Source organism: Callospermophilus lateralis, chromosome 13 (assembly GCF_048772815.1).
Source record: "Callospermophilus lateralis isolate mCalLat2 chromosome 13, mCalLat2.hap1, whole genome shotgun sequence".
Taxonomy (NCBI): domain Eukaryota; kingdom Metazoa; phylum Chordata; class Mammalia; order Rodentia; family Sciuridae; genus Callospermophilus; species Callospermophilus lateralis.
In genome coordinates this window covers 48,566,406-48,638,494 of record NC_135317.1, presented here as the reverse complement: position 1 = coordinate 48,638,494, position 72,089 = coordinate 48,566,406, and the positions used below count along the sequence as shown (strand labels likewise).

General features: G+C 34.4%; 1 protein-coding gene across 1 annotated transcript; it reads left to right on the top strand.

Annotated features, from left to right (window-relative positions):
- Positions 1-31,897: 31,897 nt before the first annotated feature.
- Rab18 (RAB18, member RAS oncogene family) lies at positions 31,898-65,397 on the top strand. The gene is made up of 7 exons (XM_076872856.1): positions 31,898-32,155; positions 37,080-37,135; positions 51,209-51,270; positions 56,178-56,250; positions 60,014-60,132; positions 60,207-60,273; positions 63,630-65,397. The coding sequence occupies exons 1-7, from the start codon at positions 32,088-32,090 to the stop codon at positions 63,803-63,805; spliced, it is 621 nt and encodes a 206-aa protein (XP_076728971.1). The 5' UTR covers positions 31,898-32,087; the 3' UTR covers positions 63,806-65,397.
- Positions 65,398-72,089: the final 6,692 nt, after the last annotated feature.

Here is a 72,089-nt window from a genome sequence, read left to right as displayed (position 1 = left end):
GGTCAGCATTGAATGGTAGTTCACGCCTACCTCAGTCATTTTGGGGATGTTGTAACAGGATACAGCTGGCAGGATAATTTATAATAAACAGAAATTTATTGGCTCACGGCCCTAGAGGTTGGAAGGTCCAAAATTGAGGGATCGGGATCTGGTGAAGGTCTTCTTGCCCTGTTATCTCATGACAGAAGGGCAGAAGAGCAGGAAGGTGGGGGGAGGGACTTCATTTTTTTTTCCTGCCAATCATTTTAAGATTAAAGAACACTTAACAAAAGCAAACCAAGCAATTACTAGTTACAATATGAATATTATTCCACACACTCAAGTATATTGACAAGCTTAGATTCAATCACTTCACCTGTACACTGATAATATAACAAGAATATTTACTCTCTGTTTTGTTTCCTGTTATACTGAAAAATGGAATCCTTATATTTGTTAACTCAGAACAAGGTTATATTCTTGACTCTCTTTAATGCAAAAATCAATGAGGGCACATATTGTGTGGCTCAAAAGCAGTTTTCATATGTTACACTATAGATGAGGCATACTCATTTGTTATAAGAAAAATCGTGATTGGTGAAATATAAGCTGGTTACATTTCTTTGCTGTGATGTGTTTTCATGCTAATGAGGGGAAATATGTGGATAACCTTTGGCTTTCCTCAAATGATCACACAACTTCTTAATTGCCCTGTTCCATTCTGGATTACTGAGAATTCAAATAATTGCAGTTGAATCTCTGCTTATTTGATATTTTAAATAATAAAATGCACATTATGTGGTTTAATCAAAAATTTCAAGTAAGCTGGGTACAGTGGCGCACACTTGTAATCCCAGTGGCTTGGGAGGCTGAGGCAGAAGGATTGAGGTTTAAAGCCAGCCTCAGCAATGGCGAGGCACCAAGCAAATCAGTGAGACCCTGTCTCTAAATAAAATACAAAATAGGGCTCGGGATGTGATTCAGTGGTTGAGTGCCCCTGGATTCAATCCCCAGTACCAAACAAAAAAATTTTTTTAGAGTAATAGTATCACTTTATTAACATACAAGTGAAGTGTTTAAATGCTGCAACAAGTAATTACTGAACTCTAACGTGGAGATATCTCATTGCTTGAGTCTTGTAGAGGTTTTATCTCATTGCTTGAGTCTTGTAGAGGTTTTCATGAAGAAAAGAAGCCATTTGTTCTTTAGCTTTGAAGAATGAATGAAGGAAAGATTTCTGAGACACGGTGCACATATAGTATTGGCAGAACAATTAACTTTGAGTCATTTTAATATTGTTCTAGTAATATTATACATGCATTGTAAAGCTTAGTGCAAACATTTCTTATTTTTCTCAAACTTTGCTTTAGAAGATTTCACATCATCAATTTATTACTATACCATGAGAAAAATATCAAGTAGGCTAGATTCTCTTTATGGATTAAAATTCTTCCTATTGGGGAAGTCATATATAAACCTATGTGGGAAGTCACAATTTTATATTTTAGAGACTTTAGTGCAGTGATTTCTTCATGTTTTGAGATGTAAATAGATGGTAAAAAACCATGTGATCATTTTTCAGACAAAATGTCTATATGTATATGTTTAACATTTTATCTGTTTTCAGGATTGCATGGACCCCCTGTTGCCCATCATGACTCCGGGGAGAGCAAAACATTGAGTCCAGTTCTACCAGTACTACATGTTGGAGAGTTACATGCTATAAACCCTGTGCTTTTTTTTTTCTTTAAATTTTTACTGTGTGTAATTCATCTGCACAATAATAATTGGAGAAAGCCTGGTCTATAAGCTTTAATAGAATTAAAATAATCTCAAGTCAGAAAGACTATTTAGTTACATCCCTGATAAAGTAGTATAGGACAAGAACACAAGAAGTTATTTTTGTAGCATTTTTAATAATAAATCTAGCCTTTCACATTTCATCATTTGGAAGTTGCATCGTGAGCTGGTTAGTGCACAGGCTCTGGAGTTAGGCACCTCTGTTTACATCCCGGGTTGGCAGCATCCTGGGTATGTAAACTTGGTCAAGTTACCTGGGGATAATTAAGCACCTCAGGGAGCTTAGGATAGTACTGTTACATTATAAAAACTCAATAAGTTCTTTTTTAAATATCAAAATAATTATGTCAGTATTTATAATATTTAGAATGGTGGTTTCAGTTGTAGGAAGCCTTTCTTATCTTTACTTTATGCCAGGCTGGTAATATGGACTCAGTAGGAAGTTCCTGAGGCTTTTCTGCTTGATCCTGATAGTGTTCTTCCTCCAGCACAATTTCTGAGAAGGAAGGAGTGGGGTGGGGACAGATGGGCCCCAGAATTGAGCCATGCTATGGCAACTTCCCTGAACACGAACACTCTGTAATGCTTTTCAAGCCTGTAGATTAAAATAGTGAAGGATTCTGCATGTTTTTCTGCAATTTATATTCTGAATGTGAGTCCTTAGACATTTTTCTTGGTTTTAACTCTTTAGAGAACTTATCTACCAAACAAAGAAAGCATCATTAAAAGCTAATAAAAGAAAAGGACTTCAGAACTGTAGATTTAATTTTGTAAATTAGATACCTAGAAGTATTCCATTAGGTAAGGCAGTAGTTTCATTTTTTCCAGTGACAGTACATTTTATACAAATAAATTAAAATAATTGCATTTTAAAAAAAATTCCAGAGTAAAGCTCTGAAAGTGACAATATTTGGGCACTAATTTTGACAATGGGCAGTTAAACAACATATGGTAGCATTTACAAAAGTGTATCAGTAAGTGATCCAAATTAACTCATTAGACATGTGTATTTCTGTCATGTACTTGCCTAGGTGTTGGCTTATTTTGTGGGACAAGTGATTCTTTTGGTGACATGTCATGTAGCAGATGGAAAACATTAACTACTATTTTCTGTACTTGTCAGATATGTTTTGTAATCATTACCCAAATTATATGTAGATATACATATACGCATACATATATATACACACATTGAACTAAATCAGTAAAGAAAATATTCATAGTATAGTGAACTATTAGTGTGAAATGAGGCAGACCTTAACAAAAATAAATATGTGTTATATCTTAAGCTACATGCAGTTTTAAAAACCATACAGAAATAAATGACAGGGGTTTGATTTTGATTTCTTGGATCATTATACAACAGTTCTACATATATTTAGTATCTAACAAGTATAGCCTGTATCTTATATTTTAAAAGTCACCTCTGAGAGCTGGTAACAATTTATCACCAAAGAAAATGTGTTAACTAACCAGTAAAGTTTATTCTGAAGTGGTCAGTATGATTATATCATTGGATCTAAGTCCACTCTTTAAGACCTCCATTTTTGACAGTTATGTTCTATGTGAAAACAGTCTATCATATTTCAGGATTTTAAAAATTGGTGAATAAGAACAAGTAAAGCTAAAGTCACACAGCTACTTAAAGACTGAGGCCAAATTGGAACCAGTTTTCAGTCTTGCTGGAAAATGGATTTTGCAGTATAGCTCACTAAAATAGTAGCTGTGGATGCACCATTAATATACAAGAGAACAACATACATTTTATAAAATGTTCAGTGTATGTAAAAATCCATCCTCTCTGTATCACAAATTGAAATGATAAATGTGGCTTTTACTGTAAAAAAAAATGGTGAATAAAAAGCAGGTTGTGAGGGCTGGTCTTTCTGGGCTCTGCCGGATATTTGTTTGGTGGTTTTTTTTTTTTTTTTTTTTGGACTATCTTAAGTTGCATGAAATGGTAATAATATCACTTCCTTTTTGTGTACAGTGTTAAAAATGAACAAGGTGGTCAACTGAGCTCCACTTTTCTTGAAATAATGAATAAAGACTCCTAATTTAGAAGTGTATATGCCATAACATACAATATTTTATTTTCAAAATCACTGTTAAAAATGAATCAGCATAAAGTCTCCACATTTTCTCTTTTGGAAAGGACTGTCCATTTTTTTCTGAGATGTGCTTTCTATTTTGAGGAGAGGAAAACCTTTCTCTTATGAAATTATTTAGAATCCCTAAAATTTGCAAAGAACTGTTCTAGGTCTTAACGAGTTAGCAGTGAACAAAACACAGAAAGTTTCTAGACACCTAGTATCATAGTGACATAGAGATCAAATGAATATGTAATACCATGCCAACAGTAATAAGCACTATGAGCCGCAGCTGTCTTGTCTCAACATTACAAACACGTGAGAGCTTTAAAAAATATACAAAATCTTTGATCTCATCTGGAGAATTCTATTTCTGTTGAATCAAGCATCTGGATTTTTAAGCACCTTGGGTAAGTATAATATGCAGCTAAATTCGGGAACCACTAAGTTAGAGTGACAATGGATGCTATTTTACATAGGTGTTAAAAATGGCTTTTCAATAGATAGCATGAGGAAAGACCTGAATGAAGACAGTGAGCCAAGAGCATGTTTGAAGTGCCTTCCAGGTAGATGGTCCACACAGTTCAAGTCCTAAGATGAGTGGATGCCTAGGTTGCCATGGACACAGAAAGGCATTAAGGTTAGATGGAAGGAATAAGGGCAAAAGCAAAACAGCATTAGGTTGAAGAGGTACACAAAAGATGGCTGAGAGCCCTGTAAGACATGGAAGTAATGATGAGAAGCCACAGAATTTTGACCAGGGAGGTGAAATAATCCAATCTATATTTTTTAAAGGATTCCTCTGGAATGGAATGTAGATCAAATATCCGGTGCAAGAGTAGAAGTAGGGGAGCAGTCAGAAACTACTAAAGTCAATGAAGCTAGAAAGAATGGTGGTTTAGACTCAGATTCTAACAGCTGACCAAAGTGATGGGAAGAGGTTGGATCAGAGATAATTGGAGAAAGTATAGCCAAAGGAATTTGCTCTTAAATTGAATGTTGGCTGTAAGATAAATAAAGAAGTCAGGGATGATGCCCAAGGCTTTTGCTTGAGCAAACAGTTTTGGGTGAATGGTGGTGCCATATACTAACTTGAATGACACCAGAGGAGCAAATTTATCTTGGCAGAATGAGATCAAGAGTGTTGTTTGGGGGGCATGTTAATGTTTGAGGTGAAATGATGTTGGAATAATAAATGGTAGGATTGAGTATTAAAATATCCTCAATTGACAGTTTATAATGTTGGCCCCTTAATTTAATATCATTTTAAAAAATTCATTTGATGCTGGAGATGAAACCCAGGGCTTCAGGCATGCTGAGCTCTCAGTATACCACTGAGCTATGACCTCAGACAATTTAAAAACTTTATCATTCCTAAATATTTTAAAGCAGTGACTTCATAGTGAAGAACATGATTAGGAAATGTATTACTGCTTATAAACATCTCCTGGTAATACATGTCTATAAATTTGAGCACTTTAACAGTTGTAAGAAATCTTATTCTAGCTAGACTATTGAAGTCAAATGTTCATAGTATTTCCATAAAGTAACTACATTACAGCAGAATGTAAACATTAGTCCAATAATAGGTTGAGGGATTTACACATCATAGTGGCTGGACCAAATCCTTTCAGCTTCATGCCGTATTACCTATTAAGATATCTATGATATTATGAGACCATCTGTATTCACAACAACATCTCAGATGATGAACATCAAGAATTTATATAAACCAGACAAAAAATTTTCTTTCAGCACCATTTGTGATGTCAGAATATAAAGTGATATACACAGAGATGTTAATAGTTATATTGCATGTCAGATTATTTTCCTACTACTTGACCAAAGGAACAAATAATTCCTGATGATGTCAACAGCCATATTACGAATTTTAATGTTTACAAGCAAATTTCCCTGGTGGCACAGAATGGATGCAACGACATCGAATTCAGAGTGTGTATTGCAACATCTTTCAAATGGGAGTGAAGACTTCTTCCATATGTCTCTGGCAATAGGAGCGAAAAAATGAGTTACATTTTTTTTCACAGGGGAAAAAAAAGAAAATAGAGAAGAAGAAATAATAACATTAAAATTTCCAAGAATCTGGACAAGTTTCAGTGAAATTCATTCCTTAATATCCAATGGTTTTATTATCACTAGTTATATAAGTTCCTACATTGAAAAATGTACCTGGCAAAATTGATGCAACAGCAATAAAACTGACCCTATGGGGAAGGAATCACATTTTACCATTTCATTTATTGATAATTTGAAAGTAAATTATAGCCAAATGCCACATGGACAGCAGTGAGATTAAAAGCCTATGCATGTTGAACCTATCTGAGTCACTATTTTCAGTAATTTCAAGAGTCTCTTCATCAAATATAAAAAGACACATAAGTACCCAAGCATCTATGAAGTCCCTGTGATGTTTTTTAGGTTCCTGTTTTTTTTTTCCAATGATTTCTTTATAGATCATGTAATGTGTTTCCAAAACATAACTAATGTATTTATTGACAAACTTTGGAAAAACACAAAAAGATTGCACCATAGAGGCCTATGAAAACCAAGAGTGCTCCTAATGGATCAATAAAATGGCTGTCAATGGTGATGGGGCAACGATTCTAGGGGATTCCAGTTCTCCTTCTCCCTCAGCTAACAGTTCTCTGCTTTTCTTTCTTTCTTTTTTTTTTTTTTTAATCTTTTTCCAAATTATGAGATAGGCTTAAAAACAAGATATTTCTGAGTGAAACTAATGACAAAATCCTGTTAACACAAATAAAAATTGGTCTTAATAGCTGGGTGTGGTGGTGCATGCCTGTAATCCCAGTGGCTCAGGAGGCTGAGACAGGAAGATCACGAGTTCAAAGCCAGCCTCAACATAAGTGAGGCGCTAAGCAACTCAGTGAGACTCTGTCTCTAAGTAAAATACAAAATAGGGCTGGGGATGTGGCTTGGTGGTCAAGTGCCTCTGAGTTTAATCAAGTACCCACACACACACACACACACACACACACACACACACAAATTGGTCTTAGTGTAGTTACATGAATTACACACATACAAATGTGATAACAACCGCTAATGTGTTTAGCATTTACTTTGCACTCTTTTTTTCTAGATGTACTATTTATTCCTAAATACAGTACTGTGATGTGGTGATTACTACTAGCACCATTTTACAGATGAGGAAATGGGGCTTGGGATTAAGTGTTAGGTCGGTGGTGGCGACTTAGTGGCAACTTAGAACAAAGCAGCCGGCACCGGAAAAGAACATCAATCAGATGCCGGCAGAAATGCCTGTCAATCAGCCAGATCTCCTGACTAACACCTGTCAATCAGCAGGACCCCCTGGCCAAGCCTGGAGTTCAGCCAACTCCCCTGACCAACTCCAAGGGGGCAAGGGACCCTAGAAACATCTTTTCCTGTCCCAAGCCCTTCCCTTCCTGCTGTAAGCCCCATAAAAGTCCAGTCCAGTCGAGCTTCCGCGCGGTTTCTCCTCAGACCCTTCTCCTGTCCCCTCTGTGGGTCTGATCGAGTTCCGCCCGGGAGTGATATCTCAATAAAGCCTGTTCAGCGGCCCTTTTAAATCTGCCTCCTTTGGCCATTGCCTGCCCCGCCTGATCTGACATTAAGTAATTTGTCCTTATCTATCCAGCCACTGAGTGGAGCAGCTGGAAACCCTGTGCTGGTTCTCCAAACAGTCATATCTATAGAACCTCCTCCAAAACACCCAGCATGGTCTCCCAGATTTTGGAGCTCATGATTAAGCCTAGATAAGGTGTGTAACACCTCCTCTTCACCACTTTTGGAGAAGGCTCAACATACTGCTAGGCCCTTGTGTAGAGTAATTAACATATGCCCTTAATAAACAGTATCCTAGGGGCTAGAGAGTTAAAGATACTTTAAGAGCTAGAATGACTCAACCAAATGACATTGTGACTCACCTGATAAAATCTGGTTAATGGGAAATCAGAAAGAAAAAAAATTCATTAAATAAAAACTAGGTTTCCTTGACCTGAAAGTCAATTTGAAAAGGGGTTGAGCTTTTGGTATATAAAAATCTAGATTTGAAAGAGATCTCCAGAAGCAAATGACAGATCAATCCTGATTTCTTTTATTTTCAGTAATTTCTTGAACATGAGTCTTTGTTTTAACATTTTTACATACTGTTTATTGCCATAATAAATAGACATGGCAGGTTTTCAGGTCTTAAACTTTGCTGGTAGCATTTCTAGCTAAAAACTTATGTAAGCTCGGGCAACAGTTTGGAATCACAAACAACTTTGTTCTTTTTCAAACTGTTCCACTCAAAAGCCATTCCTATTTACTCCTTGCCAAACATTTGGGCCCTCTAAACCCTGCTGCCTCCCAGAACACCTTTACAGTCAAATATACCCTGTCACCTCTCTCAATTAATCTCAATTCTCTACACCTGAGCAGGGGACAGACCCAAGGATGGAAATGCACTTAGGCAACATTTTTCCCTTTGGACTGCCAGCCTGAGGCAGGCCCGGGTAGGTGGTGATTCAAGTTGAAACTAACTTTGGCTCTGTCCAAGCTTTTGGGTTGATCTGTTGGAAAATGCCTTTGAAATGTGTGCCAGGGAAATGCAATTTTAAAAGTAATAATAATGATATGCAGGGAATTGTTATATAAGAGTAAGATTTCTTTGTGGTCTTTTGTATGGCATGTTTCAAATGCTGAATTACAAGAGGAGAAACTATAAAGTAAGGAACAAGACAACCAAGATATGCATACAAACACACCCTTATTAAGGCAATTGAGTGTAAGTACTTCCTTTAAAGGACTTTGAAGCAGCCAAATTCTTTGGTTTTTCAAGAAGTAAATCCATTTGTTGCTGTTAATGTTGTTGTTTCCTCCTAGGTCATGGAAATTTTGAAAAATGATGAATCACAACACCAAGAAGAATCTTCTTGATTTCATCGCCTGGAATGAGATGATATGACTACATGATGTCCTTAAAAAATGATCTACAAGGGGACTGGGCTGGTGAATCTCTGTGGTAGAAAATTTGCTTACATGTGTCAGACCTTAGGTTCAATCCCTGAAAAAAAGAATCTACTAAAGGAGATCCTTTGTCTTTCAAGACTGAATTATATTTAGGTAAATTTTTATATGGGATGATATAGGCCCCCTCCCCAACTGACATCCATGTCTTGTTATTTCTCCTTTCCACTTTGTATGGCCTATTTTTATCTATGGAATGAAGTGGATAATCTTAAAAATTATTCAACACACTATCACAGTTTTTTAAAACATGAGTTATTAAAATGACCACTTTGGTCCTGCATTTATTAATATAACATAGGCATATTTATAGCATGCTGACATATACCCCTGTTTTTATTTCTCTGGTTAATTATATTTATTATTAATATTTTAGAGTATGTCTAATGCCTATAGGTAGTGAGAATATGCTTAATGACAACCTGCTTGAATTAAACTGAAGTATGTCATAATGATCATCTAAAAAAGGTATCATTAATAAGTAAAAGCAATACTTTAGGTAGAATCTGGGTTGGTGGGTGTATGGATGTTCTCTGTAAAATTCTTTGAATACTCCTTTATTTCCTGTCTGGGGGAAACCAACAACAACAACAACTACTCTGATTTTACTTGGCTGATAGGAACTCTCTAACTTTCCCACTAAAATACCAAAGAAAAATCAGAAAGATAAAACTAGAAACAATACTAGAAAATAAGGGAGGGAAGAGAAAAGATGGCAAAAGTTGAGCACAAATCTCACAATTCCCACTATCATATCACTGTGGCGTGGGTAGAGGCGTACAGTGTGTGCTCTGAATTCTAAACTGGAGCAGCCGGGAGAACAGCAATACAGGAAAAAGGCTTTGACTCACCTCCACTGCTTTCTGGAACAGGGCGTTCTCATGGCTCAATTTGAACACACTCCTTCTGTGCAGACTCTGCTTTAAACTGATCAGGTGCCTGCTCCACCTACCCGTTCCTAGCCCTGCCACAACTGCTTTTTTCCTAAAATTCTAGCCAGGGTGTAAGTAGTGGTACGCCGCCAGAATAGCTTTCCTCTACCATGCCCTTACAACACGATGTTCTGCTTTACTCCAGTCCAGAACAATGGAGTCAGATGACCATGGACTAAATCTCCAGCAACTGTGAGCCCCAAATGAACTTTTCCTCCTCTTGTAAGGGTCCGGCAAACGTTGGAGGAAGAGACCACCAAGTGACCAACTCATGCAATAGCAAAAGGGGTTTATTGAGGATCCAATCCAATGCACTGGGGCTCCGTGCTCACTCAAGTAGGGAGAGCAGCCCAGAGCCCAGAGCCGAGGTTAAGCAGTGCTTAAGTACACTTTTTGAGGAGGGCGGGGGCTTTGCATACATCAGAACAAATCATCATGAGGCGCGGGAAAATTGAACAACAACTCTGAGACATGATTAGCACATTCATTGGCGGGAACAGGTTGGGTGGGGGTGATTGGTCATTCCTACAGCGGGGTACACATTCAAACTGATTGGTTTTGGGCCCTGAATGCCTACGTGCCAGGCTACATAGGGACCTAGGTTATTGAACAACCAGAGAGTCAGTGGGAATATTTACAGGGCAGTTCGGGTATTGTCCTAACAGCTACAGGAATTTCAGGTTTTGGGGGTAGCAGAGGAACTTAACAATACCTGGTCCTATACTTTTTAACTCAGGCTTTGCAGCTTAGAAACTTTACAATGCCCGGTCTTTTTACACTTTAACTTCAATTTCTTTTACCCTTACACTCTCAATTGTTCTTATCAGGTATTTTGGTCACAGAGATAAAAAGCTGACAGAGATTACAAAGCAGAGGGACATTCTCATGGTTTAGAAAGCTAAAGATATCTTGCATAAAGTCTCTCAGACAACAGTAAAAAGAAGGAGGGAAGATTTCTATTGGGAAACCAGCATAACTTTGATATTAAAACCTGACAAGGACATTCAGAAAATATCACAAACCAAAGGAGTATTACAAATGAAGAACAATCCCTCACTACATGGGCTCTTATGAAAAATGTGATTTTAACACCAGTAAATCAATATATGTAATTTATTGACAAAGAATATAAATCCTATAATAATTGCAAATTTGGAATATATTCAGAAAAAAGTATTTGATAAAATTCATTACCACTTACAAATTAAAAACTCTCAGTAGTTGTGGAATAGAAGAAAAAATATTTGTAGCCTATCCAAAAAAAAAAAAATTCCAGAATCTTCATATTGATGGTGAATCATTGTTTTCCTTGAGTTCAAGGAAAGACAGACTATTCATTATCATCTCTTTGATTCAGCAACTTAGTAGTAATTATAAACTGAGCAACAAAACAAGATGAAGTTTGGTTTTGGTGACTGGAAAGAAATAAAACTGCCAGAAATCACATATTACTTATGTGACATACATATATTGTTCATAGATAAAATAACATAATATGCAGATAAGATATTAGAGTTAATGAGAATTTAACAAGATAACTGTATATAAAAATCAGTACCTAAACTTCAATTGCATTTATGCAAACCAGGAGATAGCATCAAACAAAAATAATTATCTGGAAATAAGTGTGACTAAAGATATATAAAATCTTTATGGGATAAATTGCAAAACTTAATTGAGACATTCACAAATAATTGAAGAGAACTGCCATGTTCATGGATTAAAAGATTCAATAATGCAAAAATTAAATTTTCAAAAAACTTATCTACACATTCAAAACAATTTTAATTATAGTTTTCAGTAAAATCTCAAGAACAGTTCCAACTGATGAATGTGTATATTGTGAAATTTGAAAAATTAATCTTAAAATATATGCAAAAGGAAACTAGACACAGCAGCACATGCCTGTAATCCTAGTGACTGGAGAGGCTGAGGCAGAAGGACTACAAGTTCAAAGCCAGTCTCAGAAACTTAGCAAGGCCCTAAGCCACTTAGCGAGGCCCTGTCTCAAAATAAAAAAATAAAAAGGGCTGAGGATGTGGCTCAGTGGTTAAGCACCCCTGGGTTCAATCCCCTGTACCAAAAAAGAAAAGAAGATAAGCCTAAATTTAAAGTGTCTATGTTTTAAAGACAAAAGTAGCCCAGTATTCTGAAAGAAGAAATGCAAGGTGGGAGGTTTTCCTCTATTAGATATTAAGATAATTTCGAAAGCTCTAATAGTTACATGACTAGTAAATGAATCAAATTTGAAAAATCAAAAATGGTCCTCCACTATATTGACAGAAGTGATAGAATGACAAGCAGAGAAAATTCTTTCCATAAAATTTCTGGGATAATTGGATGTCCAGATAGAATAAAATGAAATTAAATCTCTAACCTCATATTATATATAGAAATTGAATCTGATCAGATTAAGGCCAAAATGGAAAAGACAAAATTATAAAATTTTAGAGTGTAATAAAGGTAACCACCTTCATTGCTTCAGAAAAAGGAAGGATTTCTTAAACATGACGCCAAAACCTAAAAATACCTAAAGGAAAAGATTTGAAAGATCAAAAGATCAAATTTGAAAGATCAAAAATGGTCCTCCACATATATGGATTCAATTACATTGAAAAATTCAATTACATTAAAAAATTCAATTACATTGAAAAATTCAATTACATTGAAAAATTCAATTACATTGAAATTAAGAGTTTCTTTTTTAGAAACATAAAAGCTGTAAAAGCATAGGAGTAAATATTTTCCTTGACCTCATGAGGGGTCAAGGAAATGTAGGTAAAATTATAATGAGATACTACTACAATGTCATCAAATAGGTTATGTTAGATTTCACTGTTCATTCGCTTGACTCATATTTCTAGTATCTAGACATGTGGTAAGTGGAACTCCACTTGTTGAGAATGCTAACCCAGATTGAGCACAGAGGAATTCCTAGTCAATAGTTTTATATACAGAAAAGTTACAAGAATGATACCTAGAACTTTGTTTTCCTTGAACCATTTAGTTATCTAAGTTGCTACATGATTAACTGAAAGTGTAAGGTCTCATAATACCAAGAGTTGGCCAGGAAGTGGAACTGCAAGCCCTCACAGGTACAACAGACAAGAGTTAAACCGGCACGACAACTTTTGGAAATGTTTTCACACTGTACAGTAATGTAGTGTTATGCCTACCCTATGACTCAGAAGCTTCACTCCTAGCCATATGCTAGATACATACACAGAATGGTCATAGTAGATTTATTGATAAAATTGATCAACATTGGAAACAAATGGCTATCATCAGCAGAAAGGACAAACAAAGTGTAGTAATTTTATACACAGCAATGAAACTGGATGAATTAAAGCTACACACGATATATAAATGCATCTTACAAACAAATGTTTATCCAAACTATAAAGAAAAGCAGCAAATGATTAGCATAAAAGTTGCAATAAACAGTGGCCTCTGTTGGAGAGGCAGGGGTTGGGAGCAGAGAGAACTGCTTGGGTGGTTGCTACAGTGCTCAAAATTTCTTTTTTGTAACCTACATGATGGTTGCAATGTCATATAGTTTTAAAACTATTTGTTAAATATACATGTACATTTTATATATTGGTAACATTTTTTTGAAAGAGAGAGAGAGAATTTTTTTAATATTTATTTTTTTAGTTCTCGGCGGACACAACATCTTTGTTTGTATGTGGTGCTGAGGATCAAACCTGGGCCGCACACATGCCAGGTGAGCACGCTACCGCTTGAGCCACATCCTCAGTCCTATTGGTAACATTTCACAACACAAATGTGTATTTGTGCATGTATGAGACAGAAAGACTGATTTTTTTTTATTTGGTTTGTGTGATCCCAATAAACTTATTCAACAAAGCAGAAATTTATTAGCAATAATAAAAATTTTACTACCTTAAAAAGTGGATTGAAAAGGAGAAAATAAGTATTCAGTTACAAGAAGAAATGTCTTTATGGTTCAAAGATAAACAAGGATTGAAATACTAAAGAGCTGGTTAGCTCAAGCAAATGAGCTTCATCCAGTGACTTATATTCTCCTCTTTTTGCTGAATTTTTTTTAGGTTTATGATGACTCCTAAAACAACAGTGTCCCTGTTTTCTGCTAGAAGACTCCAGAACAGAATTTTTTTTCAGGCTAAAGCCTCCTTTATTATCATGGAGAAGAGAATCAATCATATCTATGCTATGTCTTTGAAGTTACAAAATTACAAAGCACAACAGCAAAATAATAATATAACTTTGGGTTATATTTGTAAAAGTTAGAAGGTATATATATTCTTAATTCAGAAATTACATACCACTATAGGAATATTACATTATTGGTTTTGTCCTTCGTAGTTACAGATAAGCTACAATTTTGTATATTAAAAGAATTCTAACTTTAAATAGTACTGAGTTAGTTGTGAAACTTTTAACTCCTCTCAAAACAAACAAAATAAAAGTAAAATGACCTCTGCACATGTACACACATAAAACTGCCATCAAAATTATTTCCTACAACTGGAGCAAGCATGACTCTACATTCTAAGAAAAAAAAAAGATCTTTATGTTTTGTATAAACTTACAGTGAATGTTCAAGTAAGAAGTTAAGGGAATTACAAGACCAAGGAAGAGTGAATAGCTCTCTTAGAGAGTTGATGGAGGAAATCTGCATACGTATTCAGGTCAGACACTGCTAATTTGGAGCAAACTGTCTTTAAATATTTAAAATAATCATCCTGAAGAAAAACACATTAAATCATAGTAATATGGTTTAAATTAGAGTAATGGGTAAAATTAATCAAGAAAAAATAAAGACTAATTTTGAAAAATCCATCCTAGATGATTAATTATGTTATGAAATGACTTTAGGAAATAAGTGATTTCCCAAAGGCATTTTTGTAGGACAGATAGTCTTTGGTTTGGAGAATACCAGCAAGCTAAGATACATTTGTTCTGGAAGATCTCTGCCCTTTTCTGTGTCTTCAGGCCACACTATACCAGGTCAGTATGTTCAATTCTCTCTGTAATTCTGCAGTTGAGACAATTGAATAAAATTTAGAACTGGAAAGAAGTAAGCATATGATAAGTTTTATGTTTTTGTTTACTACAAAGAAGTCAAGAGTTGGAAGACTTGGATTCTCAACACTTAATAGTTGCATGATTTAGAGCAAGACACACTTTATAGATTTACATTTTTTCATTTGTGAACTAGGGATGATGATATTTATCTTGTCTACACCAGTTGGAAAGATCAAATACATAATATATTATGAAAGTACAAAGTAAACAATATAATAAATAGGACTCTTTGCTGCTTGTGGTACCATGTTTTCCCAGCATCTTTGGCCGACCTAGCTCTGGCCTTCTTATTAGACCTCAGGACCCTGTCATGGAGCAGTGGCAGAATGGCAGCATTAGCAGCAGGAACTGTAGGAGATGAAGAAACTGAACACAAGCTGTTGACCCAGGATGCTAGCTATACCCTTTGCTCAATTTATACCTGGGAAGAATATTTCTGAAAATTACTGTAACAGAATATATTTCTGAGCAATCTTTTCACTCTTTTCTTTCATTCTGCTTTTTAAAATTAAGATTTAGGATTGATTTTGCTATGAAAAAGGGCTTTACTCTGAGAAAATTATTTTCCCTACTAGAAAATGCTTCATCTACATTGTTGAGTCATGGAATGAATTGAAAACAGTGGAATTTGTTTTACTAAGTATTGCTTGAGACGGGCAGGACTGTATAGGTTTTCAAAATGGTAACATTTACAAAATGCAATATATCTTCTAATGGGGTGTGGAGAAGAATGTCTAGTGAGAGAGTTCTCTAGACTTCCCTGGGGCAGAATATAAGCTTTGCATTGATGTAACAGGCCCTCATGAACATGTACGCATGGAGAACACCTTAGAAATGAACCTTCTCATTTTTCTTTTTCAAACTTCACAGGCTAAGAGTGAATATTTTAAGGTTAAAGAATGTTAATATGTATGTAGGAACTCAACAAAATTGAAACTAAAGCTAACCAGACTATCTAGCTTTCACCAAGACAGGATTTTTCAACAGTGGTGCTATTGACATTCTGAGTTGGAATAGTTCTTTGTTGTAGGAGGCTGTCTTGTGCATTGTAGGATTACTTAGCAGCATCCCTGGTCTCTATACTCACTAGATGCCAGTAGCAATCCTCAAACTGTGAAAAACAAAAATGTCTGCAGACTTCACCAAATGATTTTCAGAAGGCAAAATTACCCCTGGTTGAAAATCACTGCACCAAAAATACTAATTTAATTTACTATGCAAAAATATTCTTTCTGCTTCTTGAAATGTATTAAGAAGAAATAGGGTTTGCAAGTAAACAGTCAAAAATTTGATAATATCTCTAGTAATTATTTTATGACACTTTGCAATTTATAATATATTCATATAATATTATGGAAGACAAAGAAGGAAGGAAGTAAATATTAAGTATTATATGCCATCTGCTAAAGGACTTACTTTAAATATATTCTTTTATATCTCACAGAATCTTTACCTGGGAGTTATTTGCCACCATTTTATAGAACAGGAAACAGGTTTAGAAATGTTAAGCAGCTTTCCCAAGGTATTCAGCTGATCATCTGACTTCAGGTTTTACTACTCTATCCCACCTCACAGCTACCTGTGAAACACTGATCATTTCTATTTGAAGGTTAAAGTAGCAATTATAGGCTATATGTGAGAATTAGCTATATCATAAGTGCCCAGGTCATTTTTATGGCACTGTCATACTTTTCCTTTTTACAGTTTAGGAGTCTAGTTCAAAATCACCTACTTTCAGGTCAATGCTGTGGTTTAGATATGGTTCTTTTTCTTCCCAAAGGATTCATGTATTGGAATCTTGGTCCTCAGTGAGGCAATTTTGGAATCTGGTGTAGAACCTTTAAGCGGTGGAGCCTAGTAGGAAGTAGTTAGGTCGTTGAGGGTGCTTCACGAGGAGGGAATTGGTTTAGTTTTCATGGGACACTGGTTAGTTCTTATGAGAGGTTATCATAAAAAAGGGAGCTGGCCTTACCCTGGGCAGTCTGTTAATTTCTGTCTTGCCATGTGATCTCTCCTGGTACATGTTTCCACCATGATGCCATCCACCGTGAAGTCCTCACCAGAGATGAGCCCATATCAGCACCATGCCTTGAACCTCCAGAACTGTCAGCTAAATAAAATTCTTATAAAGTAAACTCTTACAAACTCTTGTAATTCCATTATTGTAATGGAAAACAGAACAATACAACATGTGTCACCATTTAAATATATTTAGTTCAATATTCTGTAAGAGGCACTATCACAATTATTGATTAGTTTGATAGGCACTATCAAGACTCACAATCGCTCTGAGTCATTAAATTATAGTCTCATCTATCTGTCTGGTTTGGGATTAGGAGTTTCATTAGGAAGAAGTGAGAACATTTAGAATATTCTAGGATAGGTAGGGTAGCAGGTATTACTGGGGATTTTCAGCAATGAAGGTGCTGTTATTGAAACCACATAAACAAATTTTAAATTAAATATAGATATATGTTTTCTTAAAAGTCCTTTGTCATTGCATCTTCAGGATGTGTTCCTAATTCTTTTCAGCATATCTTAGCCTCAGGATCTATCTAATCTACCATCCCTCAGGTACCCTCTTCATCACTGATTCCCTAGGTCCCTTCAACTTTGGCTAGCCCCTAAATTAGTTTCCCTTCGTTTACAGAGTAGAGCAGTTAGCTCGCCACTCCCTGCTCATGTGGGGGTTTATCTCTGCGTGTTTAAAGACACATTCATCACTTCTCCCAAAAGGTCCCTTGCTCACCCCGGTGTAGCTGAAGAACTGACAGAGACTTTACAATTTCATTCTTCTATAACCCACCCCCATCTAACTTCTCCAAAGCTATGTTAAGTGGAAGAATTTAATGTTGACATTTCTTTTCTCATTGATAAGACTTACCTAGCCACTCTCCCATATACACCTTGAGAGGAAGAGGGTTTTTTCATTTTTCAAGTTTTTTTCCCATTTTAAAATACTTTAGATTGATGTAAATTACATACTGAAAAAGTGAACAGTTTGGGGGTTGGAGTTGTAGCTCCGCGGTAGAGCGCTCGTCTGGCACATGCGGGACCCTGGGTTCGATCTTCAGCACCATATAAAAATAAATAAGTGAAATAAAGGTATTGTATCCAACTACAACTAAAAAAAATAAATATTAAAAAGTGTACAGTTTGTAAGCATACATCTCTGTTAATTTTTATTAACTAGAAAAACGTGTGGAACCAGCATCCAGAAAAACAAACAGAATGTTACAAGCATTCCAGAAGCCTATTTATTCCCTTTACCAATCAGTTAAATACTTTTAGTGACAGTTTGCATATGCAAGAATATGCCTCTATCCAAGAATTCGCAGTGAATAACATGATCTTAATATTGCATCCAATCAGAAGTTCAACCATGAGTTACAATTGCTTATATTAGTATGTTATCAAGTTATTGAAAAATGTAATGATTGTATTCATATTGTGGTTCAGGGTTTCAAGAAGTAAACAGAAACATCATAGATCATTGTCTTGATATTTCTTAGAGTACATCAGTCTTTTTTAGGTGAGATTCTCTCCTAGTCACCTAAGGACCCAATTTCCTTTGGGTTTTATGTTAACTTTCCATCACTGTGACAAAATACCTGAGATAATCAACTTAGGAGGAGGAAATATTTATTCTGTTTCAGAATAAATATAGTATAGTTGCTTGGTTCCATTGCTTTTGGGCCTGTGGCAAGGCAGCATATCATGGAAGGAAGCATGGTAGAAAAAAAGCTACTCACTCATGGTATCTGAGAAGAGAAACAGAGGGGAAGGGACCAGGTTCCAATATTCCCTTCAAGGGCAAGTTATGACATAACTTCCTCCCACTAGGCCACTAAGTTTCCACCACTTTCCAATAGCACCACTTCCCAAGGTAATCAAATATGGGCCTTCCAGGGGCACTTACTCAAATCATAGCAGTTTCAATGAACATGATATATTTTAATTAGTGGTTAGAGTTCTGCCAGCAGAGCTTACACTGTGTGTGAAGTTTATTATTCTCAGAATCATCACCACTATCATTTCAGACTATAATCATCTCTGCACATGTTGCCCCTGAAGTATGGGGGAATTCTGTATCCCGGTGGATCTCATCTCTGGAAGTACATAAAATTATCCATAGAATTAAATAAAACAAAATCAAAATATCCCTCGGGACCCACACTAAACCAAGACATCAGCATTTTTTTTTTTTGAGAAATGGCATCCAGTATCAATTGTTTTAAAGTTCTGAGTATTTCTAAAGTATAACTCATGCTGGAAAGAATTACAACTTCTCAACTTCTCCTGGAGCTCCATTTAATCTCATTTTAAGCATATCAGCAATACCAGAGGATAATTAAAAATTCAGACCAAATTGGATTCTCCAGTTACCCCTTGAACATAAGGTAGGACTTTTTGCTTTTAAGTAAAGGGCTATCCTTAAAGTTGTCAGAAACTGGCAAACCACCTCCATTACTTCTAATTTTCCATTGAGCACTGGGCAGGAATGATCAGATGACCCCAGAATCCCTGCCATGAAGATCTGTTCATTAGAATCCACTCCCAAGGGAAGCTGAGTCTTCTTCAACACTAAATTCTACCCTCATTCAGTAGCATTCAGTTCAGGACAGGAGGGCTACCCCTAAGTAGAGACACATAAGCAGGATGCTCCCCCTTTTGTCTCAGAAGACAATTTTACTACCAACAATCATCAGTCACTCCCTGGCTACATCTTTTTACTTTGAATCTGCTGTGATATTCTAAGAGAGGAGAGTGAGTTGAGAAGTTTGTTCAGAATGGTTGGCAGGGAAAGAGTATCCTAGAAGTTCAGTTTGAAATGAGTCCAAAGAGAGGTGTTGGTATTGGCAGAGCTTTTGGGAGGGCTTTTCTTACAAAGAATAATGAGTCTCAGTTATGCTAGATGAATAAATTCTAGAGCTCCACTATATAACACATCTCTATAATTAACAGAACTATATTGCACACTTAAAATTTTGTTGAGAGGTCAAATCTCGTGTTCAGTGTTCTTCCCACAAAAGAAAAACCAGTACTTTCTTCCTTTAATCTGACAATATGCCTGCTTTCTCTGGCTCTTTATCACTAGGAAGGGTGGTGGCCAAAAGACCTTCCTTGGAATTGCATCCTACCCCACACTACCTGCATAATGTAGAAAATAAAAGATGGACAATGACTTAAGAAGGCACGTAAGAAGGAAATGTGTCAACAGGCCTGGGGCTCATAAACATGAAATCAGCACCAAACATCCCCAGCCCCTACTAAATGCCTGCTGTGGTTTGGATATGGGGGTGGTCTTTGTCATAGAGCCTGTGCTATGCTGTTTCAACTGAACCTGCAAAAATAGAAGTTAAGTAAATCTCTTCTTCATTCCAGGGTGGCACTATTGGGAGGTGGTTGAACCTTTGGGAATCAGGGCTGGTGGGAGTTGCTTTGATCATTGAAGCATAAAGAATTTCTTGCGCAACCTCCAGGTAGTTCTGCGGTGATCACTTTGGTAGCTTTCATATGATAGATACTTTAGGTAATTCTTTCAAGAGACTTGTTATAAAAGGAGCAAGACTGTCCCCTCCTGTTATCTCTCTGCTCTTAGTCTGAGATGTAATCATGCTTGCTCTTGTCTAAGACCCATTATTATTATATGCTCCATGAGGTGATGCAGCCAGGGGGTGGTCCTTGTCATAGAGCCTGTGCTATGCTGTTTCAACTCTGAACTTTCAAAAATTGAAGTTAAATAAATCTCTTCTTTGTAAGTAGCCTGTACCAGTACTTCATTTCAGGGAAGAACAACCCTTAATACAACCCTTCTCTATAGTATCAAAGAAAGTATTTGGGGATTATGCTTTCTCTTTCTGCCTCCTTCTGTTTAGATTTTTTTTTAAAATTCTCTCCTGTCAGTTGCTCTTCATGTTTATTTTACAGTAATATTTCCCTGTGTTGAGAATAGGAGAATGGATATCACACTGAGTGATTTACTCCAGACTTCCAAGAAATGTCATTGCCAGAAGAAAAAGAATACTCCCTGATAAACTTTTTACATTTAAGTCCCATCTTTGAAAATGGGCTCAAAGCAAACAGTATTCAACTCAGCCCTCAAAATAAGAAAGCTCCTAGAGAATTATCTACATTGATGTCAATCTCAAGCAATGGAAATAGCTAAATTAATATCACCACCTCCTGAGGATCTGATATTCACCCAACACCATATAGTCATCATGTTACATAATACAATCAACACTTACAGGTAGATACAATTCATTTTGTTTCCCAAATTATCAGGGCTAAAATATTTGAACAGCTTTCTTCAGATCACATAGACAGTAAATTACTGTAAAATACTGAGTGAAGCTTTGAGATCAGGTCTGTCTGATTAGACCTAACTGCTTTAGTAAGGTCGATAGTTCATGTTTCCCCTTAAGACAAAGCTGCTAACCATTCTCAGGTCCTCGGTGCTCTTATTAAGAGAGTCTGCTCCAATTACCCTCCAGCTCAGACTTGCTGTATTCCTTCACAGTGTCACATGAAGAGAATTACTGACTCTTCTCTACTCAGGACCCTCTCTTCTTTTAGGAGACTGCTATTCAAAGTAGTAACAATTCTACACTCTGTGCAACACATGATGAGTTCACCTTTGGCTCCTCCTGAGTAATACCTTCATTTTATGAGAGCCTCCCCCAAACAAGGCCTTAACCATAATTGACTTTGATGCTGGGGATTTTAAGATCCTTGAAGGGAGAGCTATATAAGGAACTTTTAGAGATGTTATGAATGGGTCAATGAAGAATCTTTGGTTGGAGAGTAATGGGAACTCAAACTCAACCTGATATAAGGGAAAATGTAAATATCAAAACATTGAAAAAGTCTCCACTCTCCCAGTTTCTCTGGCTGTGAGAAACTGTGATTTAGACTGATAAAATACAGGTTAACAAGAGGATAACAGAGTTTATGAGCATATGCAGTGGGCGTTGTTTGTGAGACAAATGCAGTGATAAATAATTCACAGGGCAAGTTAGAAACTGGGTTTAAAGAGTAGCTTAGCTAAGAACAGTAAACTTGCAAAGAAGTGACAAGACGAAGAAAATGTTTTAGGCTTTCAAGGGCTTTTGCCAAAGTAAATATAGGGGGGGAACAAATGGAATGGGGTTGGTTTGTTCAGGTCTCAATCATCACCAACTTTTCATCTCTTCTTGGCCATAAAACTTCTCTAGATTTGTGGCAGACCTCATTTCTCAGAAGTTTCTGCTTTTAATCAGATAAGAGAAGCTCTGGGAAAGATTTTTTTTGCATGAGTTGAATCCCAAATGCCGTCAGCTCAAAATAACATTCATGCCAATGTGACATAGTTAGGATGGCATGTTTTGATCCCCTATGAAAACATCAACGAAAGAACAGATGAATACATAATTGTATGGAATATAGAATACAGCACTTGACATGAACTAACAGCTACATCTCTTAACATAGTTAAATCCCCCAAAGCTAGCACTAGATGAAAAACGCAAGTTGCAGAAGTGTCTATATAAGTTGACAAAATTATATAGTTTAAAATTCTGTGTGATACATAAACAGGAAGTAGCAATATAACACCATGTGTGGGCATAATAAGCATTGAATTTATGACAGTAATTATATCTGGGTGTGAAGAAAAGAGTCAATGAGGAGCAACCTGGTGTCTTGAACCTGTCTTTGAACCTGTCATATTAAAAACACCTCATGTATGATGCTTAACATATTTGATAAAAAGGAGTGTTCACCATATCATTCTCTACTCAGATGTATATTCTTAAAAATATCATGAATTCTTTAAAAGAGGAGTTCATGTCCCAGAAAGTTCTGCAAGCATATGAGTGTGTGCTGGCTCAATCTAGAGGGTCAATTTGGTATTGCCAGTAGCTCTCTGTCCTCATCTCTTAGCTGTGTGATTTTTTAAATTTTTATCTTTGGGTTCTATGCTTATTCAGGCCCTTTATTCACAATAGCATGAAGGCTCCTAGTACCTCTAGGCCCCAGTCTCAACCTTTGGCCATCTCTGGCAAAATGCACTTCTCACTTCTAACAGTTTCAATAAGAGTCCTAGAATTTCATCCTGTTGAAATATGTGCCCATGTTGGATTAAAATCATTTTTACTAGGTGAGTGAGCTGATTAGCTGGGTCTTGGTTATATGCCACCCACTGGAATTGATGAGATAACCCTAACCCTAACCTTACTATGTTGAGTCCTTAAGCAAAGATTTGCCTATACTATATGTGGTTGTATAGAATGATGCCTGCTTTGCTTGGACCATCTAAATGACAGAAACTTGCAGGAAAACATGAATCAGTCTCAGGAATATATATATATATCTATATCTATATCTATATATATATATATATATATATACACACAAACTCACAAATAAAATGCCAGAAAATATAGTGAAACAGTACATAAAGGAAATATTTACAAAGATCCATTAATATCTAAGGATAGAATAATGTAACAAAACCTACAGATATCATACACCACATCAATAAATTATAGGATATAACAGACAATAGTTGTAACTTTATAGCTATTCTAATTAAAAGTAGGAGCAAGAAAGTTGGGCCTGGTGGCATGCACCTTATGTCCCAATTTGGGGAGGTTGATGAAGGAGGATTCCTTAAACCCAGGAATTCAGGCTAGCCTAGGCAACTAAGCAATACCCCTGACTCCTAAGATTATTTTAAAATAAAAGATTAGGAACAAGAAAAAAATGAAGCTTTTTTATGATCACCAGTATTCTTTTTCCGAAATGGTAGTCAATGCATTAAGGGAGAAAACATTAGGATGTAAATGCATTTAGAGGATCTTATATAAATCTTTTATATAAAAAGGGGTATAAAATTATCACAAATAAAAGGCAGGAGATTTGTTCTGCCATCAAAATACCAAAACTGACAGAGGTAGACAGATTTAATCTAGTTTAGCCACAATGCGAACTTGACAATGGACAAGGACACAAGCTTTCTGTGGAACAGGGAAGTGGGAGTATTAGTTACAGAGCCAGGTCATTCTCAGAATTATCTCAGAACTAGAGAAGAAGAACAGAACACAGTCCCCAGGCAATGGGGCTTGCAGGAATGAGTCAGGAAGCAGGTTCCAGCCAGCTGGCTTGATCCATAGAACACTGACCTCATAGCACCAGGAGTGGGGAAAACCTGAGTCTCTGAATAGAAGAGAGGCAGGTAGGGACCCGGACTTTGTCATGATGTGTATTTGCCAACACTTCTTGCTACACAGGAGCTATAGACATGCCTGACATAAGTGACCTTAAGTAAGAGCAGCTCAGTAAGAGATTTTTGATTTATAGTGGGCCAGCTCACTACTAGTTCATTGGAGGGAGAGAGCAGTCTATTCTTAAATGGATGTTCCTTTGATAATATAACTGGGTTGAGAACACTATGAAACAGGCTCTGAAAATGTCTTCCATGTTTATCAAAGATTGTGAATGATCTAAAAAAATAAACATTTGTTTTATTTTTTTGTTAAATTATTATTTATTCTAATTTGTTATACATGATGGCAGAATGCAATTCATCTCATATTACACATATAGAGAACAATTTTTCAAGTCACTGATTGTACACAAAGTATTTTCACACCATTCGTGTCTTCATACATGTACTTAGTGATATCTAACTTGTTCCACCATCATTCCTACCCCCTTGTCCCCTCCCTTCTCCTCCCTCCCCTTGGCCCTATCTAAAGTTCCTCCATTCCTCCCATGCTCCCCTCCCCCACATTGCCATTATGAGTAAGCATCCTCATATCAAATGCATGATTGAAAGGTATTATGTTTGAACTGTTGACATGGTAGATTATTCTTTGTTTCTCAATAGATATAACCCTGTGGTGGACAAGAATGTCAGAAATTCTAAAAATTAAAAGCAACTGGTAAAAAGGGTCCGGTTTTGAGTAAGAAGGAATAAATATACTCTGCTCTTTCTCTTCCACTACTTTAAGCTATAGAACCTGGAAATGTTATGCTCGAATTTGGGACCCCCAAAAGACCACCAGAGACCAAGATCTATGTAAACAGCAAAGAAGTGTTTATTGCAAGCTAGCTCGGTCCTCCGCGTGCACACACAGCAATGGTGATGCTGAGAGGCCCCAAGCCCAGGGTTTGCAGCAGTTTTATACATTCTTTGGAGAAGGCAGGGACCCCTACATACATCATAGCATCACTTAACAAATCATCACACACTGTGGGAAAATCAAATAACAACTCTAAAACATGATTAGCACATTCACTGGTGGGAACAAGTTGGGTAAGGGTGATTGGTCAGTACAAAAGGGGTATTCATTTGAACTGATTGGTTTAAGCCAAGAGGGGTGTTCATGCTGAACTACATGGTTTCTCAACACGCTATCAATCACCATAAACTACCGGGAGGGTCATCTGGCATCCCAAGTATTTCCCTGTCTCATGCTGATTGGTGGCTGCTAGGGGGCTGCTATGGATCCCCACCTAGCCTGACTGAGTCAGGGACACCTGGTGCAGCAGATCTCTCTTGTTATTTGTAGATAAACAACTTAGCAGGGTGGGAATGTGCCTAGGAATGCTCTGTGGGTCTTTCCAAGGACAAAGGCCATGTCCCTTCCTTGGACAGGCTTTGCTCTAAGGTAGAGGCTGGTTTTTCATCAGCAATCTTAAATTTGTTTGCACCTACCAATGGAGCTGAACCAAAAACTGATAGAGAAATAGATAATTATAGTTGGATATTTTAATATTGCTTTGTAATAGTACACATAAGACCAGCAAGATGAAAAAGAATTGAATAATACCATTAACTAACTCAATCAGACATATATTTAAAGAATACATCACTTCCAAACAGCAAAATAGTTATTCCTTTCAGATGCCCATGAACATTCATCAAGTTTGGTATCCTGATTCATAAACAATCTTAACCAATTTTAAATACTTAAAATCTAGAAATGGTTCTCCTGCCATAATGGAATCAAACTAGAAATCAGTTACAGAAAGGTAACAAAAAATGTCTAAATACTTGGGTGTCAACCACTCATGTTTACATAATTCATGGGTCAAGAAGCAAGTCTTAAGGGAAATAAGAAAAATCTATTGAAATAAAATAAGATGAAAATATACCACATTAGAATGTAGTTATAGGATGTAGCCAACTCAGTACTTGGTGGAACTTTTTTGGTCTTCAATGCTTATGTTAAAAGAAAGATGTCAAATTGATAACTAGAACTTCCTAGTGTGAAAGTAGAAAAAGAACAACAAAATTACTCAAAGCAAGCAGAAGTAAGGGAATAATAAAAGAATAGATATCAATGAAATTGAAAACAGAAAAAATAGAGAAAGTCATAAACAAAAAGCTGGTTTTTTGAAAAGACCAAAATATGTGATAAATCTCTAGTCCAAAAAGAAAAAGAAAAAGAAGGAAGGAAAATGTCTAATCTCACCCATTACCAATATTGGAAAAGAAAAAGGGGAAATCATTTTATACACGTATATTAGGATAATAACCTACTCCATTCATATAAATTTGTCAGTTAAGTGAGCTGGACTTATTCTGGGAAAAAAAAAAACTATCAAAACTAATTAAAGATAGATAGCAAATAACCCTGCTCCTCTCTTAAATACTTATCAGTTAAATTGTATTCTAAAAGAAATCTCCAGGGCCAATTAATTTTCCTGGTTAATCCTACCGAACGTATAAGGAAGGAATAACACCAATACTATCCAATTGCTAAATAAATTACAAATAAAAAAACCTATCAAAAAATAAAGTTCAGGCCCAGATTATTTCACTGGTGAACTTCACAAATATTTAGGGAAGAGGTAAGTTTAAATTGAGTTTAGGTCAAATCTCCACAATCTCTTCCAGAAAACAGAACACTTCCTGATTCAGTTTACTAGATCAGCATTTCCCTTGATATCAAAACTAGACAAACAATGTATAAACAAAGAAACTACAGACCAATATCACCTCAAAAATTCTCAATAAAATATTTGCAAATCGAATACTGTAATTTTTAGAAAATTAGTATACACACATTGACTCTGGATTATCTGAAATGTAAGCCTGGTTCAATAGTCAAAACTACAAATCTGTCAATGTAATCCACTTCATTAACAGACCGCATGTTCTTATCAACTGATGCAGAGAAAGTATTTAGCCAAAATCAACAACCACTCACAATAAAAACTCAAAAACCTATAGTAACAAGGAAACTTCCTAAACCTCATGTAAAACATATCATGTATTGTAGTGTATGATCAACGCACTATTTATTTTGTATACTTATCTGTGTTTCTAGGTTATAACCACTCTAAAGACTATCGTATTTTGTGTTATAATATTGAATAATTTAATTTATAGATATGATAACATTTTGGGGGAGCTATAGAATTCAAGATATAAATAAGACAAATTTTTGGGTTTTTTCATCATGATAAAATTGGGAAACTTCATAGGAATAGAATTTGAAAAGTAGTTTATACTAAGAAAGACTGAAACTTAGGAGGTATTCAAAGAATAGACTCCTCAGAGTGGACCAGGATGCAAAAACAGAACTCTTCCTCTATGAATTTTAAATAATTTATGCCAAATATTATATTAAAACATCCAAGACAGCCAAGAATTTCTGGAAATAAATGCAAATTTCTTTTTTATATATATATATTTTTTTTAGTTTTAGGTGGACACAATATCTTTATTTTATTTCTATGTGGTACTGAGGATAGAACCCAGTGCCTCATCCATGCGAGGCGAGCTCACTACCACTGAGCCACAACCCCAGCCCTGCAAATTTCTTTAAAAAAAAATAAAAGTGTGTACTTCTCTTGTTTGTGTACCTACAAAGTATTTTATTAGTGTTCTAGATACTAAAGCATGGAAAAAATAAGATAAAAATGCAAGCTACTTATCATAACTTTAAGTAAAAATTTTAACTTGAATTACCAGCATAAAATAGTGTATTTTAAAGCATGTATTTCTATAAATCATTGGGAAATAATCATTTCATAATTCACAAAGTTAGCCCTTATTGATAATGACTATTAGTACTATGCAAGAGGATTAGTGATGAAACTGCTACATCATAATACTTTATTACCTCAAACTATGCAAATTGATACCCTAAATCTTAATATTCCCTGTGTCCTCTTTGCTGGTTAGCAGAACTTGTATCTTTCCCAGTCTCCTGCACTATTCTTATTTCTTGGTGTCCTTAATGGGATATCTTACAACTTTTTAAAAATAATACATTCTATTTTTCAGAGAAATTTTAGGTTCACAACAAAATTGAAAGAAAGATAGAGATTTCTTATATACCTTCTGCCCTGCACATACATAGGCTGCCCCTTATCAACATCTCCCATTAGAGTGCTGCATTTGTTACAATTGTTGAAGAGACATCATTATCATCCAAAGACTATATTTTACATTAGAGTTCACTCTTGGGGTTGTGTAATTTGTGGACTTGGATAAATGTATATGACATGTTATCACTGTTATATTATCATGCAAAATACTTTCACTGCCTTAAAAAATCCTCTGTGCTATGCCTATTCATTCCTCCCTCCCCCAAATTCCTGATCTTTGTACTTATCTCCACAGTTGAACCTTTTCTAGAATGTCACAGAGTAGGAATTATATGGTATGTAGACTTTTCAATCTCTGGTCTTGATCACCAGCAATGCCAAACAAACAAAAAGTAAGAATATTGCCAAAGATATTCTGGTACCCAGCAGTCCTTAAAATAAACCACAAATGCCTTAGATTAGCAGTCAAAGTTGTTCCCAGTCCACTTCTTACTATTTGTGTTTCCTGTGTAAGCATTCTATAGCTGTCAGGTGAGTCCTTTCATTTAATGTACTCCATCTCTAGTAGTATAGGTTCCTGCCCATCGTGCTTGTCTAAATGTTACCCTTCTTTTAAGTCTTGCTTCCTTCATGAATACTTTTTTGGTTGTTCTAAGTTTCAGTGACAAATTACAGCCAGATCTTTGGGTCTTTGAGTTATATATCTGTGGATTCAACCAAATGCAGAATAAAAATATTCAGAAAAAATTGCATCTGTACTGAACATGAATAGATATTTTTCTTATAGCCTAACTAATACAGTAGCCAATGAATGACATTGTTACATAGCATTTATATTGTGTTAGGCATTATAAGCAATCTAGACATGTTTAATCATGTGGAAATGCATAAGTTATATGCAAATACTATGCCATTTTACAAAAAGAACTGATTTTAGCATCCATAGAGAGTCCTGGAACCAATCCACCATATTGAGGAATACTGTACTCTTGCTGAATGCACTTCTGAAGAATTTATTGTCTATGTCACTCATTTAGTAGGTAAAATACTACCTTGCCTAATCTGTGCATAAGTGCTTTCTTTCTGCCTAGGAGTGCCTGACAATGGGTGTGCACTAGAAGTTATTTGTTTCCCCCCACTCAGCTGTAATGTTCAAGATAGCGATTATATAGGCTGAGAGACATCTCAGCCTGTATAAACAAGTAGACTACATTGTTCCAAATTCCAAAGGCTGATTTGGATATTTATATCAACAAACACTTTTTGAGCAACTACTCTAGGTTAGGCACTGTACTAGATGCTGGAGACAAAAAAAAATGACAATTCTGCTTTAGAGAAGCCTACATTTTATTAGGAGAACAGAGAGGTAAACACATAATACTGTGATAGAAGTATAGGCTATTAGCGGAGCACATAAGAGAAACAGGTAACACTGCCATGGGAATTGTCTGGGGGAAGGAATCCAAAAGATGGGACCCAAAGAATGAATAGGAGTTATCCAAGTAAATGTGCCAGAGTATGTACAGAGGAGAGGACGGGAAAAGTACTACAGGCAGAAGGAACAATATACATGAGGTCCTGGAGATAAACATGGTTAAAATGAAAATATAGAAGTCTAGTTTGGCTGAAATACAGATATACAAGATATGCAAGATACACAATAATAAGAGATGAGGTAGGAAGGATATCAGTATTTATAATAAGCTAACAAATACTTGCAAAGGCAGGGAGGAACCTCTGGATGGATTGAAGAATGCAGAATAAGTTAATTAGCATTTTAAAATACCAATTTGGCTGCAGTATCATAGTGTGAGGGAAGCAGAGAGAGGAGGTCAGATGTATAGCCAATACAATGACCCTGCAAACAGATGGTGATGACCATAGTAGTGATAATAAGAGATGGAAAAGGTGGGTAAATTTCAGGCATGCTTAAAGGAGTAAATCTGTGAGGACTAAATGGATGTGGGGAGTGAGAGAGAGGAAATTAAAGGAGTGTTAACAATGTCATTCATTAAGAAGAAAGTTAGGTGAAAAAACTATTGTAGGGGCTGGGGTTGTGGCTCAGTGGTAGAGCACTTGCCTGCCATGTGTAAGGCGCTGGGTTTGTTTCTCAACATCACAAATAAAATAAAATAAAATAAAGGTCCATCAACAACTAAAAATAAAAAATAAAAATAAATGTTAAAAAAGCTATTGTAAAGGAAAAGATAGTGAGTTCAGTGTCTGTCATGTTTAGGTTGGCATATTCAACTTGGGCATGTTCATATGGAGATGTTTTGGCAGTTGTGTGTTGGCCTGAACCTGAGAAGAAAAATCTGGGCCAGAGATATAATTTAGGAACAAAGAAAGTGGGAATAAGTGACCATGTAAATCCAAGAAGACAAAAGGTGACAATGTATATAGATTAAGAAGATAAAGACAAACTAAAACTTAAAGAACAAGAGTGTTTAAATGATGAGCAAGAAAACTGCAAAGAGAGATTAAGGTTGTCTCACTGACATCATTCTCCAAGTTTAGGTATGAACTCTACAACATGCATTCAATCAATTCCTTGAGCAGTTATGTATTTAGAACATACAATGTGTCAGGGAGTATTCTGGATACTGAGGATATATGGGTAAATGAAACAAACCAAAAAAAAAAAAAAATCCTTGCCCCAATAAGACTTCTCTTTGGGGGAAGATTAAACGGTAAACAAAGCACTAGAATACCTAGTATTTCAGAGGATCATGCTATGCAGACAAATAATACAAAGACGTAGAGTGAATGCTGGAGGGATTTGCAAGTTTTAGTACTGAATAGGGAAGTAACCTCAGTAAGAAGGAAACACGTGAGCCAAGATCTGAAGAAGGTGAAGGAACCATGTGGATATCTGATAGAAAAGCTTTATAAATTATTTGACAAATTAATTCCTAAATTTTACTTATATTCTTTAATCAAATGTCCATTGTGTATGACATTAGCGGAAAGTATAAGGAAATAAGGGATGAGAACTAAAGTTTATAGACCTGCCATGTACCAGGCACTTTGTTTGGTATTAAATGAAAGATTTGGTATCCTCACTAAGATTTACAGTGTGGTAGAGGAGACAAGGTTTACATTCCCAATACCTGCAGTTATGACGAAGCAGTTTTTATAAGCAAGAATAGTTGGTTTGGAATTGTGCCAGAGATTTATATGCACCTGATCTACATGAAGTCTACATCTCCCTTTCAAGATGAATTAACATGTGAAGGATACTCTTCAATCTAAGAGGTTAGAACTTGTTTGCATCTTTCATAGAGGGCTTTATTAACTCATTTAGTCTTCATAACAATTCTAAGAAGCAAATAAGAGTAATTATTGTCTCCCTGAGATGGGGAAGCAGGCTAAGGTGGCTAAGTAACATGACAAAGTGATTATATGGTAGTGTTGGACCCACATTTAAGGTAATCTGCTTCAAAGCGGAATGATTTTCCCACCTCAAAACAGCTGTCATGAGCGACTGCTGCAATAAAAGAAGCTTTGTACATATTCCTGAGACTCAAGTCATCGCCCAATTAATTACACAACCTTAGGAGGCCTATCTCAGGGTTGGGGAGGAGTTCAAGCTTGGGAAGGCAGGTCACACGCGGCTCTCCCTATCTGCGCTTGCGCACGGGAGGAACACGCTCTCCGGAAAGAAGCCTGACTCCCGGCGTGCGCAGACGCAGAGCTACCTCAAGGCGGAACGGGTGTCCGGAGCTTCAGCAACCCAAACACCCGGTGTGAAAGGAAGGTGGCAGCCGAGGAGCGGTGCGCATGCGCAGGCAGCCCTCCGCGGTGAAGGGCTAAGAGGCGGACCCGGTGGCCAGCTGGAGCCGAGCGGAGCAGGGTCAGGATGGACGAGGACGTGTTGACCACTCTGAAGATCCTCATCATCGGCGAGAGTGGGGTAGGCAAGTCCAGGTGAGGCGGTGTGCGGGCAGGGACGAGGGCGGCGGGGCTTATTCTGCCTCTGCGGCCTCTGTCTCTAGGGCCGTGACGGGAACGATAACCGGCGCCGGCCCGGCAGTGGCCGGGCTCGGGCCCTCTTCGCTCGCGCCCCCGTCGTTCTCTCGCGCACTCCTGCGGCCTCTGCTCCCCCGCGCCCCGCCCCGCACCTGCTCGGTTCACGGCCTCGACCAGGCCCAAGTTGTCGGGAAAGCTGTTCCTCCTGCCGCCGAGGAAAAGGATTCCCGGGGCAGCCGGTTTGCCACCGCGGAGTTCAGGGCGTGGCGGGCGGGCTTGGGCCCGAGTCCAGCGGAGAGCGACGCTTCGCCCTGGCCTTGGGGTGCAGGCTACTGTCACCCTCCGGAGACGCGAGCTGTAACTTTATCACTTTGAAATTTCTGTCGGGCTTTCTCTAAATACGTAATGTTCCACACAGGAAGTTTCGTGACGCCTTAGGTCACATTCCTGGCCTATTTTGGCGCAGCCTATTGTCGCGTCTTATTTTTTAAAATGTTAGTCGGCTGTGAAAGAACCGAACCCATTTGCCTTGTACTTTTGAAAATTTCACTTTAGTGTAAGGTTCGAGCGCTTAAGCTGAGGCCACCTTTGAAAATAAGGCGAAATGGTTCCTTCTCTTTTGCCACATCATATGTAGATCAAAGGACAAATTAGTGTTGTCTTTCCTTTTTACACTCTTTCTTTAGGGAAAATAATATTCACAAGAGTTCATATTAGGGAAGATGTGTATGTAGTGGCTGTTGACAGAGGTTTGTAATTTTATCCAGGTTTTGAACAGAGTTCTCCAGGTGAAGTCAACCTTACCATCTGATTATGATTGCATTATAGTCTAGGTCTTATTGATATTTAAACTCCAGGGGCAATCTCATATTTAGCTGTACTTTATGATGTACCTTTCTTTCAGATAACTTTTTAAGATTATGAAGTCTTACTTTTCTAGGTACTTAAGGATTTGCAAGCTTATGTAATAAAGTCTGAAAATTTGTATATTTTTTCAAGTTTGACAATACATTTTCATAGTTCTTCTCATTTAATGTATTTGTTTACTAAAATGCAGAATTTGCATATACCAAGGAGTAGATTAATAAAATACTCTGGATTAGCATAATTTTGTGTGTGTGTGTGTGCGTGTATGTGTGTAAAGTGTGAACAAAATCATTTTTATGATCACCATCTATTTTTGTACAATTAAAATTGTCAGAAGTTATATAGTAAACATTATTTTACTAGAAATTGCATAGTCTTGTGTTCTTTCTTTCCTCTTTGTTTCCCTTGAGATAGGGCCCTCATTTAAGACATGAAATTGCTGTTTTTGAATACAAGAGTAGTTGGTTGTCATTTCATGTGATTCAACCCAATATATGATTGGTTGGCACATTAATGTGTAATGAGTGGATGGTGAGTTAAGGTGTGTAGATTTTTTTTGTGGAAGGTTAACTGGAGGTACAATGAACTGGAAATAATTTAAGTTCCCCTTTTAGAATATGGTCTGTTATGTGGATTCATCAATTTTCCTCATTCACTCTAACAATCTTATATATATATATATATATATATATAAATAAAACTTTCTCAGTACTAAATGGTGAATTGTGAACTACTCACTGCAAAATTTTAACAGTTGTACTCTTCAAAGAAAGAATTGCACCTAGGGATGTAGCTGTTATTTTTCTAACTAGATAGACATTCTTGGTCAGTGTGATGTTATAGAAAACAATAAATGACTTTAAAGTTGAAGTGAGTGATTTTTAAGGCAAGTTAGTACAAAAACATTTGTCATAGATATGCTCATAAAGTGTTGTTCTAACTAGTAATTTGCTTCTGTTTCTTTATAGAGCTAGTTCAAGTGGAAGTGAAATGGCATTGTATTGTTGAGAAATTATTGCCCAACAAAGAATTTCTTAATTTGGGCTGGGGTTGTGGCTCAGCTGTAGAGCGGTCACCTATCATGTAAGTGGCCCTGGGTTTGATCCTCATTACCACATAAAAATAAATAAATAAAATAAAAGGTATTGTGTCCAACTACAACTAAAAAATAAATATTTAATTAAAAAAATCTTAACCTGATTAGTCGATTTCCTTCCAGTTTATTTCATATTGTTAACAGTGTAAAGACTTTGTGATACCAAGATTATGAAACTAGTGTTGCTGCTTGTGTAACCTTGTGTGTGATATTTGAACTCTAGGCCTTCCCTGGAAAAGTGAAGGGGTTGGGATAGAAACCTCTCAAAACTATCCAAAATTAAATGTACAGTTTAAGATTCTAATTCATGGCTAGGCCTGATAAAGTAAAAATGTAGCAAAGTGTATCAAGAACAGGGAAGGATTTATAGAACCCTTCTGATCTAAAGTGATGTTCCTCCTTGAGTTAAGAATATATTTTGGACTACCACTGTACCCCTGGCAAAGATCTGACTTACACTCAGTTTGGATTTGTTGCTTTATACCATACCAATTCCCTATCTTTCTGACAAAGTATCAACCATAGGGCTCTTGTAAGGATATACAGTTATGGAAGGAAAATGTCTGGCTTAGTGCCTGGCATATTGTTATATGTTCATAAATAAGTCAATACCATTATTACTTGTATTATTATGATATTATATTACTACTATATAAGGTTATGTTAACCTAAGGGTTGTTTTAGTTTTGTTATTTGTGGTTTTATTGTTGTTGTTTTTGGTTTTTTGGTACTAGGGATTGAACCCTGACTTTAACACTAAGCTACATCCCCAGTCCTTTCTATTTTTTATTTTAATGCAGGATCTCACTAAGTTGCTTAGAGCCTCATCAAGTTGCTGAGGCCAGCCTCAAACTTGCAATCTTCCTGCCACAGTCTCCTGAGCCACTGGGGTTACAGGCGTGTGCCACTGCACCAAGAAAACTTAAGTTTTTGTAGTAATATTTTCTGTGTTGACCAAGTGTAGATATATATCTTTTATTCTTAAATTGTGAGTAACTGAGTACGTGAAGAGAGAAGAAAATAATTTTTTAAAAAGTCGGTAGGTGTCTTACTAGTGTTGTTACCTGACTCATGTTGCAAGTAAGCAAAAATATAATTAAAATGTTAAGTAGAAAAACCTAGTTTGACTCATGTGTTTTCATTTGTTTCTGTGGTGCCTGTGTTACAGCAAACACAATAAAACCAAATTTAAATCTCTTACATATAATTAAATGACATTGGGTTTTGAATCTAGCAAGAGTTCATATTCTCTGTGGACAAAACTTTCTCTAGCAGCAGTAATCACAATCTGTGGAAGTTTCATAAAATTTCTAATTCAGACATGGGATAATGGTTTTCTTAATTTTTTTAATGCCAATAGGTTGATAAAACTAACTTATGCTTTAGTAGTTATATAAGCGCAGATTGTAAATTTTGGACTTTAAGAAAGGCTTAGATTTATTATTTTATTTATTTGGTATTTCAGATTGAACCCAAAAGCAGTTAACCACTAAGCCACATCTCCAGCCCTTTTTATTTTTTATTTTGAGACAAGGTCTCCCTGAATTCTTTTCTTTTTTTAAAAAGATTTATTTTTTAGTTGTAGTTCGATACGATACCTTTATTTTGTTTATTTTTATGTGGTGCTGAGGATTGAACCTAGGCCTCCCACATGCTAGGCAAATGCTCTGCCACTGAGCCACAATCCCAGCCATCTCCCTGAGTTCTTTAGGGCCTTGCTGAATTGCTAAGACTTACCTTAAATTTGCAATCCTCCTGCCTCAGCCTCTTGAGTCACTGGGATTCCAGGCATGTACCACCATACTAGGTTATAGATTTTATTTTTGAACAACTTTTAATAACTGACCCTTCTGCCTCATATTAAGTAAAATAATGCTGGGAGATGTAAAATCTTAGCATACCCTTCTAATCTGATGTCTTGTTTTCAACCCTTCCTTTCTGATTTCTTTACCATTTCCAAGTTTAGTCCTTCCCTCTCTCCTCGTAACCATATAATCATATAATCATTGCTGTTATCTCTTTCTTCTGTTGATTTTCTTCCTTTTTTTTCTGGCATTAACTTTTCAAAAAAATTTTTTTTCATTCCTTTCTTTAAAAGCCTTCATTAGTCCAAAATGCTTATTTGGTTTCTTACAACCTAAGGATTATTTGCCAGAATATACCTACTCTGCTTGTCACTGATCTTTCTCCCTTCCTTTTTACCATATCTTTTCTTCCCACATGGATAATAGTAATACTTCTTGTTACAAAATACTGTGCTTTTTTACTTTCTTCTTTTTACTTGAGTACAGAATAGATACCCAACAGATTTTTTTAAATGATTTCATTTCATTTCTTTTTTTTTTTTAAAGAGAGAGTGAGAGAAAGAGAGAGAGAGAGAGAATTTTTTTTTTTAATATTTATTTTATTTTAGTTCTTGGCGGACACAACATCTTTGTTTGTATGTGGTGCTGAAGATCGAACCCGGGCCGCACGTATGCCAGACAAGCGCGCTACCGCTTGAGCCACATCCCCAGCCCAAAATGATTTCATTTCATTTCAAGAAGCTTGATTTCCCCCGCCTTCATCCATGAAAGCTATCATTTTCTTAGAAGGACATGCCAGTACAAATTTTTCTTTAAGTTGACAACAGCAAAAACAAAAAACACCTTTTTGCATTTGAGGAATTGTGGAGGGGAACATAGGGTGTACATTTATGAGTAAGCTGCTTTGTCCTTGGGATTTTTAAAATTGCCTTTTCAATCATTTAATTTCTCCTGATATTTCTTCCCTGAGGTAGTATTACCAGAGCTGACCTACATCAGCTCTTCTTATCTGCATCTAATAACTTGTGACAAAATATAACTATGATGAACACATTTGTCATATAATTAGAAATAAAAGCTGAATTCCTAATCTGTCTCTTTAATTCTCTTTTAGCCTTCTCTTGAGGTTCACAGATGATACTTTTGATCCAGAACTTGCAGCAACAATAGGTAAGCCTAAGTTTAAAAGTTTAGAAGGAATTTTTAAATTTTTAGAATGGTTGTTTTGTCTAAATCCCTCTATCCTCTTCTTGCCACCCCACTGCTTCCATGTATGTTGCAATTTTATTTGTCTTTTAAGACTCAACTTTGACTAATTAAGACAAATAAAATTTTTTTTTTAAGAGAGAGTGAGAGAGGAGAGAGAGAGAGAGAGAGAGAATTTTTTAATATTTATTTTTTAAGTTATCGGCGGACACAACATCTTTGTTTGTACGTGGTGCTGAGAATCGAACCCGGGCCGCACGCATGCCAGGCGAGCGCGCTACCACTTGAGCCACATCCTCAGCCCAAATAAAAAATTTTTTAAAAAAAGAAGACTTTGGTGTCATTAACTCCAAAATCTTTTCTACATCTCACCCAGCAAAAACAACTTCTTTATCTTTTACCCATGACATTTTGTTGATGTTACTAATGCGATTATCTGTACATGTTTCATTTTTATAACTATGGGTTTCTTTTAATTTGTTAGTATACGAAATAATTTGAGTATTATATAGCAGACACTGTCCTAAGAGCTGGGGCTTTAATGGTGAATAATACATATTTTGTCAGTTTTATAGTTTTAACATTTACTGCAGTGATTGGTATATATTCAATGATACCGAAATGCTTTTTTTTTTTTTTGGTACTGGGGATTGAACTCAGGGGCCCTTGACCACTGAGCCACATCCTCAACCCTGTTTTGTATTTTATTTACACACAGGGTCTTACTAGGTTGCTTAGGGCCTTGCTTTTGCTGAGGCTGACTTTGAACATGTGATTCCTCCTGCTTTAGCCTCCTGAGCCACTGGGACTACAGGCATGCACCACTGTGCCTGGCAGCCCCAAGTGCTTTTTAAAAATAAACTTTAGATTGCCTGAAAGTGGTTTATTACACTAGCATATAATAATATTTGAGAAAATAGAAGTAAATATTTCAATATCACATGTTTGGAAAGTAGACAACATATAAAGCCATTAGGAGACATTTTGGAATAGTTGAAAGATTGTTTAACTAGGTTAGATCTGTACAATTGTCATGGTTTCTCCTTGAACGAGGTATGATCTTGAGCAAGTCATTTAACACTTGGTTTTTTTCATCTGTAAGTTGAGAGGTTTTGGTGAGAGATACATTTTTCTTCCAATTCTAAATTTCACGATCTGCTAAGTAGAATATGGTAAAGATGACTATAGTATTATTTATTGTCAGGGAAAAGAAAAAGTTTCTACTGGCTTTATTTGTTTTTATTGATTTTGAAATAATTTTATACTTAGAAATAAGTTCTAGTAAATAGTAAAGAGTGCTTATATATTCTACTCAAATTCCCCCAAATTTAATATTTATTACATTTGCTTTATTATTTTCTATTTACATAGTGTTCTTTTTTCATGAATTGTTTGAGAATAAGTTGCAGACATGTTTTTAATATCTGAATACTTTAATGCTTATTTCCTAAATGCATGGATATAATTCTCCTGTCTACAGACAGATTTCATTAATTGTCTGATTAATATTCTGTATAACAAAAGAAAAACAATTGTTTTGGTATAGGATCTTATCCAGGGTCAAGCATTGAATTTAATTGTCAGTTCTCTTCAGTCTCTTTTAATTGAAATGGTTTTTCAGTCTGTCTTTCTATAGCCTTGACAGTTTTGAAAATTACAGATCTTTGTATGATGTCCCTCAATTTGTGCTTGTCCAGTGTATCCTCATGGTTAGATTCTAGCCATGCATTTTTGGTATGAATTCCACAAAACCTCTTCTCCACGCATTATGTCAGGAGCAAACCATGTTTATTTGTCCTAATAGAATGCAACTTTGGTCACATAGGATGATATATTTTTTTCTACTGTAAAGTTAATATTTTTCCTTTATAACTAATAGATTTCTTGTGGAGAGGTTTTTTGAAACTGTATAGACAGACATTCTGATTCTTATACTTTTTACACTCTTATTTTAGTATCTATTCATAATTCTTTCCTGCAACAGGTAATAGGGACAATACATGATCTTGTCAGCCCAACTCTGGTTGTCAAATGATTTTTCAAATGCCCTCATTCTGTTTATATTTCTTACTTGAAATTCTATAACAAAGAGCTCTTCTTTTTTTCTTTCTTTCAATATGAACTCATAGTGCCTCTAAACTTTTAGTAAAAATGAGGTATTACTCAGCTTTTGTATAGCAATGATATTTATAGATTTATATGTATGGTAAGAAAGGTAGTCATTTAAAACACTAGTAATTCAATATCCATTTTAATTTGGTCTTTGTGCTTTTTGCTCCTCTAAAAAGTTACTTAGTAGCAAAACTTAATTTTTTTGAGAGGATGGCTGGTAATAATGTATAATGTAGGATAGAGGAATAGTAATTGGTAGAAACATAAACTTGCCTAAAGTTCAGATTTTACTGAAGGAATAGGCCTGTATATAATATGAAGGTATCTTCATTTCCAACTCAAGTGAAACATGGAGAGTTATAGAATGATAGACCATGGGTTGTTCTTATTACTAAAAAAGCCTTTGTCTTCTATAGAAACAAATACTAAGATTATAGCATGCTGATGACAATGTATGTAATTTGTTTCCCAAATAGGTCCTGGGTCTTTGTTTTTTTGAGACTGTCATTTATAATGGAACCACATAGCACATAACCTTTTGAGACAGATTTCTTTTATTTTGCTTAATGGTATTTAATGGGGCTTCAACCAGGTTGTTGGAAATCATTTATTTCTTTTTATTTCAGCTGAGTTTAATTCCATTGTATGAATGACCCACATTTGGTTTTATCCACTCACCTGTTGTAGGTCATTTAAGTTTTCCTAGGTTTGGTAATTGTGAATTAGACCTATTATAAACATTCATGTACAGGATTTTATATGAATATTATTATTTTTTCTTTATAATACCTATTCAGCAGTGGGATTGCTGATACATATTTTATATGTATATTTAACTTTGGAAAACAGTTTGGCTATATTTTTATAAAGTGATTATATCAGTTTGCATTCCTGTGAGGAGCTTATGAGAATTCCTGTTCTTCCACATCCCTCACTTATATTTAGTATGAGCAGCCTTTTAAATTTTAACCATTCAAATAGCTGTGAGTTGGTATCTCATTGTGGTTTAATATGTGTTTCTCTAATGACTAATAATGTTGAGCATCTTTTTATGTTCTTATTTGCTGTTGTATATATTTTTGTGTGTGAAGTATCTGTTTAAGTCTTTTGTTAGTTTTTAAATTGGGTTTATTTCTTATTTTTGAGTTTAGAGAGTTCTTCATATATCCTTTATTAGATATTATGTGCTTTGCAAAAATTTTCCTCCCAGTCTTTGACTTGTCTTCATTTTTGTCACAGAACATTTCTAAGTACATGTTTTTTTTTTTCCAATGAAATTCAGTTTATCAGTTTTTCAGTGTTGTAGCTTTTGCCAAGCAGAAGGTTGCAATGATTTTTCTCTGTTCTAGAAGTTTTATTACAGTTTAGGTTTTATTTTAAGGATAATTTTTTTACCGTTTTTTAAATTTTTATTTATATATGACAGTGGAATGCATTACAATTTTTATTACATGTATAGAGCACGATTTTTCGTATCTTTGGTTGTATACACAGTATATTCACACCAGTTCGTGTCTTCATGCATGTACTTTGGATAATAATAATCATCACATTCCACCATCATTAATAACCCCATGCCCTCTCCTTTCCCCTCCCACCCCTCTGCCCTATCTAGAGTTCGTCTCTTCCTCCCATGCTGCCTCTCCCCATCCCACTATGAATCAGACTGCCTATATCAAAGAAAACATTTGGCATTTGTTTTTTTTGAATAGGCTAACTTCACTTAGTATTATCTTCTCTAACTCCATCCATTTACCTGCAAATGCCATGATTTTATTCTCTCTTATTGCTGAGTAAAATTCCATTGTGTATATATGCCACATTTTTTTATCCATTCATCTATTGAAGGGCATCTAGGTTGATTCCACAGTTCAGCTATTGTGAATTGTGCTGCTATAAACATCGGTGTGGCTGTGTCCCTATAGTATGCTGTTTTAAAGTCCTTTGGGTATAGACCAAGGAGAAGGATACCTGGGTCAAATGGTAGTTCCATTCCCAATTTTCCAAGGAATCTCCACACTGCTTTCCATATTGGCTGTATGGATTTGCAATCCCACCAACAGGGTATGAATGTACCTTTTTCCCCACAGCCTCACCAGCACTTATTGTTTGTATGCATAATAGCTGCCATTCTGACTGGAGTGAGATGAAATCTTAGAGTGGTTTTGATTTGCATTTCTCTAAATGCTAGTGATGATGAACATCTTTTCATATATTTGTTGATTGATTGTATATCATCTTCTGAGAAGTGTCTCTTCAGGTCCTTGGCCCATTTATTGATGGGGTTATTTGTTTTTTTGGTGCTTAGCTTTTTGAGTTCTTTATATACCCTACAGATTAGTGCTCTATCTGATGTGTGAGGGGTAAAGATTTGCTCCCAAGGTGTAGGCTCTCTACTTACCTCACAGATTGTTTCTTTTGCTGAGAAGAAACTTTTTAGTTTGAGTCCATTCCTTTTATTGATTCTTGATTTTAATTCTTGCACCACAGAAGTCTTATTAAGGAAGTTGGGGCCTAATCCCACATGATGGAGATTAGAGCCTACTTTTTCTTTTATTAGACACAGGGTCTCTGGTTTTATTCCCAAGTCCTCAATCCATTTTGAATTGAGTTTTGTGCATGGGAATGATAGGGGTTTAATTTCAGTTTGTTGCATATGGATTTTCAGTTTTCCCAGCACTATTTGTTGAAGAGGCTATCTTTTCTCCAATGCATGTTTTTGGCATCTTTGTCTAATATAAGATAAATGTAATTTTGTGGGTTAGTCTTTGTGTCCTCTATTCTGTACCATTGGTCTACCCATCTGTTTTAATCTACTATTGCTCTGTAGTATAGTTTAAGGTCTGGTATAGTGATGCCACCTGCTTCACTCTTTCTGCTAAGGATTGCTTTAGCTATTCTGGGTCTCTTATTTTTCTAGATGAATTTCATAATTGCTTTTTATATTTCTATGAGAAATGTCATTGGAATTTTTATCAGAATTGCATTATGGTCTTTTTTTTAAGAGGGGGGAAGATTTTTTTTAATATTTATTTTTTAGTTTTCAGTGGACACAACATCTTTATTTTATTTTTATGTGGTGCTGAAGATTGAACCCAGTGCCCCACGCATGCCAGGCGAGTGTGCTACCGCTTGAGCCACATTCCCAGCCAGTATGTGGTCATTTTGATAATATTAATTCTGCCTATCCAAGAGCAAGGTAGATCTTTCCATCTTCTAAGGTCTTCTTTGACTTCTTCTTTAGGGTTCTGTAATTCTCATTATATAGATCTTTCACCTCTTTCATTAAGTTGATTCTCAAGTATTTTTTTTTTTTGAGGCTATTGTAAATGGGGTAGTTTTCCTCGTTTCCCCATTGCATGGAGTTCATTCCTTAAAAGAAGAAAAAGTTAACAAATAAATGACTTGGAATAATTAAAATCACAGTTGAAATCAATGAAATTGATTGAAACAAAGAAACAATTAAAAAATGACAGATCAAAAAGTTGGTTTTTTGAAGAAATGAATAAAATTGACAGACACTTAGCCATGCTAACAAAGAGAGGGAGAGAGAAAACTCAAATTACTAACATGTGTGATGAAAAAGGAAATATCACAACAGACAATACAAAAATACAGAAGATAATTAGAAATTATTTTGAAAACTTGTACTCCAATAAAATAAAAAATATCAAAGGCTTCGACAAATTTCTAGAGTCATATAATTTGGCCAAATTGAATCAGAATGATATACACAATTTAAACAAATCAATTTTAAGTGACGAAATAGCAGATGCCATCAAAAGTCTACCAACCAAGAAAAGCCCAGGACTGGATGGATACACAGCCAAGTTCTACAAGACTTTAGAGAAGAACTAATACCAATACTATGAATTTATTTCAGGAGTAGAAAAAGGGGCAGCACTTCCAAACTCATTCTGTGAGGCCAACATCGCCCTGATTCCAAAACCAGGCAAAGACGCATCAAAGAAAGAAAACTTGAGACCAATATCTCTAATGAACATAGATGCAAAAGTTCTCATAAAATTCTGGCAAATCGAAATCAAAAACATATCAAAAAGATCGTGCACCAAGATCAAGTGGGATTCATCCCAGGGATGCAAAGTTGGTTCAACATATGGAAATCAATAAATGTAATTCACCACATCAATAGACTTTAAAGATAAGAGTCATATATATGATCATCTCAATAGATGCAGAAAAAGCATTTGACAAAATACAGCATCCCTTTATGTTCAAAACACTAGGAAAACTAGGGATAATATATGCTAAGCCCCAGGTCAACATCATTCTAAATGGAGAAAAATTGAAGGCATTCTCTCTAAAAATGGGAACAAGACAAGAATACCCTCTTTTACCACTTCTATTTAACATAGTTCTTGAAACACTGGCCAGAGCAATTAGACAAAGGAAATTGAAGGTATACACATAGGAAAAGAAGAACTCAAATGGTCACTATTTGCTGATGATTTGATTCTATACCTAGAAGACCCTAAAAGTTCCACCAGAAAACTTCTAGAACTAGTAAATGAATTCAGCAAAGTAGCAGGATATAAAATCAACACCCATAAATCAAAGGCATTCCTGTATATCAGTGACAAGCATGATTTTTTTTAAAATAATGTTTGAATACAGCATGAAGTATGGGTCAAAGTTTCTTTTGTTTTTCTTTTCTTTTGCTTATGAAGATCTAGTTGTTCTAACACTATCAATTGAAGAGATTGTCCTTTCTACACTTAATAGCTTTTGTACCTCTGTAAAAATGTTGGTTGTTATTATATGTGAAGATATATTTCCGGACTTCATTCTATTCCATTTATCTATTTGTCTTTATGTCATTATCTCACTGTCTTAATTTCTGTAGCATTATAATAAAAAAGTCTGGAAATCAGATATTGTTAATCTGTCAATTTTGTTGTTTTCCAAAGTTGTTTTGGTCATTCTGGCCTTTGCATTTTCTAATGAATTTTAGAGTGTGCTTGTTTTAAAAATAAAGCCTGTTATTTTTAATTTTTTTTAATTTTGAAGAAATCATCTGAAGATCATTTTGAGGAGAATTGACTTAACGATATTGATTTTATGATCATAGAACAGAATTTTTATTATCTCTCCATTCATTTAAGTCTTCAGAATTTCTCTCTGAATGTTTTGTAATTTTCAGTGTACAGATCTTTTCATAACTTTTGCCAAATTTAACTTTAAATATTCAATAGATTTTCATTGTTAATGGTGTTTTTCATTTATTACTAAATAAATAAATATTTCTGATTTTTTTAATGTTGATTTTTTTGTTGTTATTCTTTAACCTTGCTGAACTTACTTATAAGTTCTAGAAGGGGTTTTTTTTTTTTTTTCCCCTTAAGATTCTAGTGGATTTTTCCATTCTTTCTTTCCAGTGTATATGCCCTTTATTTCTTATGGCCCTAGATAAAAATCTTCAGTAATGTACCATGTTAAATAGAAGGGGTAAAAGTTGATACCCTTATTTTGTAATTGATGTTAAGGGTAAAACATTTTTGTCTTTTACCACTAAGTATGATGTTACCTGTGTTTTTTTTTTTTTTATAGATGCTGTTTATCAAGTAAAGGAATATCCCTTCTATTACTAGTTTATTGAGAGGTTTTATTAGGAATGCATTTTGGATTTTGTCAGATATCTTTTCTGCATCTGTTGAGATGATCATGTGGTATTTCTTTTTTGTTTGTTTAATATAGTGAAGTACACATTGATTTTTTTTTTCAATGTTAAACCAACTTTAAATTTTTTGCAATAATCCCTTTGTGATCATGACATTTTGTTCTTTTATACATTTTTTTGATTCATTATATAAAATTTTGTTTAGGATTTCCATTTATGTTTATGAGAGATATTGGTAAAGAGTTTTCTTTAAAGTCTCTGTCAGTTTTGGGCATTAGGGTGATGTAGGACTTAAAGAAAGACAAGGAATGAAAGAAGCATTTGCTTCTCTTCAATTTCCTACAAGATATTTTTTGGTGGGGGTTGTACAGGGGATTAAACCTAGGGGTGCTTAACCACTGAGCCACATTTCCAGCCCCAACCTTTTTAAAAAAATATGTGGGACAGGGTCTTGCTAAGCTGCTGAGGCTGCCTCTGAACTTGAGATTCCTATGCTTAAGCTTCCAGAACAACTGGGATTTTAGTCATGTGCCACCATTTCCAGATCCTACAAGATCTTTTTAGAAAGTATTATTATTTAAGTACTTACTAAAATTCACTTTGGTCTTGGAGTCTCCCACCCCAGCATGGGTTGTTTTTTAAGTACAGACTCAAATGTCTTTAATAAATACTTAATTCCAAGGTTATCTATCTGTTTATTTACTTATTTTATAGTGTTGGGAATTGTGGGATTTTTTTTTTGGTGTTATGATAAATATATATAACAGATACCTTACCATTTTGACTGTTTTTACATGAATGATTCACCAAGTGAGCATATTCACATTTTTGTGCAACCGTTACTGATACCCATTTCCAGAACTTTTTAATCACCTCAAACAGAAATTCTGAACCAATTAAACAATAATTCTACACTATACTCTTCCCAAAGCTCTTGATAACCTTTATTCTACTTTCTACTACTATTTCTACTTTATTTTACTATTCCATTGTATGTGTATATGGCATATTTTGCTTAGCTATTGATCCATCAACAAGCACTTATTGCTTCTACCTTTTCGTAGTGCTAAGGAATACTAGTTTGAACTTTGTTGTCCAATTGTTTTGGGTATATATTTAGGAGTGGAATTGAAGGAAATGCCGAACTGTTTTTCACAATAGTTGAAATAGTTTATAGATTCTCATGCACAAAGGTTATAATTTACCTAAATCCTTTTCTATACTTGTTATTTTCCTTTTTTAAAAAAAGCCATCCTGATGGGTATGAAATAGTATCTCATTGTGGTTTTGATATGTATGTCCCTAATGGCAAAATGATGTTAGCATATTTTTATGTGCTTATTGGCCATATATGTCCATTCAAATCCTTTGCCCATTTTTTAATATGGGTTCTTTGAGGTTAAGTTATAATGATTTGCAAATATTTTTTTCAATTGTGAGGGGTTGTTTTCTCACTGTCTTGATAATGTCCTTTGATAACTTCTAAATTTTGGTAAAATCCAGTATTTGGGGCTTTTGTTGGCCATATTTCTACTGTCGTATCCAAAAAATGATTGCCAAATTCCATGTCATGAAGATTTCATGTTTTCTTCAGAGTTTTATGGATTTAGATTTTATATTGATACCTTTGATCCATATTCTGATAACTTGTTTGTGGAATAAAGTAAGGGTCCAGCTTCATTCCTTTGCATGTGAACACCCAGTTTTCGTGGAACCATTTGCTGAAAAGACTGTTCTTTATCCATTGAATGATATTAGCTCCCTTGTCAAAAATCCTTTTGGTATGTATATGAGGGTTTAGTGTTAATTCTCAAATTTATTCTTTTTAAAGAAAGTTTTGCTGTTCAGTGCCTCTCGCAAACAAAGGTTATAATTTGTATTTGAGTATCTGTGTGTATTTGAGTATCAGTTTTTCTATTTCTGCAAAACAAGCTCTTGGAATTGTTAATAGGAAATGTGTTTAATTTGTAAATTACTTTGGGTAGTGTTGTCATCTTAGCAATATTATGCTTTCCAATTCATGAATATGGGATGTCTTTCTGCTTATTTATGTCTTCTTGAATTTCTTCAGCAACTTTTGTAGTTTTCAGTGTACAAGTCCTTACATTTTTTTTCCCTAAATATTTTATTCTTTTTCATGCTGTTTTAAACGGAGTAGTTTTTAAAAGTTTCCTTTTTTGATTTTTTGGATTTTTTTGGATTTTCCTTTTTTGGATTTTTCATTACTGGTGTATAGAAATGCAATTGATTTTTGCCTATGGGTATTGTATCCTGCAACTTCACTGAAATTGATTATCAGTTGTAACAGTGTTTATATGTGTATTTGTGTGGAGCCTTTAAAGTTTTTTTCAATGTAAGATCATATCATCTGTAAATAGACATAATTTTATTTTTCCCTTTCCAATTTGGATTCTCCCTCCCCCCATGTCTCTGGCTAAAACTCAATACTCTGTAGAATAGAAGTGGAAAAAGTTAGTATTCTTTCTTTTTTTCTGTTGTTAGGGAAAAATAATTTCAATCCTTCACCATTGAGTATGATGTTAGCTGTGAGTTTTCATATAAGGTCTCTATCATGTTGAGGAAATTTCCTCCTGTTCCTAGTTTGTTGACTTTTTTTTTTTAATTATGAAAGGATTTTGATTTTGTCAAATGCCTTTTTCTGAATCAATTTAGATGATCTTTTTCCTTTCTATTAATGTGATATATTACCTTGATCCTTGTTTTTGTTTTGTTTTGATTTTTGTTTCTTTGTTTTGTGAATATTTAGCCATTCTTGCATTCTGGAAAGAATTGATTACTGATCCATTCTCTCTAGTAGATCAAGTTTTCTAGTTCTTCGTGAGCCAATTTTGACAAATTGTATGTTTTTTGGAATGTGCCCATTTCACCTGGATTATCCAATTTGTTGATATATAGTTTATAATTTTATAATCCCCTTATTTTCTGTAAAATTAGTAGTACATGTTAGGTGTCCCTAATAAAAATCCAAAATTTCAGGCTGGGGATGTGGCTCAAGCGGTAGCGTGCTCGCCTGGCATGCGTTGGCCTAGGTTCATCCTCAGCACCACATACAAACAAAGATGTTGTGTCCGCCAAAAACTAAAAAATATATATTAAAATTCTCTCCCCCCCCCCTTTAAAAAAAAAAATCCAAAATTTTTGGAACGCCATCTGTTATACTTTAGATTTAAGATGTCCCCAAAAGTTCATGTGTGATACAATGCAAGAATTTTCAGAGGTGAAAGGATTAGATCATAAGAGATTTAACTAATCAGTTGGTTAATTTCTTCGGATCACTGACTAAACTAGGATCAGGGCCAATGAGGGTTACAGGCTTCTCATCTGCAAATACATTAGGCATTCATGGTATTAGCGGAGATTGCTTACCCCTTACCCGCTGTGCAATAGTCCCTTTTGGTTCAGAGTTGATTTCAACTGGAGAGGAGATAGTAGAGACTATAGGCATAGTTCTTCTCTTTATAAAACCATCATGAGTCTCCATGTTCTGTGACATCTCTGCGACATCTCTAACTGTACTCTGGTACTGTGCCTCAAACATGCCAGTTTTTTTTTTTTTTTTTTTTTTTTTTTTGGTTTGTTTGGGGGTCTTGTTTTGTGTTTTCTTTGTTTTGGTCTTTTTTTTTTTTTTTTTTTTGCAAAGTGAAGCAAGCCAGATACCTCTAGTCAGCCATCTTGCTAAAACATCACTGAGTTCCCACTTGTCTCATTTTCTTTGAATCTCTTGTGTGTTTTCTTGTGGGTAATTTCTTTTGTTATGTCCTCACATTCACTAATGTTTCCTTCTAAAATGTTTAATATGCTGTTAATCTCATTCTGTGTATTTTTCATCTCAGACATTGCAATTTTTATATCTAGAAATTTAATTTGGTTCTTTTATTTCACTTATGTCTTCCTGACTTTTAAAACATGTTTAAATTTCCTTGTTTGCTAATTCTAACATTTGTATCAATTTGCAGTCAATTTTTATTGATTGATTTTTCTCCTTTTTGAAAAAACAGGTCCTTCAATTGATATTTCTTTTCTTCCATTCACAAACATACATTGTTGAGTTTAAATATTCCTTGTTAACGTTTTCATATTTGACCTCTTGTTTCAAAGGCTTTCTTGAATATATTATCTTGTTTTAAATAAACTACCCTTCATAAAATAGGCTTTAAAGAGATTCCTGCAAAGAAACTGAACTAAACATCATATTGAAAATGTAGACACAGATGAACAAAAGAAAAGCTGAAAAAACAGTTCTACTTCTCTTATGAGTTCCTTGTCATTCATATGAAGAGGCTGAAGGTGATTTATTGAAATGTGGTAAGATGTTGGCAAAATCAAATTAATCACAAAAAACTCCTGTTGCTGCTATCAATAAAGACAATTTATTTATCAGTCAGATCCAAAAAAAAAATGAACCAGGCGTGGTGAAAAATCAGTTTTAGAGTGTAAAAACTGAAGAGCTCAATTGAATGCGATTCACCAGGAACCCAGGGGAAGAATAATGAAGACTTAGGGATTTGGATCCAGATGAGTCATCCTTTTACTTCTGTTGGCTTTGACAGTAGGACTCCAGTGGGCATTGTCTCCTTTGGTTGTTATTGGTAAATTACAGATATAATGTGTCAAAAAAATGACTTGGAAATATTGTTAGTTATCCACATGCAAATTTTTCCTATGTAGAGATGGTTTTTGGACTATTGACAAAATATGCAAAAACAAGAAATAATAAAAGAGAAAAGGCGGTGGGGAAGGAAGGAAACACAAATATTCTGGGAACAGTGAGTTTCTTTACTTGGGAAAACTAATTAGGAAACAGACTGGTTGCCCTGAACATGCTTCTGAAGTTAAAGCAGGGAAAAGTTCTTCATATACTTTCCCCTGAGAATTTAAACTGTCAATTCTCAAGATATCCATGACAGCAGATTCTGTGTAGTGTCTACCAGTGATCTTAATTTAGTGCTTACACTGAGTCCAGACCTTTTCCTTCCCTGAATCATCCCCTTCTTCCATTCCCTCCTTCCTTCCTTCCTTCTTTTTCTTCTCTCCCTTCTTCTCTTATTTAATATATGAGATTTTTTGTTTGTTTGTTTGGTTGATTGCTACATTTGAGTTTTCCTTGGACTATGTAAACCTTTTAAAATATTATTTCTTTGGCATACAAAAAAACTAGGCACAATGAATATTTTAAATATGAGTTTTTATTGTCTCATTTGTGGATGTAATGATCACTAAAAATCACCCTCAATTACTAATATATTTCCATATTGATGACAGGTGTTCTGTTAAGCATTTAGTACATGAAAGTACTGCTCATCTTTGTTGGAGCTGTTCTGAATTGATTGTGATAAGCTAGTAAGATCTTTTATAAGTTATTTTCTAAATTTCTTGAGCTCATGTTTTCCCCTCTGGCCAGTGGGATAGACTGAACATTATTTTTGATACTCTTTTAAAGACATGTGGGAAGTTTCTGTTTGCTTAAGCCAGATGGCATGTGTCAGCTCCTTTTTTTTTTTGGAAAGAAGGCAATTTGGGGGAGAGGGTACTGTTGTTATAAAATCTTGGGTAACTTATGAAGCTCTTCTTCTCTTTACATATATTTGGTATTTAGATAAGCTTTTCATAGAATTTTGGTTACCCTTCTATCAATTATGAAGATTTCCTACAAGATTGGGGACAAGTGTTTCTATATGTAAATTCTTTATGAAATTGTTTGGTAGCAAGTGGTCATTTATTAGGTTATATAAATCTAATGTATTTTTTTAGGACAAAAATAAAGAATACCTCAGACAAGGAGTACATGGGCCTTTCATATTCTTACCAGTCCTCTAAGCTGCTTATAGTCGTGATCAGAGTTAGTGGTTGGTGGGTAGTGAGGGACTGTGAACAACAGTGTGTAAATAATTTGGGAGCCCCTGAAAACTTCCATGATCCATAATCAGTTAATATTCTTTTAGCACCATAATTCTAGCTCTTGGTTTTAAATATGAGTAGTTAATTATCACCTTAAATTGAATTTTATTTTTCCTTTTAGGGGAGAAGTACATGTAGGTGTGTGAGTGAATTCTAATGAATTTGATTTTCATTTATCCTTATTCAATCCTGAGCTGCTGATCTTTAGCAACCTATTTTTTTTAAATTTCCATATCCATAATTCTAAGAATTTGGGGTGTGAGTTTGAGCACTTGATAAGTGGATTTTCCATTTTATGATTTTCTTAATAATAATGAATTTTAAAAGTATATTTCTGGATGACTTATCATATTTTTAATTTCTTCAAGGTGTTGACTTTAAGGTGAAAACAATTTCAGTGGATGGAAATAAGGCTAAACTTGCAATATGGGTAAGAATTTTTTAAATGTTTTTAGTAAGTATTAAACTTATACTTTTCAGGGAAGCAGAAATTGATTTGTTAAGTATTATTAGAGGAAAATGAAAACTTGTATTAAATAACTTGAGATATTTTTTAGTTAATGAATATATAATAAATAGTTACATCTTAAAATTGGGTAATTAGAAACTTGTTTTACTTAAATTTTTTAAATTTATAATCAGTATATTTCAAAACAAAAGAGTTTTAAAAAAAATTACCTCATCTGTCAGAGCCATTGTTACTGGATATTTTCCATTGGAGTTTTAAAAAAAAACCAGCTAGACTAAAGCAACATGAAAGGCAATTGTTGGGGAAGGGAAGAGAAAAAATATTTTTCATGACTGTTTATAGTTTACCACTTTATATCTTGTCTTTCCTTACTGGCTTGTTTTCATTTCTCTGAATCCTACTATTCTGATCCACATTGCTCTACCGACTAGACCCCATCTTGCTAGTGATGAATAAGGTACCATTAACTGTCATAACATCAAGAGGCATTATTGCTAACATATAAATATGTATTATACATATTACTTATAAAATATCTATTTTTTACAAATACTATGATAATTAAACATATGCATTTTTATAACGTGATAAATGATTTCAGAACTGAATAGCAATCATCAAATTGTGACATGCTTCCACATGGTGGCTAAATACTAAATGCTGCCTGTTCATCAATTACAGATTGAAAAAGCAGATGTTTGTGTATTTTATAATGTCATTCATCTTACTAATATTCTTTCAATTTACTATTTCCTCATGTTTTATATCAAAATAATGACTGTGTTTAATATTTTTGTGTTAATTTTTTCTAATATGTCATATTCTGATTGTTAGCCTATTTTCCCTTCTCCCCCAACTATAGTTGATATGAATCAAAACAGTAATGTCTAACAGAAACATTTTGGAAAATGTTGGACTATACTGTAGTAAAATATATTGAACAATTTAAGAATATTGGCTTCTCTACATAACTGAGGACCTGATTTTCCATATGCTTTCCATGGTTAATATTTTGCTTCTTTCTTCCATTTCTGTGGCTTCATGAAACACATAGATTAGAATAGGATCTGAGGCTTGATGATTGCAGTGAGATTTTTCTCTCATACAGGAGGGTTCTTTTTGTTTTAAATTTATTTTCTACATCTTGCCTAATGAAAATGCTGACAGGTATTCTTAAAGAGATATCTTTAGACTTATAAATATTTTTTAAAGAAGAAAATTTTCCACTTAAGAATAATACTAGCTCTTCTAAAAAGTGTAATTAAGACAATAAGAAATTAATAGAGAAAAAAGTTTATCTTTAATCAGTATAAAGTTTTTAGTGAACATCTTTTAAAATATCTAGTCATGTGTATATATAATATTAAATACATATATATGTGTTTTTTAACTTGTTTGTCCCCCTGCCTACTCACAATGTATAGATTTTTTTGTGTCGTTAGGTCTAGATCAGAACTACTATTCTGATCCACATTGCTCTGCCGACTAGACCCCTTCTTGCTAGTGATGAATAAGGTACCATCAACTGTCAAAAACATCCAAGAGGTATTATTGCTAACATATAAATATGTATTATACATATTACTTATAAAATAGTAATTTTATAATGGATATTTTATAAGTAATATGTATGAAGCTCTGATGATAGAGGTTCATCAGTTTAAATGGTCACTTGGTATTTCTTTTTATGGCTATTATTTAACTCAGCCATCCCTCAGTGACATGGATTTAATACCAGTTTTTCTCAAAGATAAGCAGTGCTTTCTTGAGCATCATGATTTATATATCTGATGTACTTATCTGGTTACCTTAGGATGTACACCTAGAATTAGAAATATTGGTTTAAAGAATGTGAAGATTTAACAGTGATACCAAAAAGTCTTACTTTTCTGTTTGTATTGTTATGAATTACATTCCACCAATTGTGTTTTTTATATTCACTCTTCCAAACCTTAGTTTCTACTAAGTATTGTTAATCTTTCTCAATTTTGCATCTCTGAGTAATAATTTTTTTTACTTGTTCTTACATTTCTTTTGAGTTTTTCCTTAGATCTATGATCATGTTTTAAAATGAATTTTATTTTTGTTTACTTTGCCCATTTTATATTAGCATTCATCTTTTCCACAATTAGTCTTTATATACTAAAAATATTAGCTCTTTATCATATTTTTTTTACTCTTCATTTGTCTATAAAATCTTATTTAAAGTGAATGTTTGTGTTCTTATGCATGTAATATTAACTCTGTGACATGCTGCAAATTATGTTTTTTCAGTTTGCCATTTATACTCAAATATTGTTAAATATGAGATGAGCTAGGGAGTTGACTGGTGGGGATGTTTTAACCATACCAAGGTTTTAGTGTTTATATGGTCAAATCATTTATTTTCTTCCTGGCATTAGAGTGTCATGTTGAAGTCAGGAAGGCCTTTCCACTCAATATTAGACGTACATGAAACCATAGTTGCCTCTAGTTATGCTATGGTTTTATTTATACCAATAAAATGGGTTTACTCTCCCACATGTAAACTACTCCTAGGATCAACTAGAATAATTAAACTTAGCCCTTAACTCCTGCTGTCTTCTCTAAACTACATACTCATTATGACCTAAATAGCATCTGAGAGGTTGTCTTTTCTTCTGTATCCTTGCCTCACTTCACTCCCATATTCTATTATTTGGTATTTCTAGACCTTTTCTAGCCCTTGGTTTATCTATATCTCTCTTTAATAATCCCTTCTCTCCTTACAATTTCAGAAACAAAACCACAACATAAACATTAAAAGGTCAGCTTCTTTTATCTCACAATGATGTTATTTCATTTATCACAGATTGCTGTTTTTGAAACAGTGAGAAGCAAAAGCTTTAACTTCCATTTAGGCATATAGTTTATATAAATTCTGGTCCAGTGCTACAGCATAAGGTTTTGTGTTTACATGATGGAGTTCCAAAAGTGATACTGAATAATTTGAATGTTGCTAATTTATTAGTTTTTGCTTATAAGTGAATTGCTAGGATATGTGTCTCATAATGATTTGTCTTTTTAGGATAGAATATTTTTATTTAGTTTTTATGAGTTGACTTTTTCAAATAGGTACTGGTGTAAGGCTATAAGCACTTCTAGTTTTTTTGAGATACACACACACACACATACAGACACACACACACACACACCAGTTGCTTTTTAAAATGATATTATAGTTAAATATAGAAGGAACATAGACATTATATCATCATGGCTTCTAGTTGATTTTTTTTCTCCAAATTAAAGTGTTGATCACTTGATAATAGTGATCAAACATGATTAGAGGTCATCCAGGTAATAATGATTATTAAATCAAAATATCAAGCTACATGATATCAGAATTTTAATCTGCTTTAGATAGTGAGTTGACTATATGTGGCTTTCTTTTATATTGTTATTTTTGAAAAGTTGAGTAAGTATCCAAATTGAATAATTTAAAATATCAGAGACAGATTTATAAGAAACTTGGAGGCTGAAAGAATTTTTGTTAAGAGAGAAATCATGAAGTTATCCGGAAAGTTGAATTTTAGATGTGTTACTGCTTCACTTAAACATGGCAGGGATGGGAGTTAGTTAATGTAATGCTGTGAATTTGGAAGCAAGGAAATTCTACATTTATATAAATGTATCTGAACAAATAATTTACGTTCAAAGTAGTTTATATTGAAAATTATTTTCCTCTTAAGTTTCTCTTTGGGTATAAATGTCCTCAGACATTCTCTATTGTCATAGCATTATTGAGGTTTGATGTATTTTTACTTTTCTTCAGGTTACTTTGTTTTTTCTTAATTTTTTTTTTTTTTTAGTTTTTAGATGAACACAATACCTTTATTTTATTTATTTATTTATTTGTATGTGATGCTGAGGATCTAATCCAGTGCCTCACACAAGCAAGGCAAGCACTCTACCAATGAGCTACAACCCCAGTCCTTTAGGTTACTTTATATCAGCAGACTTCAAACTTCTTCTTTAAAAGCCAGGTAGTAAATATTTAGTCCAACCCTAACGCAAGCCATATGGTAATATGTAAACAAATGGGCCTATCTGTATTCAAACTTCTTTTAATAAAATGTTATATAACAAAATGAGTGGTTGCCTCTGCTTTGGTATTGTTGCCCTAAAGCCATGATTCTAAATCAGTGGTAGAAAAAATGCAGAAGGAACCAGGCCTAGAAGTAGTAAATTAGTTTATTCGTTTTTTTTCCCCTACTAAAAATGTTCTATGCTCTATGCCAAAATTGCATAAGACACTGAGATTAAACTGGTAATTGAACAGATGCGGTCACAGCCCTTACAAAAATTGTGTTTCATATTTAGTATACATCATTTGTGCATTTTCCTAAAAGAAGATACATAGAAACTCTTAACGGAGCCCAACCTCAAAATTCCTTACCTAAGTAAAAGAAGACACCATCTTTAAGTTAGAGTTCTCAGCTTTGATTCTACATTAGAATAACCTGGGAAGATTTAAAAATTTTCTGTCCTTTACCTCATCCAATTAAGTCAGAATCATTGGGGGTTGGACACAAAGACTCTCAGAAAATGATCTCATAGCTGGATTGAGAATTATGGCTTTCAATGAAATGGGTTTCATGTGCTATAAAAATTTGTAACCCCAAATAGCAAAAAATCTTTACTTGGATGCATTTTTCTAGAGATGAATCAATATTTATGTTATGTAATACTTTTAAAAATACAGCTTATTTAAATTCCAGGTTTTTAATGAGCTTCCATGTTGATATTATTTTTAATAATGTCATTTATTTTATACTCTTACATCAGTGTGTTAATGATCTATTATTTATGGTTTGTTTTATTTAATAATGTGTGATTGTCACTTTTAGGATACTGCTGGTCAAGAGAGGTTTAGAACATTAACTCCTAGCTATTACAGAGGTGCACAGGGTGTTATATTAGGTAAGTTTTTATTTTAATATAATGTTTTAAAATATTATTTACTGAAATTTCTTTTTTCTAGTCTGGGAAATCAAAAATTTTTTTATTTTTCTCTTGGGTTACTCTTAGGTAATTTGAAGTTATATTTACTTATTTAATATTAATGAATATTACAACTTTAAAAATTTTGTTTAGTTCTTTGTGTAGCAATGAAAAAAATAAAGATAACATTATTTCCTTTATTTTAAAAGCACATGTTGATGAGGATATAACTGAAAATCCATATGTGTTGGTCTGTCTTGGAGTATTACCAAAAGTTTCATTCATCATTAAATTAATATTTTCTTCATTCTACAAAGGAAGAAGAGAATCTGTTTTATCAATTCTATTTATAAAAATAGCATAAAGTACTTAACACTATGAATTAATAATCAAACAATTTGAAAAACAAATATGGACTTTCAGTGTAATTTATTGAAAAGTGCTGTTAGTTGAAAGTGTTCTCAATATTTCTAGGAGTCTGTTTAAAAGAGTATGGATTGATCGTAGGGAGACTTTCTTTAACTTATGACTTGATAGAAAATTTTACCATTTTGATTCAACATCTCCTAATTTTAGAAAACAATTAAATAAGCTTAATATGATATAAGATGATATATGATGAAGGTAGTAATAGAGGAAGACAGTTAAAATCCCATTCACTAACTATACTATAATTTTTTCAAAGTTGCAATATTTGGTCTTTTTAAGAAATTAAGAGGGTCATAGGTGTTTATGTTTATATAAAATAATATGCTGTTTTTCCAGGATTGGGACCTAAATATTCTTTGGTATTTGGACACATCTTTGTTTTCTTATGAAGCGGGGCGGGGGGGAATAGCTTTTGTTTTTCTATAATTGGTTTTCAGTTATCACATTGGATATAATTTCATTTCTGTCACAACATGTGTTTTAATAAGACTGAGAGATATGTTGTATATTTTTTCCACATTTAATTGGTGTATTTATAGTTGTTCATATTGCTGTTTGTTACATATTTTCACATGCACAGAATATATCTATAATTTGGCCAGTATCACTCCCCAGCATTTTCTACCTCCCACCTCTTGGTCACTTTCCTCTATTATCTCCCTTTGGTTTTTAGGAGATATATACCCACCTTTACTTTCTTTTTTTCTCTCTAGCTTCTGCATAGGAGAGAAAACATAAAGACACTTGACCTTCTGAGCTTGACTTATTTCACTTAACATCATGGTCTCTAGTTCCATCCATTTTCCTGCAAATTCCATGATTTCATTTTTCTTTGTGGGTGAATAAATCTCTTTTGTGTATATATACCACATTTTATGTATCCATTTATCTGGTGATAGACACCTAGACTGGTTCCATAATTTGACTATCATGAATTTGTGCTGCTATAAACGTGTATTCCTGTATCACTGTAGTAAGAAGACTAATTCTTCAAGGTAAATACTGAGAAGTGGTATAGCTAAGTCATATGGTGGTTGTGTGCCTACTCTTTTGAGAAACCTCCATACTGATCTCCATAGTGGTTGTACTAATTTACAATCCCACCAACAGTGTAAAAGCCTTTCTTTTTCTCTACATCATCCGCAGCATTTATTATTTTTGTTTTCTTGATAACTGCCATTCTGACTGATGTGAGATGAAAAGTCAGTTTTGATTTGTATTTCCCTAAAAAATAATTATGTTGAACATTTTTTCATGTATTTATTGACTATTTGTATTTCTTCTTTAGAGAAGTGTCTATTTGATTCATTTGTCCATTTATTAATTGGGTTTTTTTTGGTGTAAAGTTTTTTTTAGCTCTTTAAATATCATAGATATTAATCCTCTGTCAGAAGAGTAGCTAACAAACATTTTTCTCTCATTCTGTAGGTTATCTCTTCACATTCCTAATTGTTTCCTTTGCTGTCCCGGAAGCTTTTAAATTTAATGCCATCTTGTTTATTAACTCCAGGCATTATTTCCTGGGCTTCAGGGATTCTGTTGAGAATGTGTTTTCTATCCCTAAAAGCTGGAGTGTTCACTCTACATTTTATTCTAGGAATTGCATAGTTTCTTGTCTAATTCTAAGGTCTTTGATCCATTTTTAGTTGATTTTTGTTCAGAGTGAGAGATAAGGGTCTGGTTTCATTTCTTCTACATGTGGATAACATTGTCCCAGCACCATTTGTTAAAAAAGGCTGTCTTTTTTCCAATGTGTTTTTGGCACCTTTGTCAAGGATCAGATATGTGTGTGTGTGTGTGTATCTTAATGGGTTTGTCTTTGTGTCTTTTAATTCTGTACCACTTATTTATGTGTCTGATTTCATGCTAGTGCCATGCAGTTTTTTTGTTATCATAGCTCTGTAGTATAGTTTGAAGTCAGGTAGTGTGATGTTTCCAGCATTGCTTTTTTGGCTTAAAATTGCATTGGCTATTCTGGATCTTTTATTCTTCCAAATGACTGTTTTTTCTAGTTCTGTGAAGGATGTCATGTATTTTGATGGGGATTATATTAAATCTGTGTGTTGCTTTTGGTAGTATGGCCATTTAAACAATATTAATTCTGCCCATCCATTAATGTGGGAGGTCTTTGCATTCTCGGGGTCTTCTTCAGTTTCTTTCTTCCGTGTACTGTAGTTTTCACTGTAGCGGTCTTTCACCTCCTAGATTTATTCCTAGGTTCTTGGGTTTTTGTTGTTGTTGTTTGAGGCTATTGTGAATGGAGTTGTTTTCCGGATTTCTTTCTCAGCAGATTTGTTGGTATATAGGAAAGCTATTGATTTTTGTATATTGAGTTTGTAACCTGCTACTTTACCAAATTTGTTTATTAGCTCTAGCAATCTTTTGGTGGAATTTTTTTTGTATCTTCTAGGTATAGTGATAATTTGACTTCTTCCTTTCCTATTTTTTAATCCCTTTTATTCCCTTCTCTTGCCTAATTGCTCTGGCTAGAATTTCTTGTACTAAATAAGAGTGTTGAGAGTTGATATCCTTGTCTTGTCCCAGATTTTAAAGGGAATGCTTTCAGTTTTTCCCCATTTACTATGAGTTTGGTTTTGGATTTTTTTATATATAGCCTTTATGATGTTGAGGTAGGTTTCTTTTACCCCTAGTTTCTTCACTATTTTTATCATGAATGGGTGCTGAATTTTGTCAAAGGTCTTCTTTGCATGTATTGAGATTACTTAGTGATATTTGTCCTTAATTCTGTTAATGTAATTAGTTATATTTATTGATTTGCTTGTACTAAACCATCCTTGCTTGTCTGGATAAAACCAACTTGGTCATGGTATATAATCTTCTTAATATGTTATTGAACACAATTTGCTAATATTAAGTGTTTTTGTATCAAAGTTCATCAGGATATTAGTCTGTAATTTTCTTTCCTTGATGTGTTCTTATCTGGGTTTGGTATGACTGTGATACTGGCTTCATGGAATAATTTGGAAGAATTGGCATTAATTTTTCTTCAAAGGTTTGGCAGAATTCAGCTGAGAATCTGTCTGGTCTTGAGCTTTTCTTTGTTGAAAGGCTTTTTATTACTGCTTGTATCTCATTACATGTTATTGGGCTATTTAGTTTTTCTATGTCCTCTTGATTTATATTTTAACATGTATTTTTTCCATATAAATCAGTATATACTAGACACTCATTAGGTGTATCAAAAACCAGATTAGCCTATATAGTAAAGTCAGTTTCTAGCTACATATCAGAATTATGTCATTGCCTCTTATTTTTAAAGCTCATTTAATAAATGATTCTGCTTGTATTTCAGTTTATGATGTCACAAGAAGAGACACCTTTGTTAAATTGGATAATTGGTTAAATGAATTGGAAACATACTGTACAAGAAATGACATAGTAAACATGCTAGTTGGAAATAAAATTGATAAGGTAAGAAGGTAGATACTTAGAAATTTGGTTCAACATTTTGGCAGCTTTTCTTAATTATAGCATTTATTTTTTAGGAAAATCGTGAAGTTGATAGAAATGAAGGCCTGAAATTCGCACGAAAGCATTCCATGTTATTTATCGGTAGGTATATGAGTGAATATCTATCTTTTCATTAACGATGAACTTTAAAGTGGGGTTTTTGCTAGATTTATTTGTTTATGAACCACAAAATATATTTCTTTAGTTTATAGTTGCTCTTGTGCTACAAAAATCTATCAACAGAATGAGATTCTTTCTTTCTATAAAATTAAATAGGATCATGTTATGTGAAATCATATAGAACACAATTGAATCATTTCTGTAAAGACCTAATGGCATTCAGTTCAGCCTGGCACCTACTGTTAAAGTTGTGTCTTCCTGGTCCATGTGCTGGCAGTATAATATCAGCACCACTTGGGAGCTTGTTAGAAATGCTTCATCTCAGGTCCTGCCCCAGATTTTTGGATTAGAATCATCATTTTAATGAATTTTTATTTTAACAAGATTTTTAGGTGGTTCATATGCATATTGATATTTGAGGAACATAGTAGAGCAGGGCATGGCTAACTGTAGGATGGGCCAAATCTGGCTCTCCCATTTATAATAAATACAGCCATGCCCTTTCATTTACATATTGTCTATGACAGTTTTATGCTACATGTAGAGTTTAGTAGTTACCCCAGAGGTGTATAGACCATAAACCATAAAATATTCACTGTCTGTACCCTTACAGATAAAGTTTACCAACCCCTCATCTTAGAAACAGCTTAACTATCAGAATTACCTAGGGAGCTTTTTCAAATTGCAAGTCCCTGTCCCTTATCACAAAACCAGAGGCATTTTATTTGAAGTACTTAAGGTGATTGCATTGTGAAAGCAGTTTTAGGAACTACTGATTTGGTTATCCCATGGTGTTAGAAATTACTAGGAATTTTCAAGTGGAATTTGAGGAACAACATATATGGATAGAAGCAGGGTGGTATAAGTAGAAAGTATAAGGTTTTTTGAGAAAAAAATGAGGACTACCTTTACTCCTTACTTGCTATATATCCCTCATGCATTAGTTTATTTAGTATTTTTAAACATGGAGGATATAACAATGAACAAAACAGACCAACTCACTGCCCTCGTGGAGTCTACGTTCTGGTAGGGAAAACAGATTTAAATAAATAAGCAGTATGATGAAGCAAAGAAAACATGGTTTGTGTGGATAGAAAGACTAGGGTGGGGATCAAGTAGTAAAACTTTTTTGAGGTATTGCCGTTTGAGTAGAAATTCATCATGTGAGTTTTAGAGGTGATCAACTCCAGCTAAGAGCGGATATTTCCTGAGGTCAGAATCGGTTTAATGTGTTTAAGGAACAGGAAGAAAGCTTGTGGGATGGAACATAGCATGTGTTGGAAAGGAAGAAGACTGATGATGGTGAAAGATAAGGTTAAAAAGATCATGTTGGACCTCGTAGGATATGGTAAAGAGATTGATTTTATTGCAAGTGTGGTAGAAAACAGTGGAGTCTGATACTCTTTTTAAAATTCGTTTTTGTAGACCATAGGCTATGAGAAGCAGAAGCAAGGGTCTTGTTCTGCTTTTACATTGGCCCAGGTAAATGAAGCTGATAGCTTTGATAATAGCAACAGTGGGTGGTAGAAAGTTGGTAGTTCTGGGAAATACTTGGAGGTAACACTGACAGGATATGTAAATGGATTGGGTATGGAGGATAAGGAAAGAGAGCTGTCCAAGACAACTCCATGTTTTTGGCATGAGCAAGTAGATGGATTATACTGCCATTAATTGGGATGTGGAGAAAAGACCAGGTTGGGGTAGAGAAGTGGAAGGTCAAGGATTTTGCTTATTTATAAGAACCAGTGGATGTGTTGGTCATTGGCATTTAGATTGCATTTAGGGTCTCCTGACTAGAGTGATCACTTCAAGAATATGGGCTTAAAAGATCTGAAGATTGAACCTTGGGGCACTCTTAACAATTAGAGGCTAGCAGAAAAAGGTGCTAGCAAGTAAGGTTGTAAATGACATAGCAGTAAGATAGGAAGATTACCAGGAATGTTCATTGTTGTGGAAGTGAAGTGAATACACTATTTAAAGAAAGAGTGATTAGCAGTATTAAATGCTGAAAGATTTCAAATAAAGATAGGATGTTAGATTTGACAATACAAAGGGTGTTGGTGGCTTTGAAAAGAATGGTTTCAATGGAGTGGTGTGGAACAAGAGCCTAATTAGGGAATAGTAATCTCCTCTTTTCACATTTCAGTAACCCATGATCAACCTTGGTCTAAAATTATTAAATGTAAGATTTTAGAAATTAACAATTCCTAAGTTTCAAATAACTTTTTATCATAATATATTGTTATATTCGATTTTATTATTAATTGCTAATCTCTTACTCTGTCTCATTTATTAATTAAACTTTTATCATAGGTATAGACATATAGGAAAAAACCATAATATAATCAGGGATATCTTGGTACTTACCCCCCTTGGATAAGGAAGGGCTGCTATCATTTGAAGAAAAGAATGCGAGATAAAAACGTGGGAGCTGCTTCTCTAGATAACTAGCTCAAACAATTTCCCAAGAGACTAGAGAAACTGAGTAGTTGCAAGAAGGATGTGTGGGTTATAGGGAAAATTCATGTGTGTATTTTTTTTATGGCAAATAATTTGGCACACTTTAGAGATTAGTATGTTAGAGAAGAGGGAGAATATGATTCTTCACTACATAAGAAAGAATGGGGTTCCAGGTCTAGTGAAGGGGATTTAGGTAGGAACAAGTTTATCAGTTTTAATAGGACTGAAAGCAGTAAAAAAGATACAAATTCAGTTAGTGTGGAAATTTTTTTTATTAGTGGAATGATGAGGTGATTCTTACCAGATAGTTGTTTTTTTTTTTTTTCTCAATATAAAGCTAGATGATGAGTGGCTCAGGGCATGGCCCAGCATTAGAGTATACACTTAATATGCACAAAATTCTGAGTTCTTGGCGATATTATCAGCAGAGATAGAGGAGCAGTAAGAAAAAGGAATATAATTAGTCACCTGAAGATGGTGAAGGTAAGGTAAGTTTAGGAATCAATGCTGAGTGTCCACTTGACTTTCATGAGTATAAATAACTCGGGGCATAAATTTCTTTATTTTAAAATAGGAATAACATCTGCTTTGGGGATCATTTTAAGAGTTAACTGAAAAACTAAGGAAAAAACTTGGACATAATATTTGAGTAGGGCCTTACAAGTTATAATTCAGTCACAAAATCCTGGGCTTAAATGCCTGTATCTTATGGATAAAATTTAAGTAGCTTAATTTTAGAGTTGAAATTCACAAAAACCTATGAGGAGAAATTGCTTATTCAACTGTCAATGTGTTGTAGGCTGATATATGAGTTTTCCAGAAAAATGTGGGAAAATGGACAGGAAGTATATATTATGACCTTTTTCCTTGAATTTCAGAGGCAAGTGCAAAAACCTGTGATGGTGTACAATGTGCCTTTGAAGAACTTGTTGAAAAGATAATTCAGACACCTGGACTATGGGAAAGTGAGAACCAGAATAAAGGAGTCAAATTGTCACACATGGAAGAAAGCCATGGAGGAGGAGCCTGTGGTGGTTATTGTTCTGTGTTATAAACTCTGGGAAATTCCATCTCTTGCATATTTGATCAGATAGTGACATCTTTCTGTATATAAACTCTAACTGCTATTTTAGGCACCTTGCAGTTTGCACATAATTGTTTTGTATCATGGCAGTAAATGTTTGCAAGAAATCCTCCTCATCGGCCCTCCCAGGTAAAATGTTATGGTACGCATGCACAGTTTGCAATCTACAGTTTTATATGTAACATAAAATAGGTGTACCTTTATGAGTACATTTGATTTTATGATTTACATTTATCATGTAATGTTTTAAAACATCCATCTATCTAGTGTATGTCAATACAAGGTCTGCTGCTTTGTTTTGTTTTGTTTTGTTTTTTTCTTTTTGCTTAAATATTCCTGTCAATTACTGAATTACTTGGTATGTAGATAGAACTCCTAGAACCATGAGAGGTATACTGGTGTCATCAAACCTGTTAAATTTCCTTTGAGGAATTACAGAGCATGATTTCACAGCTTTTCTAGGATGTTTGAGATTCTCTTTTAGTACTAAGCAAAATTCTCAGTACAGAATGTAGCCCAGGCCAATTCATAATTAAATCTCTATTTGTTCTGATGATGCTTCTAAAATAGTACTGATGTGTTAAAGAAGTTTGGTATTACTTTCTAATTCACTTCATTGATTAGCTCAGTTGTTTTAACTGGACTTTTGATCCTCTGATATGTACATTGGATTCATAACCCTATGTGCAGTGCTTTTAGTTATGTCGCATTTGGCAGAATGGCAATAAGATTTCCTTCACTGGGGTTTCAGAAGGACATAAATAGTGTGTTTATCATAACTCCTTTAATACTTACCACTTTTAAAACCATCTTTTTTTTCCCATAAATGTTGGTAGCATTTATTCAGGTACCTCTGTGTAGCTTGTGTAATTTTTATGACTATCTGTATCTTATGACCTCCAAAAATAGCCAATTGATATTCAAAACCTATTTCTGTACTTTAAGGAGTGAGAAAGGAAAAAAACAAAACTAAATGACAATTTGAGAAGGGTGTACCTGTGTGGGAAAATCCTATTGCAATGGAAATCTTGATGATTTATTTTAACAAGTAACAAATAGCTTATTAAAACCAACTTTGTATACATTAATATCTTTTCTGCAGTATTCGGTTTTCTAACCTTCTGTTGTTGCAAATTGTGTGTTTTTTCCTATCCATATGTTATTTAATTACATTGGTCTCTGGTATTTTAAGCCCCCAAATAATTTGTCCTTTAAGGGTAGTCACTACAATACCCCTCAGTAAGATTCTGATATTAATTTCTTATCACTTTAATCTCTGTACAATTATAAATGAGATAAACATATTTGTGGACCTTTGCAGTATGTGTTAATGAATTTACTTCAAGTTGGGTTCTTTCTGAAATGTATATTCTCATGTGTGAAAACCTCATTTTCTACTTGGTTTACACTTGTTAGTCTACATTACATATGATTAAAGGTTTTATACATCCTGTACACTTCACTAAATATAAAACATTTACTTCTATAATGTTAGAACAAGGTAGTTAACTGTGTACTTATGATTTGTTCATGTTACATTAAACTTTAGATTTGTGTATTTATGTAGTCTGTATTGACAAAACTTTCCTGTGTATTACTTTTTGCTCCTTGAGTGACATAATAATCTTTCTGTGCATTGGATTGTTGTCTTGATTTAGATAGAATTTGGATACATATGAGTCACTCATATATAACCTTAAAAATTAATTTTGTTTGATAGATTTATATTGTAATCTTTTGTAGTTTTTGAATAAATATAGCCTGCTTTCCCTAGATACATTTGTGCAGGACGTATTATACATTTCCCTTTTACTCCCATTAGCTAAGGAACATTTGAATATAGTGCTATCAAATTCTCTAATTTATGTGGCTTTCATTTTACTATTTTGTGTATTCACATAGTGTTTTGTAGTGGAGGTTTTTTTAAAGGAGATGGTTGTAATATCTAAAATCAGGCACCTGTACAACTTCAGGATTTTGTTAATTCCTTTCAGAATAATTTGAAGTACTCTTAAAGATCTTTTTGCAGATGGTGCAAAATAGAATGATTAGAATATAGTATTTTGAGTTCTAGGAGTACCAACATGGACCTAAACAAATTAACTTTTCAATTTATGAGGAATAGTTAACATTTATTGAAAGCTTCCTTGGTGGTAAGTGTTGTTGTAATGCTGAATTGTTTTGGTAAACCTTACAGCAACTTTAAGAGATTGATATTCATGTTATGTCTATTTTAATGAAGAAGATGATGGAACAGGCATATTAGATAACTTCCCAGAGGTCAAGATAGCTAGCTAATCAATGAGCAAATTGGATTACAAGGCTTTTTCACTCCTGACCCCACTCTTAACCATTGCTCCTTGTATTATGGCTAGTTGCTAGCTTTTGTCTTAACACAGCCAACTTAAAGGAGTTCCCCTACTTTATCATTCTCTTTAGTTATAGGTGAAGTATTTCAAATTTATTGGCTATAGAACAAATCCTGTTTATGTAATGCTACCCCATAAGTCATTTGACCTCAATGTTCAGGTAGTAGAGTAGATGGTCCCTCATCCCTGATTTAGTAAAGGTAAAATATTAGGGAGTTTATGGCCCCTTACCTCCGTATATGTAATTGGACATGAAAAAAACAATTAAGTTTAGAAACAGTCTTTTGCTTAAAAATCTGGGGTGGTTTTATTTCTAGCACTTAATTTCCAACTATAAACTCACACTTTATTGACATTTTTAGTTGAGTCTAGTGGAATAAGTCTTGATTTTGATGAATTGTAGTTTGCATACTCAAGATATACAAATAATTCTCTAAGTGTGAGATTGGCCCCAAGCTCATAAGGCAGTTCTTACACCATTACTTATTTTGCTTGTGGAACAGCACAGACTTACTTCATATCCATAGTATTTTTTAGGTATAGTTTAGGTGATTTTTTTCTGTGTTTTCCAAGTGACCTGGGACAATAATCCTGTTGTATTAAGTATTACAGATTAAAGATTTCAGAATTCAAGCATTATATGTCTCTCTCACAGATTTTGCTAATAATACTTAAAAAGTTTTTCATCCATTAATTTTTCTAGTTAGAGGGATAAAAACATGTAATCAAAGCCAGGTGTGGTGGCACACACCTGTAATCCCAGCGGTTTGGGAGGCTGAAGCAGGAAGATCATGAGTTCAAAGCCAGCCTCAGCAAAAGCAAGGCACTAAGCAACTCAGTGAGACCCTGTCTCTAAATAAAATACAAAATAGGGCTGGGGATGTGGCTCAGTGGCTGAGTGCCCTTGAATTCAATCTCCAGTACCAAACAAACAAAAAATACATGTTGTCAGTTTTCAGAAGACATTTTTCTGGTTCTGACTTCAACTCTTCTATGGATAGTCAACTATAGACTTTATCCCAGGTTTTGTATAGATGTTGGAAGAAGAGAATACTAGAAATAGACTGAGTCACATAGATGAAGTCAAAAACGTGGGAATAAGGATTATAGAATTCCTCAGAAATCTTTGTGTTTTGTTTTAGTGGGAACATTAATCAGGTTGGAGGACAAAAAAGGTAGTTTCTTTGTGAGGTTTAAATTTTACTATTTTCATTACTAGTTTATTGTTTCATATTTAAGAATCAACAGTGTTTGTGTATAGAGTTTGCTTAGATGCTCTTAGGTTAAGCTGCTTCATATATACATACATACACACTTGTGTGCACATATGCACATACATAATTTTTGATGTATGCATTTTAACAGTATGAATACCAGTTTTGCCTCTTTACCATTTCTTACATGTCTCTCTTTTTTAAGTTGATAAACAATAAATTTTGTAGTTTTACTTGCATTTCTTTGATTACTGGTAAGATTGACCCCTTGTAATATCTAATTGGATACTTGGATTACTTGAATTTCTTGTTTATGTGTGTTGTGGTTACCTATTAGCATCTACTTCCTTCTCTCACCAATACCACACAACTTGCTGTTTGAATAACCCCTCTTACATCCCTGAAAATAATCATATATGTGGGTTGGGTGGCATTGTTACATGCTCATCTGTCTAGGTTGACTGGCCCAGTTACCTTTTTAAGCAGTGTTCTCCTCCCCAGTAATAAATGGTTTAGGGATGGGTACCTGACCCTGATCAGACTATGGAGATGCAAGAAGATATTTGCTGAGGCTTCCTCGGATATTGAAAAGACACTTTCTTGCAGAAATCTATTCTGAGATGAATAAATTTCTTCCTGCAGCTAGTTTTAGCTTATTAGAAAAACAAGCTAACTTTAAGCAATAACAAGAAAATAAGAAGGCATTTAAGTTGGAGCCCTGATGCAATCTGGAACCCATGGATGTGGAGTGAGATATATTTCTGGACTTTGACTTATGTGAGCCAGTAAATTTCTATTTTGTTTAAGCCAATTAGACATTGTTTTTTTTTTCCCAACAACTAAATGTATATTATATAAGTACATGTGTTTTTCTTATTGTTAGGAGTTCTATGTACATCAGGTTCAATTTGCTGGTGTATATATATGCATTGGAAAGAAAAAAGTCTATTACTTTGAAAAGCCACTACTCTTAAATACTATTGACATTTCAGTGATATTACTTTCATATATTTCTGTATGGATATGTACATAGAAAACTGAGTTGACTTCATACCTTGTTTTTAGGCTACTTATGTCTTATGTTTTGTCATTTAGTTTCTGTGTCACTGTTTTAGTCAGCTTCTTTACACCTGTGACTACAGGACCTGAGCAGAACAACTGTGGAGGAGGAAAAGTTTGAGGGCTCACAGTTTCAGAGGTCTTAGTGCATAGGAGGGCTGGCTCCATTCCTTGAGGCTTGAGGTGAGGCAGGACATGGCAAAAAGTGTGACTGAGGGAACTAGCTCACATGATGATCAGAAAGCAGCAAAGAGAGGTCTTGCCTTGCCAAATACAAATACATATCCCAAAGCCATAACCTAATTCCCAGCTCCTTCCAATCACACCCTACCATTTCAGTTACCACTCAGTTAAACCCTATGAGGGGATTAATTTACTGATTGGGTTAAGACTCTAACAACCCAATCATTTTTCCTCTGAACCTTCTTGCATTGTCTCACAGTGAGCTTCTGGGGAACACCTCACATCCAAATCATAACAGTCACCCAAGCATTCCTTGTCACCCCTCTCCTTGCCAAGGTATCAGTTTCAGATCATGGCATATGTGCCCTCTTTGTATTTTCCATGCCTCTAAATCATGCATATATGTATATACATACATAGCTTTATTTTTATATAGTTACAATTTGCTTATATTTAAAGAACATGTTTTACAGAAATGAGATCATCTGTATATTCATCTCTGCATGTTATTCTTTCTAACAATAGATTATGAAAATGCCTATAAGCCAGTTTATTATGTACATGTAACATTCATTTTGATGGTTGTACAATATTAATATCCCATGGTATAGACCTACCACAGTTTATTCAACTATCCCTCTGGTAAGGATTATTATTGTATTTCCATTTTTTTCTGCCACCACAGATATCACTACAGTAAATATTCTTGTACACATATCTTTTTAGATCTAAGTGTTAGATTCATGGGTTTAAGAAAGCATGTTGTTTTAAGTTTTTCATGTATTTTGCTGATAACTTTTCAAAAATCTGTAACATTAATTTACATTCCCATGGCAATATGTGACATTGTTTTCCCTTCATTTCCCATCAGCCTCAAGAGGTATTCTCATATTTTAATTTTTGCCACCTTGATATTTATAAGATACACTTTGTGAAGCACAGTGTTATTTTAGTTTGCATTTTCTAAAGAGTACTTTTTCACATTTTTAATCCATTTGTAGTTGACTTTTTTAAAAAATTATTATTCATATATCCTTTGACAGTTTTTCTGTTCAGTTTTTTGTGTTTTTAAATCAGTTATGTGAGTTTTCTATATAGTACAGATATTAATTCTCATGTTTATCTTATAAGTGTATTGTCCTAACCTGTGGCTGTTTTTTAAAAATGTTTTTTATCCTGTGTTTTCCCTATAATTTAAAATATTTATATTTTATATCATTTGGATTCCCCCAACCCTTAGATTATACATACAGTCTCTTTAACCTTGTCTGAGATTTTTTAAATTCATATTTGTAGTAATTTGGAATTCATATTGGCATATAGCACAAGTTAAGGAGCCATCTCATTTTTTCCCATGTGGACAGTCAAGTTGTGTCAGTATTATACATTTTTCTCACTGAGCTGAAACACTACTTTTCTCTAGATGAGATTCCCATAACTGCATACTCTACTTTGTCCTTTTATTTTAAAGTCTCATTGAAAAGTAATGTATTTTAGTTAATTTGTTTTCTTTAATCCTCTGTATTTTATTTTGCACTTTAAAAAACATTTTTAGAATGGCTCTGCAGGTCATTTACTGTCAGACTGCCATAGAGGCCTGAAAAAGCAGAGTTGTTAATGTCCTTATAAAGTTTAGTCACTTATAAGGCATTTTTTTTTAACATATCAAACTTAAAGATTGCCTTTGTTCATTATTCCTATTGATGGATCATTTTAAAAATATATTCATATGAAAGAGGTTTTTCCTAAAATGTATTATGGATACTGGTCTTGTTAATATGTATTGCATCATCTTCACCCATGACTTGTCTTGGAATTTGTTTGAAACATTGCATACTAAAAAGTTTTCAAAAACCAAAAGTGTAATGATTTTAATCAACTTTTAAAGATTAGCATTCAAATTGAATCATCTGGTAGTCTGCATTTAAACTGATAATTAAATGTCAAAGACTTGCCATTAGGATATATGGTCATTTTTGTATTATTCAGATTTTATACTGTTCTTCAATATTTTATAGTTTTCTTCACATAAGTCCTGTATCTTTTTTATAAAAGTTATTCCTAGGAATGTTTTCATCGGTGAATAGAACATAGATTTTTTTCATTTCAGAAGCTGTGGAGTTGTCACTAATATAGAAAACCTATTGACTTCTAGCACCTAATCAATTTCTTTAACTGTGTACTTGATTTATTTTTTTATATTAAAAATATAGTCTTTAAATATTAATGTTAAGAAGTTATAAATTTTCAGCACTTTAATTTAAAAGCACATAATTTTTGCATTCCCAATTATAGTAATTAACTCCCAGTAGCACCCTAATCAGTACATTCATATTTGTATTTAAGAGGGATTGTAAATACTGATAATATGGTGAAAACAGAAAAAGTTTGTATTGGCACAGCTAAAATAATAGGTTTAATTTTAAAACATCAGTATTGCACATTTAATTACAAAAAAAAAGTACCATTTCACCTTCAGACATACTGAAGCTGACATCTCATTCTTGTGGATGTACAATGATCATGAGATCATGAGATTCACTGTGGTATATTCAGATATGTACGTAGGAAAATTTTGTCAAATTCTTTCTTTTCCTATCCCCCTCCCTCCCTTTCATTCCCCTTTGTCTAATCTACTGAACTTCTGTTCTCATCCTGCTCCTTATTATGGGTTAGCTTCCACATATCAGAGAAACATTTGATCTTTGTTTGGGGGGATTGGCTTATTTCACTTAGCACCATAGCCTCCAGCTCCATGGGTACTTTGAAGGTAGGGTTCCCTTAATAGTTTCTAAGTAAAATAGAAAAAAAAAACCTGGAAGTTTTTGAATGTTTATATATTTATACAAAGGAAATTGTAGGCATTTAAAAATTTAATATTTTGAAGCCAGTCTCTGACAAGCATTTGGAGGAAATCTCCCCTGCAACTGATATGAAATTTAGCTTTGAATAGAGGTGACTCAGATATGCAACTTCTAGGCCATTTTGGCCACAGTTTTCCTAGCTCTCTCCAAGGCCAACTCTTCCTAGATTTCCATATGTCAAACTCTCCCTAGGATCAGTCACTTTGATTTTCTTCTTACATGTCAGAGGGAGACTGAACCATTGTATTTCTGTTGTCACCATGTTTGACTAGATCCAGAAGATTGGTAAGATTTCTTTTTCTATGTGCTGGAATATATAATTTTAAAAAATGAGTTTAAATGATGGTTTATTGCAAGTTTCTCAGAAGTTAGTGTAACATAATAGTGTGGACTTTTAGAATAAAATTGGGCTCATAGCCCAGCCCAGCTTGATTAATCTTTTTAACCCTTTTAATTTCAGTTTCTTCATAGTGAAAGGTGAGTGTAATAATAATCTCAAAAACATCACAGGCTTGTTGTGAGCATTAAATGCTTTAGAAAGCATAAAACAGTGTGCGTCAATTAG

Excerpts from the sequence above, each read along its gene's own strand:
- Rab18 (XM_076872856.1), top strand. The coding sequence starts at position 32,088 with ATGGACGAGGACGTGTTGACCACTCTGAAGATCCTCATCATCGGCGAG. Across the intron at positions 51,271-56,177 it reads AGGCTAAACTTGCAATATGG|GATACTGCTGGTCAAGAGAG; the intron begins GTAAGAATTTTT and ends TGTCACTTTTAG. Across the intron at positions 60,274-63,629 it reads GCATTCCATGTTATTTATCG|AGGCAAGTGCAAAAACCTGT; the intron begins GTAGGTATATGA and ends CTTGAATTTCAG.